The 72,089-nt window shown below is 43.0% G+C and overlaps 1 non-coding gene and 1 pseudogene across 1 annotated transcript; one reads left to right on the plus strand and one right to left on the minus strand.

The window, feature by feature from the left end:
- The first annotated feature begins 25,055 nt into the window (after positions 1–25,055).
- On the plus strand, positions 25,056–25,124 carry LOC123836189 (U6 spliceosomal RNA; annotated as a pseudogene).
- Positions 25,125–27,369: 2,245 nt separating this feature from the next.
- LOC123836164 (U6 spliceosomal RNA) lies at positions 27,370–27,472 on the minus strand. The gene has a single exon (XR_006788868.1). It is a non-coding gene; the product is annotated as a U6 spliceosomal RNA (small nuclear RNA).
- Between the last annotated feature and the right edge of the window lie 44,617 nt (positions 27,473–72,089).

The following is a 72,089-nucleotide window of genomic DNA, read 5'->3' on the forward strand; positions in this document are numbered from 1 at the left end:
GTTGTCTTCTCTTCTTTCTCTTCCTTTCTTTCCTCCTTGATACAGCAACATTTCTTTTTAGGGTCTACTCTGTGTCACACAGGCTCAGTTCCTGCCGGGAAGAGCTTGGAGTTCAACAAAAGGGAAGGTGGCATTATATGAGGAGATTGAAGGATTCTGCAAGGGATTGAGAGCATTGGGAGGGTCAAGGAGAAGCTGAGCAGGGAAGAAAGAGGACAAGGTTCTTGGGATGAGAGGCAGGGCATAAATTCATTACTGGTAAGACCTATCATTGGGTAGAAAGTCATGACAGCAGTTCTAGGAAGCACAAAGAATTGGGCTGATGATGAAGTTTCCAAAATAAATAGTCCTCGCCACCCCTCCCTTATGGAAGGAAGCTGCCTCTGTATCAACCATGGAAGGGCTGCTTTGGGACATTGTTCTCAGCTCCCCCTGGGGTCTTTGTCTCTGATGTAGCCACGTTTCAGAGGAAATGGAACTACCTTCATTTTGTTATATTTGAAAGTCAGTGTACTGCTGTGGAATGATACAGATCTCACGTAGGCATCCCTGAGTCTTGATTACCGGACTCATTTTATTCTCCCTTATGTGACCATTCATAGTTTACAGGTTTTCCTTTTCTTTTAGACTGTAAGTCTTGTGAAGGCAAAAGTAGTATCCCGTTTGTTTCTGTCCCCTAACAGTGCTTTGTGGTGCCAGACCCATCACAGGGACTCGAAAAACGTTTGAATGAATAGTATTAACAGAAAAACCTTTCTTTTGCTCTGTTAAAAATAATGCTACCTAGGGGCGCCTGGGTGGCTCAGTCGGTTAAGCGACTGCCTTCGGCTCAGGTCATGATCCTGGAGTCCCGGGATCGAGTCCCGCATCGGGCTCCCTGCTCGGCGGGGAGTCTGCTTCTCCCTCTGACCCTCCCCCCTCTCATGTGCTCTCTCTCTCTCATTCTCTCTGTCTCAAATAAATAAATAAAATCTTTTTAAAAAAAATAATAATGCTACCTAGTTTCTACTGACATGCTATCGATGTATCCTAAGAAATCGTCTCCTCAAATTATGGCTTCAACAATGGATCAAAAATCAATTGCCGAATAAGTTTCTTGGTAGAAAGCACTACACCCCCCCCCACACACACACTCACTCTACAGCCATAAAAAAGTCATTTGTGAATTTAAGAACCACAGAATCACAATAGATAATCCATACTCAGTTATGATCTGTTTCTAAGGCCATGGAGAGCGTGAGTAAATGAAACACACAGATCACCTTCAAATCACACAAGCATCTAAGACTTCTTTTTTTTTTTTGCTGCAAGAGCTGATAAGTGGAAAGTCTGCCAATTTGGGAGTTTTACCTTCTCCTGTTGTGCATATTTCTCCTTTCGGTGAAAGCAGGGAAGTCGCGGACAATGTAGTTTCCCATCAAATCTAAGAGGCCATTGGTCGGAGGACATGGAATCGTTTGGGTGCCACTGAGCAAAAAGGCATTGCCATGGAAACAGCCCAAATTCAGAGACAATAAGATGTTGAAAAATGCATGGCTCAGAATCTATGGAATACACATAATTCTGCCCCCCACTTGGCCCAGGGCTTTGTATATTATAGGTGGTCAATAAATATTTGTTGAAAGGATGAGTAAATAAAGGGGACAAGCAGAAATCCTCGGGTTCTAGGATGCCTAGAGTCAACTTCTGAGAACAGTGGATCAGACCTCTTTTTGATGCTTTAAGTAATCACTGGGCAAGGACAGGGGCCGGCTCTCTGATTGCTGAAAACCAAACCAAACACAAAGAAGCAAAAAACTCGATTGCAGACAGCATCCCACTCATCTACCCCCAGAGGAGTCAGGCCTCGTGTGTTGTTCAGGAAGGAATAGTGAGTTTTTATCCCCAGGGGTTTTTTTCTTTGAATAATCAAAGAAGGGATAGCTGTGTGCAAGAATCACACTGAAGTGTGCAAGGGTGTGCAAATGAGTGTGTGTGTAGGTTAAGGAAGGCAGGTGCATATAAATACATAACCGAGAGTAAAAAATAGCTTGCTGGGTTTAACACGATCACCGGAAAACGGCACACACACGTGACTGAGCCTTCACGTCTCAGAAATGCAGCTTGCAACTCTGTGTCTCCTCTCCATGATAAATACGGGCAATATTAATGTCATCTTCTAAGCCCCCAAAAATATAGCTGACTCTGTTCAACAGAGCTGGTCAGCCTGCAGCAGGTAAATCATCTCCAGATCAGAACTCCATGTACACATAATCTTCAGAGCATTTGCAAAGTCTGGGGGCATGGAGGACAGATCTGGAATATTGATGTGACTCATCGCTTGTCTTACTTGAGCGTGTGTGCGTGTGTTCTCTTCCACCAGTAATAAGGAGATATTTTCTGACATGGACCTCCTCATGAATTGGCTTTTAGTTCACCTTTTCAGGGGTCCTGCTAGAGAACCAAGAAGTCATTTTAATTAAGAGGAGAATTCAATTTTTGTAACACTGACCTGCCTTCCGAAATACTCTTTTTTTTTCGTGTACATCTAATGCTTGTGCGAGGCTCTCCTAAGATCGTTTCTGTTTTCAAGAGGACACTGCATGCGTCTGTCTCACTATTTTCATCCAGCAGAGTCAGGCTGGAGTGGAACAATTTGGTCGGTGTTAGCCTCAGTCACAGAAGGACTTAAATAAAGAATTTAACACTGAATGTGATTCCAGAGGTTATTTCCCGAGGATCCGGCACAGGCTTTTGAACGGAGTACCTGCCTGAGTAACATTCAGTAAGTGAAGGGATGAATGACTGACCTTGAGAAGCAGACATCTGCCGCCGCAGGGCCACAGGCAAAGGCCGTGGAGGGTATTGCAGGGGGGCTTCCCGCAATGTGTTCTGAACACTGCAGAGAAGTGCTGTGTGTGAGAAGGAGTTCCTATTCAAACAGGGTGAGGAGTGGTGGATTTCATGGGGGCTTTTCAAACTCTTGCGCTTGTGTCTCCCCTGAAAGAATTTTGAAACTTGTGTACCCTTGTCACACTGTTAGGCAGGCATCTAAATAGTTTCATCCCAAATTATAGCAGTTACAGAGGACATAATGTCTGGCATGTTTTAAATATTGACATTAAAAAACAAAACTGTTACATTATCCTTTTTTTTTAAGATTTTACTTATTTATTTATTGAGAGAGAGAGCACGCACACACACATACACACACACATATGTGTGGGTGGGGGAGGGGCAGAGGGAGCGAGAGAGTCCCAAGCAGACTCTGCTGAGCCCAGGGCCAGACATGGGGCTCAATCCCAGGACCCTGAGATCATGACCTGAGTCAAAATCAAGAGTCGGACACTTAACTGACTGAGCCACCCAGGTGCCCCTACATTATCCTTTTAAATGTATCCACAGAATCTAAGAACCAGAGCAGGTGATACCCAGCTCACTACTTTTTTTTTTAATATAGAAAGAAACTCTTGAAATTTTATATTTCTTTATTTTCCTAAGTTTTCATAATTCATTTATTTTCTACTCATCTTTCATAATTTCATCCTAATAGAAAGTATTTTTATTCTTAAAAGTCATATTATTGAACACTCTATTTTACTGTTTTGTAACAAAAATACATTTGTGATTTGAAGTGGATATTTTTATTCATTCTGCCTATAATGCTATATTTTTAAAAATTCTACCATTGATATTTAACCAGTAACAATCTATTCTTATAAACTTTCCTTTAAATTATTAAACACAAAAAGTAAGTTACTGAATATTCACCTTCTAATGAGATGGGAGAGGTTTTTGGTTTAATCAGAATTCAAATAAGGTCTATACATGGCAATAGTTTGATGTGTCTCTTAAGTCTCTTTCAGTCTTTAAATCTCAACTTCTCTCTCTCTCCAATTTATTAACAATATCAGGTCCCTTTTCCCTGAATTTCCTGTAAATTATTAGTTAAATCTAGAAGTTTGACCAGATTCAAGTTCGACTTTTTGGCAACAATGTTTTATTTTAGCTAACGATACTTCACTTGTGTACCTTTCCTAAGGTTTTAAATTTCAGTGTGTATCTGCCTTTCTATGCAAGCTACAGAGGCGGGTAAGCACACATCCTCATATCAAAAAGATGGAAGATAATGATATCATATAGAATTCAGATAGATGATCCCTGGCAAAGGGAAATTGAGGCAACCCATTAAGGGCAAGGCCATGAAGCACGCAGATCATGTGATGGAAGGTTTTGTCATCCCACAAAGAACCTATCCAGCTGAGCTGAGGGCAGAGAGTAGGGGGACAGGGTCATGGAAGAAAGCAGCTGTGATCACCAAGCAGGGCTTCCTGACCAACTACAGACGTGGGGATGGAGGTAGGGCCTCTCGTCTACTTCTAGCTGTATGTTTCCCCAAGTCTGAGAATGAAGCAGAAGGGGACCCTTAGAAGTATAATGAATGGTGGCATTGCCATCCCAAGTCCACAGAGTAGTCATATTATGGGGTGGTATGGCATAGAAAACATATCTGGTGTGGGCATGGGCTCATCTACCAGAATCTCCTCAACAGCTTGAGTTTCAGACATGTCTGTTGTCTTAAATGCACACATCTCTCAAGACAAATGAACACTTCTCTCAGATCGTACAACCGAATGCTTTAAGAAGAGCAAAAACATTTTCTGGACCATAACTTGAGAGATACTCTATCTCTATGGGTTCCATAAGCCATATTGCTTGGTTCTTTCCTTCATATCCCTTCTTCCACACATACTTCCTCCTCTTTGGGCCTCTGGTGGCCATTCTCTAAGTTTTCAAGAGAAAATTTGAAGATTTCTATTTTAATAAGGATTGTTGTGTACCTAGCTGAATGTCCTTGATCTCCTGCTAGTTCAGCCTTATAAAAGTTTCAAAAGCCATCCCCACATTGCACAAGAGATCACAGAACCTACAGAGAATATCAATGTGTGGATATATAAACTACACACATTTTTCAACTATTTGGATAAAATGGTCTGTGGCAAGAGAAGATAAAGGAGGAAGAGTGGAAAGGGAGATGGGGGTCGACAAGAAGTGAGCCAGACAAAGGGAGACAGAATTTGCGGTTAGATGCAGTAGATGATCCTTATTCCTTTGACACATTTCTTCCACAGGCAGTTGAATGATTTTGGTGTCTGACTTCAAGGGAAGGGCTGAGTCTCCGGGTGCTCTGGTGTTTCCAGCAGCCAGGTTGGGTCAAGGACGGACATTCAGGAGGCCCCCGAGGGGTCTAACTTGAAGTGCTCAAGACTAGCTCTCCAGTGCTGCCTGGTGCCTTCACCACACTTGGCCTCACTGCCTGAAATTCCCGATAGGAAATTACCCTTTGGAGCAATGAGTGCCCTGGGTTATAATGCTAAAGCCTTAAGAAAAGTACTGTGGCAAAGTCTCACCGCTGCCTATACCTGCCCCCCAACTAGGAGGTGAGACCCGGGGCCAGAAGAGTAGAAAAGTGGAGGGTCATTTGGGCTATAGGTCTCTTGTTTTGAGGCGACGTCAGGACAGGCCCATCATGAGCTGTGTGAGAGCACAAGAGCCTGGGTGGAGGCAGGGCTCTGAGGAGGAGGCCGCCAGAGAGACAGAGGACCAAACCCCACCAGCTCTGAGCAGATACTCTGGACCGGAGAGCTTAGAACATGGATCATCTTCTCTTTGTCATCAAAGACACCTCTGTGAGGTGACACAGAGGTTGCTTAGCTTTCGAATGAGTTAATTAAATAAAGTAAATAAACCAAGAATCTAATAGAATATCAAAAAAATGAAGAAATTGAAATACATTATCTCAAGACTTTCCCAATAGGATGAACACTGTTATTTCACAGAAGAAAGAAATTTCTTGCCCTTTCTTCTTGCCTTTGATAATTTTAAAAGAACAAGAGCCTACCATCTTTGAATAAGTGACATTGCTTCCCAAGAAAGGACATTCACAAATTTAGAAGTGCACACACACACATTATTTTTGTGGGTCTGTGAAAGCTTTGTTATGAACTGACATTTGAAACAACTGGCTTAGAGAACATAGTTATCAATCACAGTTTCTGAACACATCCCATAAAACGATGTAGAAGTGTGTCAGAATTATATGTATGAAATATATGTCGTCTATAGAACTTAAGGACTATCTCCTAGGAGTCTCCTTAGTAAAATTGCCATTGCTTCTTACTGTGGTAATACTGCAATGTGTGTTATTATAAGTCATAAAAAGTGGTTTATTATTCAATAATAAACTCATAATATTCATGATATTTGGCTCATAATATTCAGCTAGAGCCCTTGCTCCAATATGGTAGGAAAGTCAGGTTAAGGTGAAGCTGAGGAAGATACCCTTAGCCCGAATACCACCTGACCCCGGGGGGAGGGGCTGGCCCTTTCTTTGTGTCCTTTCTTCCTGCCCTGGTCCACAGAGGAGGCAGATTCATACCCGGCCCACTGGGGAGTTGGTTGCTCTGTCGTCCATCACCTGTGCCCTAAGGAGTGATTACAACATCAGAAAATGGGCTAGGACGGTGCTCAGCTGGGGAAGTAAGAAACCCTGAGTTCATGTAATGAGTGTTCTGTTGAGAGCATGCAGAAGATCCAGCCCCTTGCCATGGTCAGGCCCACCATGGCCCATGGAGCCACCCAGCAGCCCACACGGGCGGTGTGACTGCACTCCCCATTTCGTGCTGCAACAAAATGACTCTCTCTCTTCCCCTGGGGCCTGAGCTACAGAGTTCTGGGCTGTGCCTGAGGGTCACTGACGTGTGCGCTTAGTGGTACAAAGGAGTACACAATGCTCTGAAGTGGGGAGAGCTAGTCGCAGAGGCTGTGTGGCCTCCCCATGTCTTGTTAAGGAAATGTTCCAGGCCCAAGGCCCATTCTTCTGTGGCTGAGCAGGGGTTGAAAGACAACATGCACAAGACTGCCTTTCCCAACTCTACATTCTGAGGAGTAGCAGAAATGAAGCTCAGAAAGTCAGAAGGGGCAGGATCATAGCAGGCCTCATGTTGCAAAGTGAGGGCTTTGAGCATCCTTCTGTAATCAACATGGCAGCTCAGAGACTCCTTAGGACAGAGGAACACTGTGGTTAGATCAGGGACTCTTGAGCCAGGCTCCCTGGGTTTGAGTCCTAGCTCTGCTGCTTAGTACTATGTGACCCTGGACAAATCATTTAACCTCTCTGTGCCTCAGTTTCCTCCTTCTATGAAATGAGAAGAATAGCAAGTCCCAGTGTCTGAGTCTTTCATGGGGATTAAATGAGACAGTAAGTAAAGTGCCTGGAAGGGTGCCAGCCCCTTGTAACAACGTGTTATTGGAAGGAATTTAAGGACTGGGTCACATGATATACCATGGCTCGCTGCTTGGCAAGCCACCTTCTGCTTCTCAGACTCAGTGGCTTCCTCTACAAAAGGAAGAGATTAAATGAGATGCTCTCAGGCCTTGTGGCTCTGATATTCTCTGGCTGTAGTTGCAACACAGGGACAGGCTTGCATTTGAACTTCAAAATGGGCCTCAGTCCCTCACCTGGCCCCATTTGAAGGTGGAAGACTGACAGCCCAAATGGAAACAAAGCTCTTTAAGCAAAAGAGCTCACCTGACTGTCAAGTGTGATCCAAAGAACTCTCATGAGGAGCCATTTTCCGCGTCTCAGGAAAAAGAAAGCAAAGCTGTCTGATAGCTTGTGAATTTACACAAATCAGGTCGCCTCCCGCCCCGCTTTTTGAACATCTCGAACCAAATGAATTCCCCATGTCAGCAGAATTTTACATATGTTATGCACAAACACATCACTGGAACGCAAGGAAAGACATAAATAATGCAAATGGAGCATCCATCTTAGCCCTGGCCAGATGAGGCGGGGGTGGGGGCCACAATTAGCTCGCGGAGCCCCGACAATGGCCTCGGTGGCAGTCCATTTGTGAGGCAGAGATACAGAGCCTGCCAAAGGGGAGAGACCGGGAAGCACTGGGCCGGCCGTGATACCAGGTAGGGAGTGAGAAGCAGAGACTCGGAGAGTGGGACAGAGAGAAGGTGTGCACAGGGAAGGGCCCTCACTGGCATGGAGTGAGGACAAAAGATGGGAGCACCACCCTCTGAATCCTCACCATGGCATTTCGATCAAGCTGTTGATTTGGCTTGAGCTGAAATTACAAAGGACTGTGAATTATATGTGGCAAATTGTCTGGGCCGGTCCCTTAGCAGATGGGAAAACCGTGGTGGCAAATGAAATTAGCAGCCGCCTCGTGGAACGAGCCCCTGCACCTTTGCTCCTTGGTGCTCGCAGAGTCTGTGTGGCCTATAAACAACAGGACCACCACTGGGAGGTTTTTTTTTTTTCCATTGTGAACAAAACCACCCTAAGAAACAACAACAACCCCCCCCCCAAAACATGAAACAATAAACTTTTCTCTTTTGCAGATTTAAGAGACAAATTCCCTTTTCCAAGAAATTGCCAACCGGTTTTAACTCTTGGAGGCTTGCATTGGAGTAAGTGTGAGACAAGGCTGCCAGATTTCTCCTTCCCTCACTCACAGCCCACACTGAGCACCATGAACTCTATTATCCCCTCTAGAGAGTTCTGCACTGGGCACAGATAGAACAGCGGAAAGGAGAGAAAATCAGCTGTCCCGGGAGTGAAGCCTGCTCCCTGCTCCTTTCCTCCCAAAACTAGTGGTTTCTGTTGAAATAGCAGCTAACCACCGTTCCTTGGAGGGTTCCCACTGAGCCACAGAGCTCAGGGAGCTCCACGCAGCCAGCACAGCAAAAACCCAGAGACAACGGCACTCACCAAACAGCAGGAGGAAGGCAGATGGGGAGCTCTCAGAAATCACGGTCCCTTGATTAGCAGGCTTCTGGGGAGTCAGCAAGGATTTCCATAAAGTCTGGGCTTTTTGGAAATCAGTTCACTAGGCTTGTATCCTAGGGGGAGACATAACCCAGCAGACAGATACTCAAAATCATAATAATCATTAAAACAACCATAATAATAATGATAATAACACTAGTTACAATCCTAAATACAAGTGTAATAAAAGCTAGTACTTATTTAATGCTTACTATGTGCCCACCACTGAGTTAAGCACTTTACATGCATTTTCTCACTTAATCCTTAAATAAGACTTTGAGGTCGATACTATTATTAGTGTCATTTTAGAGGTGATGAATGGTGGTGTAGAGAAAAGAAATGTCTTGCAAAGGTCACGGTGGTGGATTGATTGCCAAAGTGATCACCATTCTTCACGCTTCCCAGGATCCACACTCCGCACACACTCTGCAATGTGATTTTGCAGCTTTCGACTGCTTTCATGGCTTGCTTTTGGCCATTAGAATGAGGTTCTGCTGATAGTGTCCTGATGCTGAGCCTGGACCTCCAACACTTCCTTCTACTCTTTCTCTTGGAACTCAGGTGAGCCGTCCAATGAGCCAGCCCAGAAAAGCCTGCTGGAGGATGAGGGGCTATGTGGAACAGAGATAAGCCATCTCAGCTGAGACCAACCTACCCCAGCCAGCCTCCTGAAGATGCTTGGAAGAGTCCAGATGAGCTCAGATGAGCCTGGCCCAGATTAGTAGAACCACCAAGCTGATCTGCTGACCAGTGAGCAATAATAAATGGTTGTTGTTTTAAGCCACGAAGTTTGGGGGTGGTTGTTACATAGTAATTAACAACTGAAACAATGGCCTAAGTAATACTGGCATTCCAAACCAGGTTTCTTTACTCCATAAAATCCTCTGCCTTTTAATTGCTGATTTCTAGTGACATACGCCCAAGTTCCCTACCTCACTCACCAACATCATCTTCCCCAATTCTAACTTTCTCTTTCCAGTAGGTTCTAGTAGCAAACATTCCTGATTGCTGGTGAAGGAGTTTGGAATCTTGATTGAAAAAGCCAGCAATGGTGACTGCAATCTTTTCATTGGCCATTGAACAGGAGGGAACGTGTGATCCATTTCTGACGATGAGACAGAAGGGTGAGCCAACTGAAGGGCTGTGGGGACAGATTTCCTTTTTTCTGAGGATAAAAACACCAGAACATACAATCTTTTTCTGATTTTGTTTGCTGCCCACCATCTTGCAACAATGAGAGGGGTCCACCTGAGGCTGAAGCCAACTGAATACGGCAGAACACGGACACTGAGGTCACTGTGATCACTCAGACAATGAGACAGAAACATGCTTGGGATCCATAGTGTTTTTCCTTTGAATTTTCCCTTTTGTTTCAGCCAGTTTGATTTTTTTTTTACTAGTAGCTGAAAGTATCCTAATGGATAGAGTTCCAATCACCAGATAAAAGGATCCAGCCATCTGGTTGTTGAGTCCTGTGTTCCTACAAAAACCAAAGTCCAGAGGACGCTGAAGCTGATTCCCAGGAGGCAGACCTCAATTTGTGGGAGCCCTGTATTTCTGACCCATATCTACTCCTTTGGGCTGACATTAGCAGTAAGCGGCTGTCTTGGCACTCAGAGAAGGATGGCTGCAGGATGGGGGTAAAGGGACAAGACTTGGGGAAAGTTCTGGGGAGCATGGCTGAAGTGTGGCCAGACATCAAAGGCCGCAACAGATGTTCCATGCATGCTCAGATGCTGACCAATCAAAACATAGGGCCACTGCGGTGCTGGGGCAGGGGAAGTTTGGGGATCATGGGGAAGTTGGGGGCCACTACATGGGAAGGATCCTTGAGGAGGGGTCAGGGCAGAAAAGGTAGAAGATGGATACTATGGGGCAGGTGGATCGGCAGTCAGGACAGCATGTGTTCATCCGTTTGGACTTATTTGCCGAAATTTTAACAACTTGTTCAGTCATACTGAGGCATGCCAGACAATTCTATTCTAATACGTACTACATTCTATGTGCTTCTGTCTACTCTGTCAGCTTGTGGACCCCAGAGGCCAGAGGCGCTGTGATACTCATTTGCATATCCCTAGCACAGAGGCCATCTCAACACAGCTGGGTGAATTGAACAGAATCAACAATATAAACCCCCAAGACCCATTCTCTCCATCTAGTCCAGATTCTGAAAAAAGGAGAATCTGACTGGTCACAGCCATTTTCCTCTGAAACAATTATTTCTTTGGAGCAGAGTTATGGAGAGTTAAGGTGACCTCTGACGGTCCGACCTCCTTTGCCCTGAGATAGCTCAAGATTAAACTGTCTCACTGAGGACAGCAGATGGCAGAGGGAGCTGGGGGGAGAGGGCAGCCCCCTGTGTCTTGCAAGCCGTGGAGCACGCTGTGCCTCCATCATCATTAGTGATTCAACAGTTCTCATTTGACTGAGAAAGAGCGCAAAACTCTGCTCCAGACAACCTTGCCCTGGGAACTCCTCGAATAAGCCAGGAATCCCAGGACGCGGACACTGTCTGGTTCTTGGAGGCACTGCTGGGTCCTATTCATCTTTCTTTTCCCCAACACCAATCATGGCAGGGGACCCCGGGCCAGCTGCTGGAAGCCCGAGTGGGGGAGTGAATGAATGAGGGCACCCTCCTTTGCAAGTAGTTTTGAAATACAGACATGAGATGAACTTTGGAATCATAGTAATTTGGGTTCACATCCAGGTTTTGTCACATAATGGCTACTGACTTCAGGCAAACACCTTAGCTTAGGTAAAGTTTTGTTGCTCATGTACAAATAGATATAATAAAGCCAAGGTCAAGGCCTCACGACTCACATCGGGTGCCTAGGACAACACTCGGCAGTGCTCGATGAACTGCAGCTACTCCCCTTCTGTCTTTGTTTTCTTTTTTTTCTTCATTTCATCTTTGTTTTAATATTATTATTACTGCCATTATTACTATTATGCTTAAACTCACTAAGCGACACCCTCTGCATGTATTAGAACTGCCTGGATTGAGTTTTTTTCCCACCTAAATAATGTCCGGATAAATCAGCATACATGTCTTCTCTGAACAGTCTTTGTTGTCCTTTTATAGCCATTTCACTCGCATCCACTAAGTAGGAAGTGCTGGTGGAAACCAGCCCAAGAAAGCATGTAACGTGCACCTACTTCCATTGATGTTCTCCCTCATAATTTTCACTGGGTACTTAACGGTTTGCTGGGCACAGTGCAAAACTCCTTATTATTCTTCTCTCTTTCCTAATCTCTACCACAACAAGGAGGTGGATATCAAGGTAATCTTCAATTTACAGATGAGGAGACAGAGGCTCAGAGAGGTTAAATGAGATGAAGGGGCTGAGAGTAGCAGAGCCAGGATCACCACGTGGAGGTTGCCCATTTCCGGCCATGCCTTCCTCCCCTGAGGTGTGGCACACTTTTGATTTTGAGCCATCAGCTCCACCCCTAACTCCAATGAGTGACTCTAATTGGTTTAAACCAACCACAGAAGTCCTATCCTTTTTGCATGGCGATTGGCTCAGGTAAACCAGACCATAGCCAATCAGTTCAGGGCATATCCCCTAGCCAATGATATTGAAGTGACTGACTTTGCCTGCACTGGCTGTGAGAACCAGTTCTCCCTTTTCTTCTTCTGAGGGCTTCTCATGAGGAAGCCCGATGGCAACCTCCAGCCAGTCTTGCAGCCTTGAGGGGAATTAGGGAATCAGTTTGAGGACGAAACTGAAACAGTAGGGTAGAGAGAAGGGGCGCTGATGTCCTTGAGCCCCTAGAACAATCGACTCAGAAGCCTGCTCTGCCTCTTGGACCAATATGAGCCACTAAATTTCCTTTGCTCTTATCTCAGTTCGACGTGGTTTTTCTGTTACTTGTAATCAAAAGCATTCTAAATGATACGGCAGGCATCAAGCCCAGATCTGACCCGTGACCGGTGCATACCCCCCACATTACAGTCCTTTCTGCTTCTCTGGGTCATCATCCTGAAACTCACATCTTTATCAGCAGCCTAGTAGTCTCTCTGTGTCTCAGCCAGTCTGCAGCATTTCTGGGGCAGTTAATTTTCCGGCCCCAAGGACAAGGCCCTGGGAGGTAGCTGGTGATGTAAGGTCACTCTTTCAAATGAGTGACTGGAGGCCATTATAACAAAGCTGATGGCTACTTCTGGATACAGGGTAATGAAAGCCTCTTCTTGGGGTGACTCCAGCCAAGGAGGGCTTTAGAGAAGGGCAGCAGACTTCAGTGGGGACTAGAAAAGCAAATAGCCAGCTGCAGTGCATGCTTATCAGGCCCTGATGTATTGAACATGGAAAAATGCTAACCTCCTCTAACTACAGTCTAATTTGTGCAAGTGCTTAGAAAGAACACTGAATTTATCAGAGCTTGAAGTGCAAAATATTAAAAAATAAATCACTGCTAGTAAAATCGTAAAGCTATCAGGAGATCTATTTGAAAAGACAGTTAGCAAAGTCAATTTGAGACACATTCATCAAGCTTTGAAATCATGGAGGCCTCATCACATGGGTTTCCGTCTTGCCCGCCCAAGAGGATCCTAGAATTTAAGGCCAAGAACAGCTGAATCCTGACAGAAATCAGATCATTGGACATTTTAATAAAAATGTTTGAAGAGGTAAAAAAAATGCCAGCCCAAGTAGCTGAGATAAAAGGATGATTTTTTGTTTTCCCTTTTCCCTAGGGTGCACCCATGATGGGGATTGCTCTTGGTCTCCATCCGCAGATATAGTCATACCCAAGCTGCTAAGCCCAAGTATGAAGTCAATTTTTCAGACCTGGGATCAGGTGACTCTATGACCGTAAAGAATTACCAGTGCTGGGTCTTGAGTCTTCTTGGCTGTCTGCAATTGAGGGACCCATAGTGATCTCACCTGGAAGCATCCAACCTTCCTTCTTACCTAGTTTCACGCTTGTAGAGGGTTGGAAATCCTAACTTCTGACTGGTCAGTTTCTTTTTCCAGGCCTCCAGCCTCAAAAAAGCCTGATCTCCTTGGCCCCTGAGCTGACCCACTCCACTGGTGTGTGGTGTCACACCCAAAACAGCCTTGTCTGTTTCCTCTGGGCCTCCCTAGGCAGAGGGCACCAGGCTGAGACGTGGCCTCCTCCTCCTCCCACCTGCCCCAAACTGTGTGAGAAGGAATGCCCTGACTCATTTGTGTATTAACCACTTTTTAAAAAATGAGGCAGTATGGTGTGATGGTTTAGAGAGTGGTGCTTCTCAAACTACATATGGTGAACAGCCTGGGTTTTTCTTTTCAATCTATTACAGAATAAAATATGGGCTCCCTGTGCATATCTAGCATGTAGCTTGTACACATGTGACTCACAATGTAAAGCTGACAGCCCGGAGCTCATCTCTACCCTATTCAGTGAGATAGGCCCACTGATCATGTACTTGGATGTCACGGCAATGTCAAATTATAAAAGATTCCCACTGCTTTCTTTCAGTTCCTGTACTCATCTTGTTGCAGACTAGCAATGAAGAGTTCACATCTGAAGTTGGCATTTTGAGTAACATTTATTTATAATAATGTTTCTCAAAATCTCGTCCCTGGACCAGCAGCACCAGCATCACCTGGGAACTTGCTACAAATGCAAGTTCTCAATCTCCCTTCCAGACCTCAAGAACCAGAAACCCTGGGGATGGAGTCCACAAATCTGGACTTTTACCAGCCTTCTGGGTGGTTGTGAGGATGCCACACAGTTGGACAGGAGAAAAAGCTAACAACAGAAGCTAGGTTAGGAGATTTCCTTGATTAGAGCCTTAAGTATCATTCCAAGAAAATGGTTAGGTCTGTCTCAGTGACTACTGAGCTCAGTTCTTTTTTTAAGCTTTGAAATGTATTTGCCCTGAAGTCAATGAGTAGTGCATTCCACAGAAATATATTCTCATCTTAACCAAATGCACAATTTGGATTTCCAACGTTAATCTTTAATAGATTTAAGAGTGAATGAGATTTTCCATTTTACAGCTTCTCCTCACTGCACTCCTATCTTTTGCACCAGTTTCCAGCAACCCTTCAATAGCACACACAGAAATGCTCAGCAGGAAGGAAGATTAGGAGAGGGTTGACAAGACTCCCCGAGAGCAAGGATCGTGGAGCCCTTGTTCATGTGTCCACAGGGCCTGGCTCATTATAGATGCTCAGTGGATCTTAAGGGAATGGGTGAGTAGATGAATGGACTAATGGAAAAGTGAAATTTGATGAGCTAGAACTTTGTAAAAGGATGTTCTGATTAATTGGCTTTCTGATTAATTGGCAAATCTTCCACTTTCCTGAAAAAGTGCGTTTTGTTTTTCATCTAGTTTGACTGAATTTTTATTCATTGCAACCCAAAGGTCACCTGAATAAAAGACAGCTATGTTCAAGTGCAATGCATTCAAATTACATCTCTTCTAAAGGACGTGTTGCTCAAGTGTCTCAGGTCACATAAAAGAGTATAAAATAGGGAATTTCATTTGGGAGACTTTATTACTGAGAATGAAATTTATTGCAAACCACATTCAGAGAAAAGCAGATAAAAGAATTATAATCCATGAAACATGGCAAACATATGCTATTATTTTGGGTGAAATGTCATTATTTTCACTACCAATACGTAAATTAAGTACACCCACGTTTGGCATTGCCATGAACATAATTGGTAAAATGGTTCTAATGAGAAGCTCAGAGTTACTCAGACAGGATTTATCAAACAGAAATAGGAAAATTAAGCAAGGAAAATCATATAATATAAAAAACAAATGAGAGAAAAGTGAAAAACATCCAGCAATTAGTTTAGGTATACAGGGCCAAGCAGTTGGAATGATGGGTTCACAGAAACTGACTGATTTTTTTGCCTGAAATTTTGTTGGTACAATGCCAAGACAACCCATCAGTTTGAATTGTTCAGTCCTAAATTGACTGAATTGGCCAGTCATTTGGAATGCCTTGAGAATCTGTCTATCACATGTCTGTTTTGAATACAGTGCCTGTCCTGCTTTAGGAATATCTTCAGACACGTACCACCCCTACTTAATGGAGAATAAATGCTCTGTAGCCACATAAATTCAAGGAGACCTACCAGCACCAACAAGAAAGCTCCAGTATCTGCAACATTTCTGTGATCCAGGTCATCTCATACTGGAGAAACTGATGACTTTTTCTAAAACAAAACCTTGAAGAGTGACCTAAGTTCAAAACTTAACTCTCCCTCTTTAGCCTTAGGGTTGCTCTCCATGAAATGGGAATAACAAGTTCTTTATAGATTTTGGATACTAGCCCTTTATCTGATATGTCATTTGCAAATATCTTCTCCTCTTCTGTCGGTTGTCTTTTGGCTTTGTTGACTGTTTCTTTTGCTGTGCAAAAGCTTTTTATCCTGATGAAGTCCCAATAGTTCATTTTTGCCCTTGCTTCCCTTGCCTTTGGTGATGTTTCTAGGAAGAAGTTGGTATGGCTGAGGTCGAAGAGGTTGCTGCCTGTGTTCTCCTTTAGGATTTGGATGGACTCCTGTCTCACATTTAGGTCTTTCAACCACTTTGAGTCTATTTTTGTGTGTGGTGTAAGGAAATGGTCCAGTTTCATTCTTCTGCATGTGGCTGTCCCATTTTCCCAACACCATTTGTTGAAGAGACTGTCTTTTTTCCATTGGACATTCTTTCCTGCTTTGTCGAAGATGAGTTGACCATAGAGTTGAGGGTCCATTTCTGGGCTCTCTATCCTGTTCCATTGATCTATGTGTCTGTTTTTGTGCCAGTACCATACTGTCTTGATGATACCCAAAGAACAAATGATCCAATCAAGAAATGGGCAGAAGACATGAACAGACATTTTTCCAAAGAAGACATCCAAATGGCCAACAGACACATGAAAAAGTGCTCAACATCACTCGGCATCAGGGAAATCCAAATCAAAACCTCGATGAGATATCACCTCACACCCATCAGAATGGCTAAAATTAACAAGTCAGGAAACGACAGATGTTGGCGGGGATGCGGAGAAAGGGGAACTCTCCTACACTGTTGGTGGGAATGCAAGCTGGTGCAGCCACTCTGGAAAACAGTATGGAGGTTCCTCAAAAAGTTGAAAATAGAGCTACCCTATGACCCAGCAATTGCACTACTGGGTATTTACCCCAAAGATACAAATGTAGGGATCCGAAGGGGTACGTGCACCCTGATGTTTATAGCAGCAATGTCCACAATAGCCAAACTGTGGAAAGAGCCAAGATGTCCATTGACAGATGAATGGATAAAGAAGATGTGGTATATATATACAATGGAATATTATGCAGCCATCAAAAGGAATGAGATCTTGCCATTTGCAACGACATGGATGGAACTGGAGGGTGTTATGCTGAGCGAAATAAGTCAATCAGAGAAAGACGTGTATCATATGACCTCACTGATATGAGGAATTCTTAATCTCAGGAAACAAACTGAGGGTTGCAGGAGTGGTGGGGGGTGGGAGGGTTGAGGTGGCTGGGTGATAGACATTGGGGAGGGTATGTGCTATGGTAAGTGCTGTGAATTGTGCAAGACTGTTGAATCACAGATTTGTACCTCTGAAACAAATAATACATTATATGTTAAAAAAGAAGAAGAAGAAGAAGATAGCAGGAGGGAAAGAAAGAAGTGGGGGGGGGAGTCGGAAGGGGAGACAAACCATGAGAGACGATGGACTCTGAAAAACAAACTGAGGGTTCTAGAGGGGAGGGTGGTGGGAGGATGGGTTAGCCTGGTGATGGGTATTAAAGAGGGCATGTTCTGCATGGAGCACTGGGTATTATACACAAACAATGAATCATGGAACACTACATCAAAAGTAATGATGTAATGTATGGTGATTAACATACCAATAAAAAAATTTTTTAAAAAAGAAATGGGAGTAACAGTACAATCTGCCTCAGAGGCTTTGTATTTCTTTATTTTTATGGTTTGCAGATTACATAAGCTAGCACACATGAAGCACTTACTGACATGCCTGGCATTTAATTAACGTTCGCTATTATTGTTAGTTACTCCTCATCAAGCATAAAGCACAGAGTTCTCCTTGGTTCGCCCCATAGTAGCTCCTTGGTATTAGCTGTTTGAGTTCACATCCAAAGTAGAGATCAGATGACTAATGGCAAACTCTTCACTCCAGTGCTGAGTTTACATCACACTTAATGAGCTGGTTGTGAAGGAAATGATGCTTTTCCCACCCAAAAACATACCATCTCTGGAAATACTCCAGTTGATGGTCATGAAACCATAGAGCAATAGTAATAAAAGTAGTATTGGGCTCTGAAAAGAGCAACAAACTAAAGAGAATTCCAAACTCATGCCTGCCAAGTTTTCCCTTATTTGGAAGTAGCCCATATGAAATTCTAGAACTTTCTACAGGTCACTCACAGTCTGTCCATTAGCTTTCCTGTTTGCTGTCTCCTTGTCTACTTACATCAACTCTTCTTAATATTTAAGAACTTTTCAGGAAATTCAGTTTTAGAAAGACAGCAAAGGAGCTTTGAATTGGCAAAAGCTTCACATTTCAGAGGTGATTCTAATCTAAAGAAACACACTATTATCTTAGTAATTTCCAATTGTTCCTGGAAGCATTTTACTGCAGAGACCACTGCCAGCTATTAAGTAGAGGAGACTCGTTTTGGTTGCCAAAATTAGCTGAAATTAAGATCCTTTGACATCTTCTTACAGAAAAAAGTCAGTTTCAGTACAAACAATTTGGAATTTAATAGATTGTGACAGGTTATAAAATTCTATGCATTTGAAAGAAAAGCTTTGCTGGTGGAATAATGTGTTTCTAATTTACACATAATAGGCCCATGAAGCTGTGACTAGAAGGACATTAAAGTAATGAGGAAATTCCAGTTATAGACACTTTCTGTAGAGATCTTAAAGATTATGATTAGGGCAGTCATTTTCCCAAGTACCGTGTATAGCTAAAGCCAAAATGAAGGTGTCCCGGACAAAGAAAGGAGACGAGAAGGGCAATGAGCCTGTTTCGAGGGTAGAGAGAGCATCTGGGAGATAGCTGCTCAAGCCAGAGGGGGAGGATTTTGCTAAACTTGATAAATGCTGTATCTACTGAAGACCTACAAAGGGCCTAGTGCTGGGTGCTTGTCCATGAATGAGGAGGAATCACCCATGGCATGAGCCATAAGAAAGGCCAAGTGATTTTTGTGGGTAAAACTCTTTACAGTAAAAAAGAATTATACTTTCCCTTGACTCTTTGTCCCCACAGTTGTCCAAAGGAGCCATGCCTAGCCATCCTCTTGATGATCAACACAATGCAATATGGACCCCTGAAACACTTTCCTTATTTAAAAAAGTCTCAATGCTCCTATATTATTTAAAATGTATGCTAAATGGCAAAGAAAATTTGGAGTGTGTCATTTGATAGGAGTTTGGGTAGCTGTTTTCATACCATAAATTGATTTAGAGATAGGGCAAATCACTTATGCAAAACAGCAGAGAGCATGCTCGTAATGAAAGGCACATGCTTTACTTTAATGTCAAAGAGTATTTTTCTGCCCTTTTTTGAGATCCATTTCTCAGGTATAAGTTGATGTAAGCTAGAAACTTGCTTTCTGACTAGAAAATGACTGGAATCTTATTCTGTTATTGCTTCTACTCTTGTTTCTATTTTGGGTGTTGCATCTGGCATATTATAGGTGGTCAGTGAATACTGACCACCCAGGTGTTAGGACATCTGGCAATTTTGTTATTTCTTAAAAATTTTGTCCAGGAGGGTGACTCAGTTGGTTGAGCGACTGCCTTCGGCTCAGGTCATGATCCTGGAGTCCCTGGATCAAGTCCCGCATTGGGCTCCCTGCTTGGCGAGAAGCCTGCTTCTCCCTCTAACCCTCCCCCCTCTCATGTACTCTCTCTCTCGTTCTCGCTCTCTCAAATAAATAAATCTTTAAAAAAAATTTTTTTTTGTCCAGGAAGAGTTTCATGGCTCTTTTTTCTTACCTCTCTACCTTTCAAAAATATATTTGTGAGCTTCCTCTATATGCCAGACCATATGCTAGGTGCTGGAGAATGAGATCCCTAGGTTCATAGAACTTCTACTCTGGGAGGAGAGATAGGGAGGTGGAGGATCGTCAACACAGGAAATAAGATAATTCTTCCTTGTGCCTCCTTTTACTCATGCGTCACACTTCAGCTCTTGCTCTTTGGCCTGATGGGGTCTTGTCCTTCAGAGGAACCTTTCTTAGCCTTGGTCTTGCCTGAGTATGAAAGAGAGAGAGATTGCAAAGGAAGGTGGTGGATAACATGTCTCACCTAGAGCCCTGCCATTGCGCCAGTCTGAGAAGATGACGGGTTTATCGTTTAAAGAACACCATTTAACCACAGAAGAACAGAAAAGGTCCAAATAAAACAAAGAAATGCTTATGCCAGCAGCTTTGCTCCCCCAAAACCCATCTCTTTCTGACCCATTCAAAAGACATAATGTTTAGTTACAAGATACCATTTCCTTCCTCATCCTCCACAACGAGGTGTGCCCTTGTGACACTAAATAGCTGAGCAGTCAGGCCAATTCAGCTACACAAAACAAACCCAGCAATGTTGTTTAGCATCACATAGAAAGATAATATTTTTAACTGTGCAGCTGGTTTGTTATCTTGGGGTGTTCTCAAATCCATTTGTCTATAACTCCAATGTCCTTCAAGAAAAAATAGGATAGGATTTTATTCTCATTCCTCTGTGGTTGTTGTGTCTCAACCATTAATAATTTCCAGAAATAAGATCAAGGGCCATGGTGGACCCATTTATTTAGAATGTAGTAGGTTTTTTCATTGACCTCAGTAAAAGTGTTTACTACAATAGCACGAGAATTATCTCATTACAGGAAGACTAGAATTTGGGTTTTTGCTGTTCTCAGCAGCCTGAGGACTTGAAAACTTCAACTCCACTCAAAGTGAAACCATATTCTTCTGAAAGAATTTTGCACATAAACTTGCACTGTTGGGTAGTGAGGGGTTGGAGTTATTTCAATGATTTTTAACATGAAGAAACAGCATTGGTTTGTGGTTGAAAGAAAGGCTATTGTTACTGCTTGGGCTTCTAGAAAACTAAACTTCCAATAGACTAAAATTTGGCCTCCAGACTGGTCAGTGATTTCTTTCAGAGTAGGCCCATGCACTAGATAATTAAATTCATTTCTTTGCAGAACCTTTCGTGGAATTTTAGATTTGGAAAGAATCTTAAAAATTATTTACTCTTAACTTCACCCCTCCCAAATCTGATATTTATGTCTCTTAAAGGACCAAATGTAGTTACAAATAAATCACCATTTGTGATACATGAAAAAATGCATAGCACAGGTATATGCAATGAGATTCATACGGAGAACCCATGGAGGAACAAAAAGATGCAAAAAAAAAAAAAAATTGCAAGTGGCCAACTGCATATCAGCAACCCCTGGTGTGGGAGGTATATGCCAAAACTGGCTGACTCTCCTTATGGCTTCACCATGACAATTAGAAAGGAACACACCTTCTTTTCAAAAGAAGTTCTCAGCCAAGCACATTGATCTTACTTGCTGCCATTTTTCTATAACCTGTATTTCTTAAAGGCATCTATACAATTCATGCAGTTTCTGAAATCTATACTTTAGAGTCATTATATGGAAAGTATTTCCTTTTACATATGTACTTTGGGCATATGTACATTTGTTTAGTATTTAACACATACCTATTATCTACAAGATACTTAGAAGCAATTGAAGTGAATATGTATCAAATGGCTTCTGTCTGCTAAGGAATACAAGAAATATGAAGGGGATTTTACCAATAGTTTCCAAAAGTTGTAAAAATGTACATATCCTTTGACACTGCAATTCAACTTCTAGGAATTTATCCTAATGCTGCGGATTATAGTAACAAAAATGAGAAGTAATCCAAATGGCCAAACTTGTTGTTAAGGGAATTAACACTAGCTTGCTCTAACAAATAACACCAAATCTCAGGGGTTTAACATGATCAAGTTTATTTTTCACTCATGATACAGTTGGAGGTGGTTGTTTGGTGGCTTTCCACATAGTGGTTTAGGGATCCTGACTCCTTCTACCTTGTAGTTCTACTATCTTTCAGAACTTCAAAGCACTCATCTAGACCCCTGCATTCACCCAACAGATGAGTGGAGAGAGAGAGAGCAAAGAGGAATGCCTGGATTTGTTATGGGCTGGGTATGGCTTACATCATTCTGACCACATTTTATTGGCCAGAACCTGGTCATGTGGCCACAACTAACTGCAAGGGATGCTGGGAAACATAATCTCCCACTGTGCCCCAGAAGAGGAAGGAGGATTGGTGAGCATCTGCCGATCTCTGGCACGTTCACAGACTGGCTTAATGAAGTATGGTATATCCATGAGCAGGATACTTGCGCAGCCATTAAAAATGAAGCTGTAGAAGAAGATTTAATGAACTAGAAAAGATTTACACTATGACAAATGGAAAAGGTAGGCAACCAAACATTTAGGTTATAATCTTGGCTTTGTCAAAAAATACGTTTTACCAAAAAATATATATTCATAAATAAAAATCCTAGAACATATACATTAGTGTTTCTTCCTGAGTGGTGAGACACACCACCTTTTCTACCCTGTGCTTTTCTATATTTTCTCAACTTTATACCATGACTCTGAACTACATTTTCTAATCAGAATAGTTAAAAATAACTGTACCCTAGAAAAGTGCTCTCTGATAGCAATATAATGGAAATCATGCATGTAATTTTAATTAAAAATAAAAAGAATCAGGTGAGATTAATTTTAATAATATATTTTATTTAACCTAATATGTTCAATATTACCATTTCAACATGTAATCAATAAAAATTAAAATATTAAAAATTAAAATACTGATGAAACTTTTTAACACTTCTTTTTATTTATACAGAGTCTTTGGATATGGATCTATGTTACACCTATAGCAGATCTCCGTTCGGGCCAGCCTCATCTCAAGGGCAATAGCCACATGTGGCTGGCAAGTACTGAATTGGTCAGCATCACCTGAGAGTGTGCTAAGTAATAGGTAGGGCAACAATCAGGTAGCTCAGAAGAGGACAACACCTCACATGAGGATTGGAAAATGTTTCATGAAAGAGGTGGCTTTGGCATTGGGCTTTGAAGAATATTAATAATACCACCAATTACCACGATACTGATAACACCTAACATTTATTTCGTGCTTGCCGTATGCCCATCACTGTGCTAACCACTAGGGGTCAGTAGAGAGGAGGAAACAGACTTCCCGAAGAGGGAAACCACCAGCAGTAGCAAAAGCAGAGACCTTGGGGGGGAGGTCAGTACACTTGTAAGCATGGGGGGTGAGGGTGGGGTTGGGAGGGGTTGGAACAATTCAGCATTGGACTCTTAGGAAAGTAGTAGGAGAAAAAACAAAAGGTTAAAAGCCCCTTGAATGTTAAGGGAGGAACTTCATACCTAGTTCAATGAGAAAATGTGGTAATCGTAACACAAAACACTCACTAAGCACCCATTTTACTGATGAGGAAACTGAGGCATAGGGAGGTGAGGAAATTTCCAAAGGTCACACAATTTGTAACCATGTTTGGCAGAGCCTGGATTCCAACCCAAGCATTTCTGGCTCCTAAGTCTATACCTCAACTGCTCACAATGACCACAAATTTTCAAACCAGAGACCTGAATTTGCATTCCAGACTCTTCATTCTTTCACTGGGAATTGAATCAGTTCCCTGAACAACTAGGAGCTTCAGCTTCCTCCCCCATGAAAACGGGGTATGTCCTGCCAAACTAAAGTGTCATTGCATGAATGTAATGACACTGGGCATGGAAAGCACCAATTATACTGTCTGGCACAGAGTAGATGCCAATAAAGGCTGGTTGCCCTGCAAAATGCCATGGGGAGCCATTTCAGGCTTTTAGGCAGGGGAATGGAATGATTGGACTTACACTTCAGGAAGATTTAAGCTGGAAATACCTGTCTTCCTTGATTACTTGCCCGGATGGATTGGAGCTGGGAGAGATGTGTTAGGAAGATATTGCAATAGTCCAGATAAGAGGTAACGAGGGCCTGTGCTGGGACAGTGGCAGGGAGATTGCAATCGTATTATCTAACTGTAGGATATTAGAACCAAAACAGGCCCTATGGAGAACAGAGTCCAGACTTAAATAACTTACCCAAGGATAAATCATGGGATTGGTAAAGTTCATCTAGTTCTCTAATTCACTGTTCTTTCCTTCACTCGGGCAGTGCTGATGTTAGAGATCAACACCAAAATTTTCAACTCTTAATAAAAATAACAAAATGTCTTAGTTTTGTCTAAATCGTATACTTTCTACTCTTTGATAGCATCCATGGACAATCTCATGTAATCCTATCAATGGCAACTCTCCCCACTCCTAAAGGAAGGTAGGTAGACTGGAGTCAGAACAATTTCCACATTACAGATAGGTAAACCGAGGCACAGAGGAAGATGAATCTTATTTCTGGCTCATATTCTCTCATATTCACTTCTAAATTAGTTTTTTTTTTTTAATTAAAGTTTGTTTTGGCTTTGAAGTGTTACTAAAATGTTGATACAGGGATGACGTTCATAAAATTTCATGTGAACAGAATGTCATGGTAACTGAAGGGCTTACATCTTTTAAGATTATTCAAATTTTAAAGGTTAATGAGTACAGTTTACTTGAAATCATGTGTAAAGGAAGACGATTGTGTGATCAACGGGAAATTGGATCTCCGTAGTTTTGTCTTAAATATAGTGAATGAAAGTATACCTTGCTAAGAAAATGTGTTGAGATGCTCTCTCTTTCCATCTCCCATCTGGAGCGGAGAAAAGAAACCAATGTTTAGAAAATTCGCTTTCCTGACTACGAAGAATGGTAAACTCTACCACAGGAGGGCGCAGGGAAGGGCAGATGCTTTTTCAGATTATTGACACTAGGTGGCGCCGCTCTGCTAGTTTTCTTAATGCCTGTTTTTAATTTCTTATTTTTTTATTCCTTTGTTTAGTAGCAATGTTAATGGAGTAGCTTAAGTCCTGTAAAGAAGCATTTTTATTTTTCTATTATTTTCTTAATATGTCTGGGTCTGTCATATATAAGTATATGATTATATAATATACTTATATAAGTATGCTAGGGGAAGGAAAACTATTTTCTGTACAGTGTACAGATTAGTTATATTTTGCTCTGTATTTCTGGCTCCTAAGTCTAAACCTCAACCGCTCACAGTGACCACAAATTTTCAAACCAGAGATTAGCATGGTCCCCTGTGCAAGGATGACATGCAAATTCATGAAGCGTTCCATATTTTTATATAAATAAAATAAAGTAGGTCCTAAACCTATTTTCTGTACAGTGTACAGATTAGTTATATTTTGCTCTTGCATTAATTTTCAGGACATTCAAGTATGGGTCCAAATTGAGTTTTCCTTTGTGGTCTGTCATTGTCTCAGATTCTTTAGAGTTTTTTTGGAGATTTCACTTTAGTTTGATTTCAAAAGGGACATAATTCTGAACCACATCAGAGCTACTAAAATGTAACATAACTTAAATACTGGAAAGAAAAATAGGTATCAGTAAAGGAATGGAAAATGAATTCTCCCATTTGGGTTTATGTAAAAAGGAATTCTCCAGCATTACCTAGTCAATTAGTTGTGTTGTGCCAGTCTTTGGAGTTCAAATTCCTAACTACAAAAATAAGAAATTCCTCTAAACATCCTCCACGATCTCTTTCAAGTTGGAACACCTATGACCTTATGAGTTTGTCAATATAGCTGTGCCACCTGCCTGCCCCAAACACCATTCTTGAACCTGTATGCATAAGCTATATTGCTAAAAAAAAAAAAAAAAATCTGGATAATTTTCTGTGGCACAACAATGTATGCACTTATGATCCCCAGCTAGCTTTTCAACCTACGTTACTAGAGTGGAATTGCTGTGAGAATGACATCGGTCCACGGAGGAGTAAGCTGACCGCTCTGTAGAATCACATCTCGGGACGAACTGGTTCAGTGTGATGAATCTGCCTATCGAGAGACTTTGAATCCCACACTGACTCTATCCCTTACTGGCTGGGAGAGGCTAAACCAGCAATGAGTTAGTAGGCATTGAGCTCAGTGCTAGTCACCACTGTGGACAGGTGGGGAAGTAAAAGCCCAGGCATGGTGTGGCTCACAATCCAGGGGTGGGGCACAAGATGTCTGTTATTGGGGAGTTAGTAATTGTGGGGAATAAGTACCAAATAAGATCAGGTCTGTGCTCTGAACCCTGGTTTGGGCCTAAACCCTGCCCAAAATTTGCCCATGGTCGTCATCCTGAGAAGTGATACTAAGTCACCGCTGGGGACTGGGTGGGTGTAGGGAAATCAGCCAAGTTGCGGTGGGGAAGAGCAAGGAAGGGCTAGAGAGAGATAGTAATGAAGTTGCTTAACATTCTCTGCCACCTGGTAGCAAATGTTAGACGTCATGATCAAAGGGATAATATTTTCTATGAAATAAAAGAAAGTGACATAGACATAAATGTATGAGGACCCCACAGACCTTCAGCAGCCTGGAAGCTAGTGACATCTGGAAGTCTGCAAGGTAGTAGGCAGAAAGGGAGTAAAACTCCTTGGGCCACACCATCCTTGATGATGTCCACTGCGGTTGGCAAAACCTCCAGTGTGAGCTCATCAAACCAAGTGGTGCATATGGAACCCTTTCAGATGCCATTGTTGGCAATATGGGGCTCTTTTCTAAACCCTTATAAATATAGACAGACACTTGTGCATTTTTAGGTGTGCTATGCCAACCACTCATCAAGACAGAGTGGCTAAATGAGTTGCTAAAGGCCATGAAACATGTTCATGTTACAAAAAAATAGGGCAAATTTGGAATCATTTTATACTTGATGTCATATAGGCTTTGGAGCATACCATATGAACAAATTTTCTCACTTGTGTAGAGCTACTTACTTGAGGAAATGGCTGAATCTAGTAAAAATAGAGTAGGCATGGGCCTCCCCGAACCCCTCTGCACCTGTGAGTGATGAGCTTGGCAAGTTTTCTTGGGGCAGAGTTGATGGGGTGGTGGGGAGGCTGGAAATTGGAAGTGAATGGGATGGAACCTGAGTCTGGAGGCTGAGACAGTGAAATAGGGAAAGGAAGAGAGAGATGAAGCCACAGACACTCAGGTCAAAAAGTTCATGAACCAAACCTTTGTAAATCAGGAAGGGCTCATTTAGGTTCAAGATGGCGGCCATACTGGCAGTCAACAAATGTGTGGGACTTCCTAGCGATGAGCTGGCCTTCCTTCTTCCAGTACTGTCCTAAAGCAGTGATTCCCAAATGGTATTCCTCCACACACTAGCACTCAGAGATGTAAATGGGTGGGGAGAACAAACGATTCTGCATCACTTTAGTTCGGAAAATGCTGGATTAAACAAAGTGAGCAAATTTCTTTCGTGCTTGGAACCTTAATATGCCAACATATACTGTAACTCCTTAATAGAAGGACTTATCATTTAGTGTTTCCCAGACTTTTTGGGTTTAGGACCTATTTTATTTTATTTTATTTATATAAAAATATGGAACGCTTCATGAATTTGCATGTCATCCTTGCACAGGGGACCATGCTAATTTCTGTATCATTCCAATTTTAGTATATGTGTGCCAAACAAGCACTGGACCTTTTTTAAATTTTTATTTTAATTTTTATTTTAAAGATTTTTATTTATTTATTTCAGAGAGAATGATAGAGAGAGAGGATGAGCGGAGGAAGGGGCAGAGTGAGAATGAGAAGCAGACTTCCCCCTGAGCAGGGAGCCAGACGTGGGGCTTGATCCTAGGACCTTGGGATCACGACCTGAGCTCAAGGCAGATGCTTGACCCACTGAGCCACCCAGGTGCCCCTAGACCTTTTTTCAAAAAAAAAATCATAGAGTATCTCAAGACAAATGTTCTGAGAAACCCCTCTTGGAAAACAATATCCTAATGTACACTAATTTATTTCAGATTAAATTCTCTAGCAATTTTCAATGTGAAATTTTCAGGATAAAAGAATTGCCAGAGAAGTGAAAGACTCATTGAACCAACTTTTTTGGTGACATGCAAGCCAAACCAAGTGTTCTCTTGATTCATTTATTTAAATTATTTGTGTGGGTAGACCCACTCTTAAAAGGCACAGTGACCCCCATCTTTAGATGATTTTTCTCGTGGGCAATGACACGGAATTAGCTCCGCACCCCTACAATTAGGCTTTGCCCAAATGGTGCCACCACCTTGGAACCTGGTGTCATGTGGCTGTCAGTCTCAGCATATCGGTGCTATGAGAATACGAAGAATAAATACAGTTCCTACTTTCCAAGTCAAAGACAGTGTGAATTGATATTACACAGTAAAATGCAATGAGATTAAATCAATAACATCTGCAATAAGGCATAATGAAGGTAAAATTATATCTCTGGCTTCCTGAACAGCTGTGAATCTATTTTTAATGATCCTCATTTTTGGCAGTCAGCTAACAACTTCTAAAATGTCCTAGAAATTGGATTGTTAAGCAGATGAGCACTGCAGTGGCTTGGAATGTCATTAATTTCAGCTGCCTTACCCATCTGCATGGGCGAGATGGAGGCATCATGAATTCACCCCCCACCCCACTGAGCACCCCACTTACCGGGCCTTGGGTGGCCCCGGCAAATGCTGGATACAGCAAGGCAGGAGAGCTGGGGGGAGAGGGGCTCCTGGGAGGATCATGGGCTGTTGAATGATGGAGAAAAAAGGAAAAAGTCCTTGTTTTTGTAATGCAAACTGCCGCACATAACTGGCGTTCAAGGCTACCTTGCGCTATTGGAAGCTCATAACGCCACAGAGAACAAGACATTCTAATGGTTCCCTGTTTACCAGTGGGGCAGTTTGGTTCCACGAGATTGCTCTGCCCAGGACTTGGTCAAGGTCACACCACCAGCAAGTGCAGGGGCTAGCACGCATCCCTGGTCTTCTCATTCCAAAGTCAGGGCCCTTTCCATGGCCCAGCAGTTCCTCTGCTTATTGGAACAACGGCTGTGGGAAAGACACCATGAAAACTTCGAAATTGAGGAAATGTGAACATTTGGGATTATCCATGTTTTCCTTAGTGCCTGGCACCTTCATACTTTGCTGTAGCTTTAACCAGAAGCCATGTCTGGGAAACAGACAGTTGATCCCTTTGGCTAATTGTTTTGAGCTCACTTTACTTCTCTGGGCTGGCAGGGACAGGGGGGTGGGGTGGAGGGTGGCACCCCACACTTTGCACACCATTGTACTTCCTGCACCCCACCGACAGACTCTCAGATTCCCAAGTCAGTCTTACTAGCTAGGAGGCTCAGGAGGCCCCAGCCTAAACCGTGTTCCAGAAGACTGAAGCTAAGATTCAGATTCCCATTCAGATTCCCTCCTTGCCTGGGTGAAAGCTGACAGGGTGAGGATGAATTCCTTATTCTCTTCCCCACCCTGAGAAGCCTACAACGTTGAGAGAAGATTTTTGTGTAGAAGACAAGGCTGCAGCTAAGTGAAGCCGTTAGTTTACAGGACTGACCCCACTGCCTGACTTGCTCTCAGCAGCAGGGGCTGACCCTTTGCTGCCTGAAATATCAGACAATCAAGAGGTTAACGGTGCAGGGGTGGAGACTGTGCTGAGGCATGGTTTTGGACTGGAGAGAAGAGCCTGGCTCCAGGAGAGTCATCTATAACAGAAGGTTATTGGGTACAAAAGTATGAATGAGTACCTCTGTTCAGCAAGGGGATTATCTCTACTAAGCAAGGGGACACCTTCCAATGGCCAATGGCTGACATAATGATCAGGGAGGCTGTAAAGAGAGAAGCAAATGGAGGGAAGGGGGATTTTGTGATAATGAAACATCATACACCACTAATGATTAACACAATGCCTGGTGTGCTAGAAAACTGTGCTTGCTCCCAAAGATAACAGGGAGATAGGAGTGAGTTCGGTTCTTGCAAAGGTGGGCAAATGATGCTCAGAGAAGGCCGGGAGGTCTAGGGAAAATGGAAGAGCTAGTGCTGGGCCTGGGGTGGACAAACCCCAGGGGCCAGGAGGCAGGGCACTGAGCAAGAGGGACACAGGGGCTGACCTGTGCCAGGACCTGCTTGACATGCCTGAGGAACAGAGCACCTCCCAGTGCACAGGGGAGTGACACATCTCACCCTCCAGCAATCCTCTCCGTTAGGCTCTCCCACAGAGATTAATGGACAAGGTGGATATTTTGTTGTGGTTTAAGAGAAGCCCTTAAACAGGAGCATCTAACTTGCTTGCTTAAGAAGCACACACATTGAACTTCAAGCGTTAGCTGGGGGACACAGCCTTCCACTGCACAATGACCTAGTGATCAGTTATGCAAACTTCATGCCTTCACTGTTCATTGACGTGGGTTCAATGTCAGGTTGGCAAGTAGGTTTCCCCTTACACATTGACTTCCACTGTTGGCTTCCATCATGTTCAGAAGGACTCTGAGGCCAGCCCTAGGTTTGCAGGAAAGAGTGTTGCGTTCAGTTAGTGCAGTCTGCCCTGGATGAGTGAGAAAGGGGGGAAGGCCCTGGATCTCCACTCTCCTGCTGCCTCCCAGGAGGGGCTCTCATTTTACGTGAAGCTGGTCCAAGTGTCAAAAATCAAAGGAGCCTCAAACTCACAAGTGAGGGGGATGAAATGGATGGAGGAAAGCTTCCTGCCAATCTCAAAACACACTACCATTTCAAGCTTTGGAAGCATCAGGAGTCAAATTCACTGCCAATGAGGTTATTTGGAGGAATAGAGTCTCTGAAGAATGGTTAAGTAGAAGCCAGAAGGCCAAACTAAGTTGTCTGGTCAAACTGACTTAAAGTTAAGGGTCAGGGAATTGAGATAACTACCCACCCGCTCACTGGATGCTCTTTTCCTTCTCATCCTGAACAGTGGGGGGAAAGCAATTCCAAAGGGAGAAGGACAATGGAGATAGGCGCCACGCACACACACGCGCGATATATATATTACACATAGATCAAACACATCACATTTGCATATGCATACACATCACATTTGCCTCATCTGTGTGGTGTACTGAGGAGAATAACGTACAGAATCAAGCTCCAGAAGCTGCCTTCCCTTGCAGGTCTGGGTCGGGTAGCTGTTACCCTCACTAACTAAAGCAATAGGACCAAAGGACCAACACCCAAGATTAGAGGGCAGCCATACCCAGATTTCTGGGTATCTGTTGGTCAGATACCCAGAAACCCGCTTCATGGTAAGTTGCGACCCCCGGGCACGTCGGAGGGAAAGTCACAGCCTTGGGGAAGCACTTAGCCTCCTGGCTCTGTAGTTCAGAACCTTGGCTCTTGGTGGTGCCTGGAAGCTTCACTGTGAGTTTCTATTAGTTCTGAGAGGACCTGTTAAGCAGAGCTTAACAGTATTTTAAACAAGAAGTATCATGTTTTCTGAAGTACTTCCACGTGTTGATATCGTTCTCCAAATGATAGCTTCTTAATAAGCATCATTTCATTGTAGTATATTGTCATGCTAATAAACAATGGCATTTGTTGTTAAAAAGAAAAGCCACGCCGAACGTCTGCATGGCTAATTTACCTTATGTGTTAACATCACACATTTGGTGTAGAATTGCTAAGGACTGAATTGCTAAACCCAGGCTCCTGGTGGCACCAATTGCATTAAGAGATAGGCTGCAGGTCTAGGAAGAAGTGCTCAGCATTTAGGGTTGGGAGTTAATAGGATCAGGGGGTCACCACTCCTCTTTCTGGGCTCAGGAGCAGACATCAATAATCACATTAATCCACTGCATAATTTACCAACACCCCCAGCAGGAAACAGAACCCCAGAATTGTTCTGCAGACAGCACCCTAGCATTCCCTACAACCTGAGAGTTGACACAAACACAATGAAACCTATTTGCATTTAGGGGACTTACCTGCCTACTAAATCGGGTAGTTTATTATGCGCTCTTCAAAGAATGACAAGAAGTCTCCTTAGATGTTACTTTTGCTGTTCGCCAGTGGCTGAGATGGGAAACCATCCTCCCTAGGTAATTAAACGAGAAGGGCTTATTAAATATTTGAGTCCTTTGCACTTTTTCCTGGATACCATACAAAGTGGTGCAATGTAGGGATACTTAACAGGGTCTATGAACCCCCAAGTGACCCATATGTATAATTTGAGGGTCTATGATTCCGGATGTGAAAAAATACATGTATTTTTGTTTTCACTACGTTCTAACTGAAACTTAATGTTGAGTGTCAGCAAGAAACCAGCATTAGTATCTGTGATTTTGTCATTAATAGAAATCACAGATTTCATACCCCATTGCAGTTGTTGCGGACATTGTGTAGAATCACATATGTTCATCACAACTTGGAAATGACAATAGGGCCAAGACCAGCTGCTAGTTACTGTTCTTTAATGTACCGTTCTAGAAAAGCATGTGGTACTAGATCACACATTTGGGTTTTGTTTTTTTTTTTAAGAATATTTTGATAATTTCATTTTGATATAGTTGGTCTTTGTTATTGTATGTTAATTTTATATACTAAAAACATGATTCCAGAAGAGGGTCTATGAATAGAAAGGATGCTCCTTTCAGATGAGGAGGCTGGGCTCCAGTCCTTGCTAAATGTTTTTGTCAAGCCCCCTCTTCTTTTTTTCTTTTTGTCTTTTTTTCTCAATTGAAAAAAAAGTTGAGATTAAATTCATAGAACATAAAATTCACCATATTAAGGTGTACAGTTCAGTGGATTTTTAACATATTGACAAGGTTATGCAACCACTACCACCCTATAATGTCAGAACATTTTCATTACCACACAAAGAAGTGCCATCCTGTTCGTAGTCACCCCCCCACGTTCCCTCCCTCTGGATGCTGCAATCACCAATCTGCTTTCTGTCTCCACGGATTTGTCGAGTCTGGACATGACCTAAAATGGAGCCATAAGATATGTGACCTTTGATGTCTGGCTTCTTCTGTTCCACATAATATTTTGGGGGTTCGCCCATGGTGTAGCACGTGTCAGGGCTTCGTTCTTTGGATGACTGAATAATATTCCATTGTATGGATGTCCCACGCATTGTTTATCCATTTGGCTGAGTTCTTTATCAGTCTTCATTTCTACACTTTCCAAATGAAGATATTGGGCAGATCACGGCTGAGGATTCTTCCAGCTCTCAAACCCTGATTTCATTCCCCTTTGTAGCCTCTGTTGTGCTGTTTTGCATAAAGCTCTGCTTAGATTGGCTCCAGGTCTCCTGTCCTCAAAGACTGGCCTATCAAATTCCTGGGAACACATTTTTAAATTTCATCTGTTCATATCCACCTAAAAAAAAATTTTTTTTTAATTGATCTGGAGACCTTACTTAATTTAAGCCTTGTGGGTAAACAATCTACAGTGGACAGCCACTTGTTCTTCTCCAATTATGTTTACAACATCACAGTAACCATCAAACTGTGATGGGCTGGCCCATGAGTAGGGGACTAGAAGCACAAACAACAGAAAACCCCTTTTTATTTATTTATTTATTTATTTATTTATTTATTTATTTATTTATTTATTTAAGATTTTATTTATTTATTCATGAGAGACAGAGAGAGAGAGAGAGAGAAGCAGAGGGAGAAGCAGGCTCCCCGCAGAGCAGGGAGCCCGATGCGGGACTCGATCCCAGGACCCCGGGATCATGACCTGAGCCGAAGGCAGACGCTTAACCGTCTGAGCCACCCAGGCGCCCCAGAAAACCCCTTTTTAAAAAAATCCATGGCATGCTGTATGCCCTAGGGAACAATTCAAGGTCTTATTCTAAGGTTCTCACTCTGCCACTCTCAATGCTTAATTCTGGAAAAAAGAAATTTCACCTGTCACTTTAAAATTTCAGCAGATGTCTACTGCTTACTTCCACAAGCCTGTAAAGGATCAGAAAGATAAAGGAGGAAAGGGCTCATGGAGATAAGGGACTGGCAATAAATCCTCAAACTATGTAAGTAAAGAGTACTGTTAACAGTTTCTTTGAGGTTCTGAGACACCTTCCTAACTCATTGACTTTCACTCTTGTCTTTATTAGATTATAAAACAGCGTATACTAACTACAGTCAGATACAACACAAAGGCTTCTCACGGCACAACAAATACATATTTAATGTGAGAAAAGAGTGTAAATTACATATTATATTATTCAGGTTTGTGCTATCACCCATCCCCCACATGCATAATAAAAAAGGAACATGCTATGTTTCATCCCCCCACCTTTCTTGCCATCAGCTGAGCCCTGTTCTGCTTTCAGCCTGTTCCTTTGTTACATAACCACACTCTCAATCCATTCTTCCGTTCCCTTCCAAGTACTTTCCATCATGCCCGCGGTGTCTGAACCTCATTACACCTACCGGCACCCAATGCTGAAGCATTTACTGCTCTCAGCCCAGCACATTTTTTGCTTGCAAATGCTTCAGATTCTTTTCCTTGGGAGATAAACCAAGAAATCTGCAAATTCATACCTAATCTGTCATAGCCCTGTCACTCGGTTGCAATTCTCTCCAAACAAAATCCTTTTGGTGAGAGGAAGACAATACCCCGGTTTCATAAATAATTTTTCCCACCAACCTTAATCTGCTGTCTATGAATATTAATGAGTCTCATCGATTCATGTCTCCATTTTATGTCCAATATTAGACACCTTCCCAGAAAGCTCGCTGTCAAAGCTGCAAAGGAGCCTATCTCACTTTCACATTAAATTAGCAAAATAAAAAAGGGCAACTTCTTTGGCCTGTAGATTTCAAGAGGCACTGCCTTGAGCTCTGCACGGGCCTTTTATGTTGTTCCCAAATTATAGGTCAGTCCTGGCAGGAAGGGAAGCTAGGTCGGTCGCCTCAGTTCTTTTTCGTTTCTTCCAGGCAGGGTTGACCTGGTGAAAACATTTCAGACTCCATTAAATGTGTTTCTTCTACCAATCTCAATTCCTTTGCTTGCTTGCTTGCTTTTTTTTTTTTTTTAATGCCTTCCTTGTTGGGTCTAGGTCTGAATTTTTGTGACATTCTGCTTCCTGTGGCTATTCTTGCTTTTAAATTTTCTGCATACAGACCACAGGTTAACTGGGATTGGTTCCAGGGTTGCTGCTGGCCTATAGGAAATCTTGGTGAAAATTAGGAGAGTGTTCTTCTGATAGACCAATCAGAAAGCACCATTCCCTCCAGATGGACATAGGAGAAAAAGGAGCTCCCTTTGGGCGGACATATGTGTGTAGTAGTATCCAGGGTCTGGTGAGGGGGAGGGTGCACAGCATGTTAGCACCTACTTCCTTTCCTCCTGGCTCCTTGGCTGCTTTCTCTATTAAATCTTTCACTTATCTCCCTTAGCTGGTTTCTTGGATCCAAAGTGTTTGGGGAATGCCAGAGATTTGCCTTTTATGCTTAGATCCTTCTTAACTGCAATCCACCCTTTCCTTCTTCACTCATTTTCACAGTGTTAATGTTAAACTCCTTGTTTATCTGCCAGGTTTTCCTGAGCACCCTTAATTCATCTTCCCATCTTTGAGCAATCTGAGTAGGAATTCAAATGATATCCTTGGGTTTTTCATTTATTTGGTTGGTTGATTTTTTAAATACATGCTTTCATACATTCAAAGACTTGCTTGATGATAGCATTATTTGTTGCTTAAATGACAAACATATGGCCAGCTGCCAGAGGAGCTATGTTATTTGAGGAGGTCCAGGAAGCCTGGTCTAGATCTAACTATACCCTTCCTTGCTTGCCAGTCATGCCTAAAATTCTACCTTAAAGCCTTATTCTTTTGGATTAAGGAAATGCAGCCCTGTTGTAATATACTACACTTGGAAAGAACTAAGTACATGGCATCAGTCATTGACACTTTAGTGAAAATTAGTTTATCAAATCCTATTCCAAGGGCAGCTATATGAGAGAAGAAAGATGGTTTGGGGCATGTAATGTACTAACCCCCAAGGGGGCAGGCCTGACTAAGCTGGCAGAATACTCTCTGAGCATATTGGTCACTTTTAGGGATTCTGAAGAGCAGGAGAGAAAAACTTCCATTTGCCATGTTTTTGTCTAGAGTAATACCATGGTTGCTCTAAGAGATCTAAGTTGGTATCAACTACTCAACAGTATTGATGTTTCCCAATGTGACTACGGGTAAGACTCTTTTGTTAACTTGTTGGAACAGTTGAGAATTCAGATTCTTTCCTTGGGCCTACACCAACCACTCCCTGTTTTGACTTTGACCTTTAGTATACACATTGAACTTCCTTGAAGGCCCAGGGTCAGTGATGTTAGCAGGAAAGGATACACACATCTAAGGAATTCATTTCTCACATGAGTATGGCCATAAGGAATTCATTTCTCACATGAATATGGTGGAAAGATCTATGGAAGACAGATCATAGGCACCAAGAATATTGAAGAAATAAGGGTCCTTAAAGACCATCGTCAGTCTAGTCCTGGGCCTCTCAAAGTGGGCTACTACACATCTGAGGGTGCAAAGCCATGAGTTATACACAAATTAAATATGGTGCATCTTCCTGGAGTGTCCTTTTACTAGATAATAAATTTAAAATGTTAGCTTTAAATTTTTTAAAAGATTTTATTTACTTATTTATTTGGCAGAGAGAAAGAGAGAGAGCAGGCCAAGCGGCAGGCAGAGGGAGAGGGAGAAGCAGGCTCCCCGCAGAGGAGGGAGCCTGACGCGGGGCTTAATCCCAGGACCCCAGGACCACAACTTGAGCCAAAGGCAGACATCTAACCTACTGAGCCACCCAGGTGCCCCAAAATGTTAGTTTTAAATTAAAACAAGCATGATTATACTATGGAATACAGCAGTAATGGGAATTTGAACAGGTACCAAGGGAAATGAACACATGATCACAGAAAACAGAACTTAGATTGTCTAGGCTTGTATTTTCAGCAATAATTTTGCATCAGAATCACCTGCAGAACTTCAAATGAAACTTCAAAACAATTCTAATGCCAGTCCCCTTTCCAAATGGATTCTAGTACATTGATATTTCTCCAAAGCTCCTCTGGTGATTTGAAGGTACAGCCAGAGTTGAGAACCACCAAATGTGAGCCCAGCTAAGGCTGAGAGGGGTGAAGGGATGGACCCAAGATCACATAACTCATTTGTATTTTGTGTTTTCAGCCATTGTTCTATCTATGATATACTTCTCAATAAGATCAGCTGCATAATTTATGGGGCCTAGTGCTAAACAGAAATGCAGGTCCCTTGTTATAAGTTGTTGAGTATTTTGGGACAGCAACAGCAGAATATTACCAAGCACAGAGTCCTTTCAGGTGTGGGGTCCAGTGCGCATGCTCATGACGTCAGCCCTGCCCCTCGAAAAGCCTGAAGAGTCTATTCAGCCCTGCAGCCACCTTCAAGCAGCCAGACAGATCTACAGGATAGGGAGGAGCAGTGCCTCCCTCTACATTTCCTAGTTTATGGGGCCAGTTAACGCCTGTGCGCACGTGTGTGCGCTCTCTCTCTCTCTCTCTCTCTCTCTCTCACACACACACACACACACGGGCCTCTGACAGAAGTGGTTAGCAGGGATTAAATGAGATTTTTTCTAGTGTGAAAGCATGTTTGCCTCTTCATCTAAATTGAGAATGAAACTGTCAGCTTTTTAATCCATGTTGGATGGATTATAGAGTCTAGTTTACACTTTCTCCCCAAACCACAAACCCCCTCCCTGTCCCTGCACAAGTTCTCATACTCCTAAATCTTTGTCTGGAATTGTAGACTCAGACTACAGAAAAGCATTTTATCACATGTTGACCACAACTGAGTGAGGTCCCTCTCTGAAATAAATGAGTATGTTTGTTGTGCTGGGGCAGGGTGGGGGTTGAGAACTAAGGGCTGAACCCCCCCAATATCAGAGAAGAGAAGGCCAGCACAGCCTGATCAGATGGCAGAACCTAGGTGTAAGCCTCACACTAAGGAGGCTGTCCTCTCCTGGAGAGGGGGAATGCACACTCTGTGCTGGATGAAGACCTCTGTGAGGGGCAGCTGCAGCTGTGTGTGTGAGTGAAGTCCTGGGGGAAATACAGGGAGGAGAGGACCAGCCAGGCAAACTGCTGGAGGAACCGAGAGTGCATTTGTTCTCTTGAGATTCAGCAGCCGGGCAAGGTATGGAGAGTTAATGAACCAAGGGGAGGATGGGGGACACGAGGGAATTCAAAGTAAGTGAATGAAATTCTCATTACGTCGCCACTGGAATTAATATGCAAGCATTCCTCTCTCCCAGGACTTCTTTCTGGCACTGCTGCTGTGAAATATTTGGGGCCAAAGATGGAGGAAAACCCTAGAGAAAAGCAGGTGATTCATGTTCCTGGGAATTTGCATCCAACCCCGTAGATGTGGCAGATGGGGACTAGAGCCTGTGAGACTGGGGAAGCTTTCTGAAAACCCCTGAAATCAGTAGCCGTCCAGTCCTGAGAGTGAGGGCGCTCTGGTCAGATGGGTGCAGGGAGGACCCCCGCTTGCTTACCTGGACGGCCTCCTTGATGCCAGACCCCCATCTGTATCTGATTTACTCAGGCTTATCCCTTAACAATGTCTGGAGACATGTACAAAAACGACAAAGGATTCATCAAGACTTAGAAAAGCCATATGATGGAACGCACCAGAACCAGTGTGTTAAGTGTAGGACTGCAGGCCATGCACAAGTGTAGGGAGGCGATTACACAAACCAAGCGCCAATCCTGCAGGAAGGGTCTCGGCGCAGCGGCCAGAGTGGGCTCTCGGCACAGGAAAACATGAGTGTCGCTCCCACCTCTGTAATCAGAGGCCAAGAACCTAACCTCTCTTAGTCCTGCTTTCACCAACTAAAAAAAAGTTGCATCGAACACCTATTTCATAAACTTGTCTTGAGGATTAAATAAGGTGGTGTAGCTGTGAAGGGTTTTGCATGGAGCAGAGCCGGTATTCGGCGTTCGCACATGTGTAGTATGCAGTAGGCGCATAGTCGGGATTCAGTAGTAAGTCTTATTAGCCATCAATCCTTTCTTTCTCTCTGCCCTCACACTGGGAATTAATGAAGACCTTAGCCAAGAGTGACTTAAAAAGGAGATGCTTTTGGCCAGGTTCTGTTCCACCCTTTTAACACATTCTTTTCCTAATCGTGCATCCTTGGCCAGCCTTCTATGCACAACAAGCCCTTGACCACAAAAAAGCCTAGCAGAATGGGCATCCTTCCACAGCAAAGCTGATATATTAGCTGAGAAGACAGACTTCTCAGCCTCTGTCTCCTGCTGTTCGCAAACATCACATTGTGAGTTAACACTGGGTCCTGATTTGCTTCCTGATCAATTTGGACAATGTCGAAAAATAAGGCTGTCCCTTTCCTTTCTCCCAACGTGTGTCCAGTGAAATGACCCCCAGAATCATCTCTCTGAGCTATCTTCTAGCAGCATGAGAGAGGGCTCATAAAGATCAAACTTCTCCTGGGCGCCATGCCCTCCAAAGATGCATCTTTGAGCCTTCTGTTGCAAAATGAGAAAGGTAAGGACAACAAAGAAAGTTTTCTTCAATAAAGCTTTCAATTGAAAGGACTGTCCTCTATGCTGAGATTATGGTTTACTTATGTTTTTGGTATCAAGATGTGCTTTGTGTGTGTGGAAACAATAGAGGAGCTGAAAGTGGTTATATTTTATGCCCTGACTTGGCAAAAGAATAAATAGGCAAACCCACGTTTCCCCCCATTACCACTCAATGTAAAAAAAAATAATTTTCCTGGCCCATGAAATAAGAAAGCTGGAAACCACTGATATGGACCACCCTGGCCGTTTAGGGAAAGAAAATAACTTCCAGATTAGCAGCTACCTGGAATACTTTCCCCCAGACTGTAGACCCCTGGGCTTTTGGTGCATAAATTATGTCATGGCTCCTACATATGGCAAATATGGTAAATGAGGGTAAAAGGGGCTCTGTGAGAGTTCATGGGTCTCCCTAATAGACCAACCATGTGCTAGTAAGGAGGGATGCCAGGGCAAAGGTGATGTCCCCATTCCTACCACAGATACAACCCTTCCTTCGTGCAAATAGCTCTGAAAACATTTGCTGTTGATGCTGATCCAGCACACTATGCTAATATTTTAAAAATCTCTAAGTAAAATGTCTTCTGTTAGAGCTTCAACTTCAACCTGGTTTTATCTGGGCTTGAGAGACCTTTTTTTTTTTTTTTTGGTGAGTGTAAAATTATTCCTTTCATTATTATAACCAGCAGGTCCCAAATTTCACGAGCCATGAGGTCACATTTCTAATAACATATCTCGGATTATGTGATGTCTTGTACTATCTTCTTGTGTTTGCTAACGCTGCCACGGCAAGTATTTCTAGATCTCTCTGAAAGGAGCCTGGATGGTTTTCCAGAGCTTTCTTGGGGGTTACCTGATGCTCCAGCCAGCCATTGGGCAACTCCCATGGCCCAGGTTACACCACCCCATGGCCCTAGGTCATTCCACCTTTTCATGCCTTTCCTGTCAGGCCTTGGTCTCCTCCTTCCTCTCTTCCCTTACCAGCCCTTTATGATTAATTTCTGCTGTCCTCTCCTGGAATGACTGCTTGTTCAAGTCCTTGCCCTCTGCCAAGGTTCAGCTCCAATCACATTTCCTCTAGAAATTCTAAGATCCTTAGTGTATAAATAGCCTCTTTTTCTCATTCTCCTGCTGCATTTTGTACCCCCCAAATCCAAGGTACACATGATGAGTACTGAAATGATTATTTATATGTCTATCTTCCTACCACTTCTAGCCACCATGTGAGCTCCAGAATGCAAGGACTAGATCATATTCATTTTTTTTGAACTCACCAAAGCACTGGCTCTGTATATTGAACATAATAAGTCTGGTAAATACTGAATAAAACTGAATTGCCTTAAATTCTCACTAAGGTGTAAATGACTGATTATCATACCTCCCAGAATGTATAAGAAAAAAAAAACTTTGTTTCCTCCCAATAGGAATGTTGGCTTCAATTATTCCTTGGAGGGAACAGACAGTTCTTGAACATTTCAGGAACTCATGCAGGATGGACAGCCTGAACAGCACTCAAGTGGGTGAAATGCCAAAGAAGCACATGAATTCCTGACAAGAATCCCCACCGTGTCCCCTACCAATCACTCCAAACAACAACACTGCCAGATTTTGTACAATATCAGCCTTATTTAACCAGCCATCATTTCCTCTTAAAAAAAAAAAGAAGAAGAAGAAGAAGAGTTAAGGTCAAGTAGAAAAAAAAAATGCCTTTGAATTAAAATCTTAGCTTTTCTTTGAACATCCAGCTGGTTAAATGAGATCCAGACAAAAGCAGGCAATTTCCAAAAAATAAAACCCAGCCGGGGGTACTGCATTCCCTCATGCTTCTACCAGTAACCTCATGGTAAAGTAAAGTAATGATTGATTCGGAGAGAATTATGGCTATTATAAACTGTAATCAGTGGTGGATGAGAATAATTACACAGGGAAAGGGGGGAAAAGCTGAAACATGGCTGAGCAGTGTTCTGATGGATGGGGAAGTCATTTCCTGGCCGTTAATGACTGATTTTTCAACAGTCAGCACACAAGCTTTAATCCCAGAGGGGAGAAGGAGAAAGAAATGGCCACGTTATTAAGGATGTTACTGACTTAACCTTACCAATTTTAATCTGAATATAGCTGCTGCCCGTCCCCCTGTCTGTCCTTGCTTTTGTTCCTGCTATTGCAGACATACCCTTTGGCGGAGTGAGGTTAGGGCGGGCCATTATCTGAGAGACACCAGAAAGAGTTATGGTTGCACAGAACTCCCCTAAATCGTGGTGGTGGGATATGGAGTCAGGGCGTCAGAACTGTAAGGGCCACTGAAGTCACCTAGTCTGTTCTGTTCATGTTATCAGTGATCCCCGAGAGGTGGAGTGACTTGTCTAAGTCACACGGCTGAGGGACTCTAAACCTGAGGAGATTGCCCACACAGGCCCGGAAGGGAGGCGGGTCTCGTCACAGAGGCGTGATCGGATCTCTGAAGGACACAGCTTTGCTAAACCCACTTTGGTACTGGCACCAACTTAGTCTCTTGTCCTCTGAGACAGGCTCTGGGGTCCATATTCTGCCTGCAGAAGTTGTTACTGGGGGGTGAGGTTACAAGAGGTCTGAGAGAGTGTGGGGCTGCGGAATGATCTATTTTAATTTACAGATGAGCAGTGCGTCCTCTAATCTGTGACCCTAATGGAGGGAGGGAGGGAGAGATTGAGAGAGAGAGAGAGATCGCAATTTATCTTATTTGCAGCCATAAAATAGGATAACTGATGGGAATAGACTAGAAGTCATAAAACTGTGTAAAGCAGGGCAGCCAGAGTCAGTTGGTGACAGACACTCCCCTTCAGAGCCCTATGACTTTGAAGAACCTTTCGAATAGCTTCGTGAAGTACTGGGTTTCTCTCTGCTTCCAGCAGAGCTCCCTTAAGAAGATGTGTGATGGTGAATGGTGTGGGACGAATTCTAGCAACCTCTCCCCTCTCCCCTACCCAAGGACAAAGCCCAGCAGAAGGAAAGGAAGGATCATCTTCTAAGAAAATATGACTGCCTTTGAGGCTAAATTATGTCAAGATATAAGATCAGGAATGTCCAGATGCTGTTTATCCCATCTTAATTAAATTTGGACTTCTTTTGGGGAAAAATACCTCAGTTCCAGGAAAAGTTGTTTTGACTCTGAGGCTGTTTGGATTCTGTTTTATGAAAATAAACATTTTAATCAAGATACCATCATCCCAGGATTTTCACTGTGAAGGTATTTTTGAAGCAAACTCTCTTGAGTCAATATATGTCCTTAATAATATTCTATTCAATGTTGTCCAATAATCTTAGTTTTTTCTCTGTTCTCATTTTTAGTTTCCTAAAAGTATGTCAAACAGGGTTGATTCCTTTTCAGGCACACTTTAGAGTGATGCTTTGAGAAATCATTTGTCCATCTGGTATTCCTTTCCCTCCTTCAGGTAAGCACACATCACTCTTTACTTTAGAGAACCATGCTTCCCCTATTCCATGGGACCTGATAGATCTACAAGTACCAGGGTTGTGTCCCCCTGCACAGCTCCCCACCCACAGGCACTCCATGTGCCCCCCAGTGCAGAGGGGGCATGTGATCCTGATGGGCCAGTCCAAGTCCTCTCTTCCCAAGCCAGAGTGATTGGCTTTGAAATGGCCATCTTTCTTGAGACTTTCTACATAGATGCTGAGAGACCATGTGTATGTCTCTTCAATTTGGAATCATAGCTATAAGGATATGGTCTTTGAGCTGCCTGGACTATCTTTCCATCTGTAGAGAAAGAGCCACAGGAAGAAAGAGAGAGAGAGAGAAAGAGACTGACGACTGACCTTGAATGTCATCCAAGTCCCTGGATCCAGCAGAACCTGACTTTTTAAATCCTATAACCCTAGACTCCCCAGTTCTGGGAACTGACAGACTCTCTGCTGTAAGCTAGATGAAATTGGGTTACTCTCTTTTATTACCTAAAGTCCCGACAAAGACTTTTCACTGGGCCTGCTCTGATTTAAATTTTGGCCAGAAGGTCCAGTACTTATTTTTTTAAATTGAAATATTTATAATGAATTATTGTGGTAGTAACAAAGAGCTATAGTACTTCATACGGCAGAAAGTAAACATATCTTTTGACTGTAACTTTGATTTCCAAGCTCACTATGCATCTAGTACAACCAATCTTTGAATCACATGTTCTGAATGAACAAAACAAATGACAGAACAGACAGATGGGCTAAAAGTCTTCCAGATATCATCCAGCACCTGCTGCAAGCCTCCATGCTGCCAGTGAGTTGTTGGAATGACCAACTCTTTTCCTTAACTATAGACATACACACACACACACACACACACACATTATCCTACAAGGACTAACCTTGTAGAAAAATAACAAAAGCTCTCTAAAGAAAATATTTGGAATGAGTGTTTGACATGTCATTTAAGGAAGAGTGCCATTCCCTCATGGGTAATACCGAAGTTGGGATCAAATTTTAAGAACTCCAAAGGGATGCAGAAATTCCAGGGAGAAAATTCAGATATCTAGATTTTCCCTTTCCCTCTGGGACCCAATCTTCCATGTCTTTGAGGGTTAGGTTATACATAATGAAACGCTTCAGCTCTCTCTCTCTTTTTTGAAGATTTATTTATTTGAGAGAGAGAGAGAGAGAGAGAGAGCGTGAGCAGGGGAAGGGTCAAAGGGAGAGGGAGAGAGAGGATCTCAAGTAGACTCCCCTCTGAGCACAGACCCTTATGTGGGGCTTGATCTCACAACCCTGAGATCACGACCCGAGCCGAAATCAAGAGTTGAACGCTCAACTGACTGAGCCACCCATGCACCCCAAAGCCCTTCATCTCTTATAGGTTCTGCCCCGCTCTACACAGAGCCCTCAATGTGAGAGCAGGACATGCACAGAGGTGCTGCCCTGAGAACTCTCAGGTATGGAGGATGAGTGTTTGAGCTCCGGCCGAGGCATTCCAAAGGCTCTTTCCCATGGAAGACGCTGGAGGCCGACAGCATGGGGGGCAATGTTAGAGGGCGCAGTGGCCCATGACTGGCAGAATAGGCCGGGAAGGGCAGCCATGCCAAGAGAGCACACAAGGTCTTTTGTATCTGCCCCAGGCTTGCCCTGCCCCGTTCCTGTAAAGCACAGTTCCTCACTTGGGAGGAGAAAGAGAGAGAAGCTACCCCTGGGCAGAAATATCAATTAAGGTCGCTGTCACCAGTGTGGCACCCCGCTTCTGCTCCAGGCAGGGACTTCCCCATCTTATCCTGTCAAAGGTGGCCATCTTTACAAAAAATAAATGGATTATTTTGCAACAGTCACTTGACCCCAGAAAATGGAAGACAAATCCTATTACAGCTAGTGGGGGTCCCTTTGTTTTAGTTGTTGTTGGCCTTCTGGGTGTGACATATTTCTGTGGGTTTCCCAGTAGGTCATTTGTCTGTATTTGTGGGTCTTCGAAGTCAATCATGATATGTATGTTATATGTATGTTATAACATACATCTCATATATACACACAGAATCACAGACGTACATAGGCATATACATTTATTCACATTTATTTATATATGTGCATGGTGTGTCTATGTATATAACCACACACACACATACCTGTCTTACCCATATTGTCTGTTAAGAGGTGTTTAGCAGATTTTTAAACAAATGGCTTAATGACATTTCTGGTGCTAAAAGTGAGAATGCTCATTGTGGAAAAATTAGAAGATGTGCAAATGTGTGAGGGGAGAAAGAAATACCACTGATGAGTCCACTAAACAGAGGCAACCATTGTGCTTTATCCATTCCTGCCTTTTGCATGCACATTGGAGGGGTATCCTTTTTTTACAGTCAAAATTGTTTTATGTACAATTCTGCAAACCAGTCTTTTCCACTTAGTCCTCTGGGAGGCATTTTCCCTACATTTGTCAAGATAATTTTAAGCCTACCTTAAGCAGCTCTTTCTAGGAGCCTTCAGTAAATATGAGTGTGTGGTGTCGGGGTGGGACCAGGGAGCAGGCTGTACCCCGCGTCCTCTCTCTCTGATATTGTTGCCAGGTCTCCCTGAACGAGGGGAGGAGTGGACATGACAGGTGTTCACTGGCATTTGCTCCCTTCAAACACGCCCCCCCCTCCTCCCCTGGGCCCAGCACCAGTGTTGGACCCACAGCTTGCCCTGATCCAGAGCAGGCCTCTTGCTTAGCACTGGCAAAGTGCAGGTCCCTTACCTAGGAGGTGGGCGGGCAGCCCTGGTTCCAGATGGCCACTGACCCTTTCCCTGAAGAGAAAGCACCTGTGAGCCCCGCAGACGGAGGCTCAGACTGTGAGCATGCACTTCCCTTCCTGCCTTTCTAGGGCATCTGCCTTCTTAGGAGCCCAACAGCAGGCTGAAGGTGCTCACGGCTGTTTGTGTAAGTGACGGTTCCCTGCGTGGTGTGTGTGTTATTCAGAGAAGCAGGGCGATGGGCTGCCCGGGGGAAGAGTCTTGCCAAGTGGCTGAGGGAGTAATAGAGCTTAGTGAGGGGTAGTAGCTCACGGCTCTGCCACCCAAGGGCCGGCTGCCCCCACCCCACCTGCAAGCCAGCCTTTACCAGATCTGCTTCCATTTAGTTGGGCCCAGAAGCACTGAATCAGAAAAGGGAAAAAACAAAAAACAAAAAAACCCAGAAAACAGGATAGAGAACAAACATTGTAAAGAAACCTGTTAAGGAAAGATTTAGGCACAAAGACATTTTTATATTTTTTTAAAGCACCAATAAATTCCTTCTCATAAAAATGACAGGAAACCAATTTGGAATGAAAGGGAGAAACTTACAGAGTTACCAGATAGACTTGAAAGCAAATGAATACAAGAGAAAGAGCTTGCGCCCCACAACAGTGATGGAAGTGAGAGGCTGGTCTGGCCTTTGCTGGCCCAGCCTGAACTCAGTGCCCTGGAGAAGCCTGACTCAGGCCATCAGAAGGTGCCCTCCTGGAGGCTGTGTGGGCTGAGGTAGGGAAAGAGTCAAGGTGTGCTGGGGTCTCAATGCCAACCTAGCCCTCTCCTGGAGATCTGCCCAGGGAGGTGTCTGCTGAGACCCTGCCTGCCCCTCCCCAGGTCCAAGCAGATGCCCACAGCTAGAGCAGGGGCTTGCTGAGCAGTAGGGCCCAGAGGGGATCACAGACCTCTGTGGTGTCTCTGAGCCAGTGCCCCTCAGCCCTGATTCTACTGTGTTGGGATTGTCTGGGACTTGGCATTCATTCACGAGGCCCTCCTGTCTTTCTGTTAGTTCACCAAACACAGGAGATTTCTCCTCCTAAAATTGTGAAACATTGACTTGAAAAAACAAACAAACAAGAAAAAAACAAAAAAAAATCCTTCCTGATTCATTTTCTGCTCTCATATCTTAGCTAAATCTTAAATTTGACAGCATTGTTTTAAGACAAATGTTATCTGTTCTTAGATTACAGAATTAACACACTTTTATTTTCTACATTTAGGAAAATTGAGAAAAGCGTTAAAATATTCAGCCATACTAGTATCTGGAGGCTGTATATTCTTTTCTTTTCTCTGCCTTCCTTCTTCTCCTTTGAACTGGGATGGTAAATGCCAGACCCTTGGACTTGCCTTAAATTGGGGCATTTCTGAAAAGTCTCAGGAGGTGATCTGAAAACCATGGGACACGAGGATTAAAAATGTTGGGTGAATCCTGCTATCCTCTTCTCAGAGATACTCAGAGAAATCTTATAGAAAATACCATTGTTGGGCTTGGTTTATAAAATCTCAGGATCCTGTTTGACTCTAGAAGCATTTATTTCAATCACATCCACTGCCATCCTGTGGAACCATTCTGGATCCATGGCTTTGAGGCTGCTGTTCAATCCTGAGGAACTTTAACAGCCTGCTGTCTGTTCTTGTGCTGCTGGTGTGTATACTCTAAAGTGCAGCTAGTTGGCAGCCCCGAGCCCTCATATGATGCTTTTGATTTGGGGCTGGCCTTCGAAATACCATTGATTGCGGTTGCAGCTTGATACATTGGATAGTTTTATTATTGGACTTCCTCTTACTGTTCTGTTAAAAACCTTTGGTGTTTTGTTTCCTAATGATTATCATCATCGTTATCACTAATGACGTTTATTGAACATTTACTGCTTCCAGGCACCGTGCTGAGCCCTTTATGTGAATTATCCTATTTAACCTCATACCAGCTTTATCAGGGAAACAATATTCTCCTTCTCATATACTAGATAAGGAAACTAAGGTTCAAATTGGTTAAGTAATGTGCTTTTAAGTGGTTCCACTGAGATTGAAATCCACATGGTCTGCCTATTGTTAACAATTGTATGCTATTTGCTTCAAAAATCTCAGCTCCAAGGTTTGCAAACATCCAGAGAAGGAGACTTAGTGTACATGATCTTAAGATTTTATGTACTTTTCTCTCCGCATATGTATAGTCCTAATCGGTCTAATTACCTAGCTGACTTCCCTCCCTCCCCTGTCCCTTTCCTCTTGCAATTACTTATTAAATTTCTATTAGATATGAAATGCTGAGTCAAATGTTAAAGTGAATATTCAGTCTAAGACATGGGCTCCTCCCTTAGGAGGTTAACAGTCTAATGTAAGATCGCAATGAGTAAATCATTGACTGAAACAGAACACACGATTCTCTGAGAACCCAGGGGAATAGCGTTTAGATCAGTGGGGGCCAGTGAGAACTTTTCAGAGAAGGTGGCAAGAGAGGTAAGTTTTAAGGGGTAGGTGCCCATTAAGTAAGCCAAGGATTGACATTCCAAGAACAGAAATGGGCATGCTCAAGGCACGGAGGCAGGAGACAGCCCAGGAGCTGGGGAAGCCACTAGTGCTGGAGTTGTGCTGGGCTGGAATGAAGGGCAGTGGCCCTCGTAGACGGTCAGGCAGGGTCAGGTCCAGAAGGGGCTCTGTGTGCTAAGCTGGGGGATTTTAGATGTATGGAGAAGAAGATGATTAAGTTTGTGTTTTAGAAAAGCCCCTCCAGATGCGGAGAAAGGGGAACCCTCCTGCACTGTTGGTGGGAATGCAAGCTGGTGCAGCCACTCTGGAAAACAGTAGGGAGGTTCCTCAAAAAGTTGAAAATAGAGCTACCATATGATCCAGCAATTGCACTACTGGGTATTTACCCCAAAGATACAAATGCAGGGATCCGAAGGGGTACGCGCACCCCGATGTTTATAGCAGCAATGTCCACAATAGCCAAACTGTGGAAAGAGCCAAGATGTCCATTGACAGATGAATGGATAAAGAAGGTGTGGTATATATATACAATGGAATATTATGCAGCCATCAAAAGGAATGAGATCTTGCCATTTGCAACGACGTGGATGGAACTGGAGGGTATTATGCTGAGCGAAATAAGTCAATCAGAGAAAGACATGTATCATATGACCTCACTGATATGAGGAATTCTTGATCTCAAGAAACAAACAGGGTTGCTGGAGCAGTGGGGGTGGGAGGGATGGGGTGGCTGGGTGAAAGACACGGGGGAGGGTATGTGCCATGGTGAGTGCTGTGAATTGTGCAAGACTGTTGAATCACAGACCTCTACCTCTGAAACAAATAATACATTATATGTTAAAAAAGAAGAAGAAGATAGCAGGAGGGGAAGAATGAAGGGGGGGAAATCAGAAGGGGAGATGAACCATGAGAGACAATGGACTCTGAAAAACAAACTGAGGGTTCTAGAGGGGAGGGGAGTGGGAGGATGGGTTAGCCTGGTGATGGGTATTAAAGAGGGCACGTTCTGCATGGAGCACTGGGTGTTATGCACAAACAATGAATCATGGAACACTACATCTAAAACTAATGATGTAATGTATGGTGATTAACATAACAAATAAGAAAAGCCCCTCCAGCAGGGGGTTGCTGGGGAGGCTGCCTGAGGAGGAGGGATGAGGTGTAGGGAGTTGAATATAGAACTGCCTGCCCTAAGGCAATGACAGTGTGGATGGACAAGAAGAGATAGATGAAGGAAAGATGCAGGAGGAGAAATTGAGAGGATCTGATTGACTTTTAAAGTGGGATGTGAGTGAGGAATGAAAATGAGTCCTGGACGTTTGTGGTGATGACAGTGGTGGGAATGGGAAGCAGGGAAGATGGCTCTAGAGGATGGCCAGGACTGGTGACTGGGGGACGCAGGGTGAGGTGGCATGGAGCCTGCGTGTCTGGCTTGGACAGCTCTGTGGGTGACGGTCCCATTGGGACAAGTTGGGCCTTCATCTCAAGAACCCTTCCTACTCTTTGACTTGTCCATTCTCCTAAAGTTGTGCAACATTAATTTAAAAGAAGCCCAACCTATATTTATATTTTCTGTTCTCAAATATTAGCTACATTTTAACTTTGACAAAATTGTTTCCAGATAAATATTAACTGTTTTCATTACAGAAGCAATACATCTATATTTTATACATTTAGGAAAATTGAGAAACGTATGAAATGTTTACCCATACTATTACCTTAAAGAGATGTATTTGGAGGTCATGTATTCTCTTTTTCTCTGCACTCTCCCATACCTTCCTTTACTTTCTTTCCTATGTGTTCATTTTATTTAGTTATTTATCCATTCACTCATCTGTTTATTCAACTGATATTTATTATCATCAACTATATGCCAAGGACCATCATAGGCATTGGGGATACAGCATAAACAAAACAGTATCTCAAGGAGTATAAATTCTAATGGGAGAAATTTTTGGTAATAAATAAGCAAATAAAGTATGTTGGGTGGTGGTATGTTCTGTGGACAAAAATAAATAAAACTGGGCACGAGAGCTATGGAGTACTAGACAGAGATTTGCCATTTTATGCAGAGTGGTCTGGAAAGACTTCTCTGGTAACTTGAGGCCTTCAATAGAGCCATGAAAGAATAGGGGAGCAAGCCCCGAAGAAAATCCAGGGAAAGAACGTTCTGGGCACAGGGAGCATGAACTGCCAAGGATTTGAGGTGACAGAATGCTTAGCATGCTTCAGGACTAGCTCATGGTTGGATCAGAAGGAGTGAAGGGGAGAACAGCAGATGAAGTCATGGAGGGAGCAGGAAGCCAGATCAGACTTAGTAGGGAACAAATTCTTGGAAAGCAATGTAGAGACTAGTTTAGGAGGCTATTTAGATATCCTGCAAAAGAGATGATAGTGGCTTGGACCGGTAGGGTAGTGGTGAAGTGGTGAGAAGCAATTGGATCTGGATCCATTTTGAAAGCAGTCTAGGGGGATGTGTGAGGCAGGGGTTAAAGATAACGCCAAGGGTTTTGACCTACACTGAAGAATGGAGCTTTTGTTCACCGACGTGTATTGCATTTATTTATTTATATACTTACATATGTTTTTATATGGTTGAAACATAACTTTGCATCCTGCTCTGCCCTCCCTCTCCCACTAATTTCCTCTAAAAGAAGAAAATTAAAGAAAGCCAAACAGAAGACATACTTCCTGTTCACCTTCTCACTTTAACTGTGCTTATCCCCTCTCTTCTCTGTTTTCTTGTCAGAGAAACAAAAATATACGTGAATTAAACCATGCATTCTGAATTTTGCTTGTGAGGGAACTTAGCTAGAGGCTGCACTTTATTTGAACTGTGTGGCCCATGGCCAAGGGAAATAAAGTTTAATTAATGCTAATTTTTCTAACCCCTTTCTTTGCCTTTTCAGCAAAATAAAACTACCTTTGGGAGAACTGGCAAAAAAAAAAAAAAGTTAAAACAGATACCACACTACTAAATCTAGCCATTGATATAGCAAAAATATTTTCCTACAGTGTTGTGTTTAGTCACCAATGATAAAATATTTTATCTTGCTCTTTCTCCAACCACCTCTGTTTTGTTTTGTTTGTTTGTTTTAGTTTGAACATCAGCTGATTTTCATTTGTCTTTATTTCTTTAGAAGCTTCAGACAGTCTGTGAGCTTGTTTGCATTGGGCTGTGACATGAGTGCTGAGCTTGGCTGGCCATTGTTACAGCTGCTAAATTGTAGGGTGTAGCTGACAGGGCGGGCCACCCACTGGGGTACTCAATTAGGGTTCAATTTGTTGGCCTTTCTGGTCTGTGAGATTACATTAGACCAGCTACTGGGGGTCCATTTATTAAGAAGAAATCCATGCTCATTTCTATAGTTGACAGTTTTTGTTAACTCTGCTTAGAACCAAAGCATGTCCTCTTTGGTCTACTGGTGAAGACCATCAGCTGCTAGAGTTTAAGGGGTTGCTTTCTTGTCTTTGGTCTATATGCTAAATATTTTTCAGGTTACGTTTACAAATTAGTTGAAGTATAGATTATGCAGTGGTCTCTTGGAGATATAGCATTCCCATAGAAAATGCTGTAATGTAAAGCCTTAGAATCTTATGGCTGGATAATCATTTGAGGAAATCGAATCTGGTCCCATCCTCTCCCCCATTTCCTCATGCCCCGATCAAAAACCAAAGAAAACAAAACAAAAAAATGAAAGAAACAAAATCCTCCACCCATGCCCCACCATTATCATTTCCATCCTATTTTAAAAATGAGGAAGCCAAGGCCAAGGCTTGCTCAGGGTTGCCCAGTGTGTGAACAGCATAGCTTGGGGTTTGGCTCAGAAGGTTGGTGCAAAGGTGGCTGTTGTGAAGACAGCCACATTTGCTGTTTGGTTACTCTTTGGCTATGGCCTCAGATGAGGTCATGAATGAGGGCAGTGACATATCACACCTGGACCACTCACTGCAGTAGCTTTCAAAGTAAGATCCCTTCACAGTCCTTTTCCTCCTCCAGCTCCCACTGGAAAGATGTGGTGCATCGAGAGCTGGGGTCGGTTGTGGCAAAGGAGCAGAAGCTCAGAGCATCACAGAGATAAGACGAAGAGTTGTGACATGGGGGTGCCTTCAATGGAGAGACATATTTGCTTATGAGGCTCCATTCCTGCTAATGGTGGAAAATACCCAATCTTCTCAATTCAAGCTACATCATTCTCTTCTGATAATAATAATGGCCTCTTTGGGGATACACTCCCTCCTCTCAAGGGCTTTCCCTACCTCCTCTCACACAAGGAGTCATCTTGGATAGTTGCAAGGGAAGTCCATGTATCCAGTATTCTCTTGGACTTGCTGAATCTGTTGCTTGATGACTGAGGCTTGTGTATCTACCTGTGACCAAGTGCTCCTCAGAGCCTGACGGTTGCCTGATCTCCTACCTCTCCTGGTTCCCTGAGGCCTGCTGGTGGTTCCTACTGAGAACCCAGCTGGAGGGGTCTATTCTGGAGGAAAAAGAAGAATATAGCTTCCTACTCTGGAAGGACCTTAAGCCTATCTTAGGGTCCTCTGCTGAAGTTCCAGTCCTCCAGGTACAGGAATAGAGAAGGGAGGACACAAATCTGGTCTCCTGGCTGTCTTCTTTTCTCATAGGCTGCCCCTGCCCCCACTCCCTCATTCATATGAGCCTTTTTCTTTCTCCTAACCTGACAGGTATGATCCTCCTTCTATAGTCCATGATTTACACAAGCAAACTTGATGATCAGATGCCACCAGGCTTGACCCCTGATATGTAAAGAACCAGCTTTGGGAGTTAGGAGAACATTCTTCGCTCCTTCTCACAACAAAGACTGGCTCCTGCAAAAATAAAAAGGGTGGGTATCTGTTGACAAATTTTTTTTTTGCTTGCTGCTTAACATCAGAGTCTCCTTCCCCTTTCTTGACCAGGTGCTCCATGGGACCAGACACAAGGTTCTGCCATGGTGTGAGTTTGATGAAAAGTGAGAGATCAGATACCCAGTTTGCTCTTGCAGACTCCTGGCTCCTAGGTCATGCAAAGATGCAAAGCTCCTGGTTAACTCTGATTCTTGCCTGATTTCTGAATCTGTTCCTTCAGTCTGCCTCTGGATGTTATCAGCTCCCAGATATCCCTCCTATAAATGTTTTTGGCTTATTTAGATTCAGTTTCTGTTGTCTGCAACAACATGCCATTTCAAGCACATGCCTTCAGATTATCATGTGACTATAAACTTAAAAAATTATTTTTGGAAATTCCAAGTTGAGCAATGATTTGCCTGTTTTTGGTGATTCTACTTTTTCCATGAAGTGATTAATTCTTTTGTTTTAATTGGTGTGGGAGGGGGTGTTGGGGCAACTAGGAATTAGGAATTATCAGGAGCTAAAGACATTAGTTTAATATGTCAGAAATATTATTCTCACCACACATTTTGGGAAGTTTCTGGATAATCTGGAGTAGCATTGTTCATTCAGAAACATAGGAACACACAGGACTATAGCTTGAGCTATAATTGTCACTTATGATATCAACCAGTTTTTCTACTATAAACTGTTGCCTGTTTCAGTTTCTCTGTTCATCATGTGTATTATTTGCTGTAGACTTTAAGAAAAATAAAGCAACCATATTAGTTATCTATTGCTGTGTAACAAATTACCGTTAAAATCATGAGCTTTAACATACAATAAACACTAATTACACACATAGTTTCTCTGGGTCAGGAATTTGGTAGCAGCTTAGCTGGGAGGGTTTGGCTTGGAGTCTCTGATGAGATACAGGACATCGTGAAGATGCAGTCATCTGAAGGCTTGATTGGGGCTGGAGGATCTGCTTCTATAGTGGCTTATTCACATTACTAGTAAATTGGTGCTGGCTCTTGGCAGGACATCTCGCTTCTTCCCCACATGGTTTCTCCATAGAGCTGCCTGACTTGGCAGGTGGCTTCCTTCAGTAGGAGTCATATAAAAGACCAAAGCAAAAACTGCAATGCCTTTATGAACTAGCCTTGAAAGTCATATAGCCTCACTTCTGCTATATACTATTGGTCACACAATCAAACCCCGATGCATTATGTGAGAGGCTTACATAAAGGTGTGAATATGAGGAGGCAAGGATCATTGGTGGCCATCTTTGAGGCTGACTTCCACAGCAACTGAGATGTGTTTTAAGATAGTAGGAACAGATGATCCAGTGGACGATTTACAGTGACCCGTGCACCATCATCATATTCACTGCTCTGTCAGTGAAAGCTGCTATAATTTATACTCTGTGGAGAAGCCTTAAGATTAAGAGGAATTCAAATGCTTCACCTGTGGAAACAGTCTTACTCACAGCCTCTTCACCTTTCTTTAATCTTGGAAAAATAAGCGCCCTCTGTCATTTTGTTATGTCAGAGGTAAATATTTAGAAATCCATTCTTGGTCGGCATCTGAGAGGGTGAAATGTGTTTGAACTGTCACTTAGTACTACCATCTCAGCCAAGGTATCCTCTAGATATTACCTTGTTATTTCTCTTTAGTTAGTAGATAGTTTGTCATTTTGACTTACTGAGAGAAGAAAGGGAGGATCCAGGAGGAGCCATAAAGCCCTTCCAGAGTCTTTATTTTAGATAAAGACAGCCCTCATTTTTGTTAACAAAAATCATGCAGTGTGGCACATGTCCATGGAATCCTACCATGTTATAATTGGAAGAGATCTTAGCGGTAATGTATTCTAGCTCCATTCTCTTGTGGAGGAGGAAGCTGATGTCCTGAGCAATGAGGAAATGTATCCATTAATCAAGCAGGTTATTAGGTGCAAGTCTAGAATCCAAACTCTTGATTCCTGGTCCATTGTATTTCCTACCATTCCAAACTGTTTCTATATTTTCATTTCAGAAATTCTGAGGTAAAATATTCTGCCCATATTGCAAGTTTTCTGATGTAGATCACTCCCTTTTTGGGGGGAAGTCATTCTTTTGGAATCAGAATCTATTTTGAGAATTTATGTGCTCACTTCCAGAAATATGCATGTACTCATATACACAATATTTGGTATGCAAATTCAGGGAGTATATACCACCCGAATGCCATCCTAGGTGAGTGTGCAAGTCAGGTCAAAAAACTCTGTTTAAAGTTTATTTATAGCCTTTTGCACTTCCAAAATTATACTGTAAAAACATTCTTGCTGGGCTTTGTCTCCCAGCATTTAAACAACATTGTGAGTTAGATTATGTTTCTTCCTTTGGAAGCTGTGTTATCTTTTGGCTTCTGAACTTGCAATGATTTTTCCTCAAGCCCTTGAAATGTGTGTTTGTGTTTTTTTTAATGCATCTCCCAGAGAGTACTATTTCAGGTCTATCTTTGTCTAGGGAGATTGTCTTTATTTTATTTAATTGAGAATATTTTTGTTTTATAGACTATTTAATATTTAAAAGACTGTAAGATTAAACCCACCACCTGTTGACCTCCCCCCACTGCGCATAAGGCATTATTTCATCACCACATGACAATTCCAATCAGAATTCAAAGTCTGCTCTGACAGCCTTAATCTGTGGGGTCATGTTTAAGTTTATCACTTAACAATCCAGAAATAGGCTTCTTTGGGTTGTTCATCTAGGTCATTCATTCTGACATTCAACCTGATGACTATTTCATATTTTTCCTCCCTCCTCAAATTCCAATGCCCCCCCATCCTTATCTCAGCCAAATATCTTATTTTCTATTTCACTAATTAATTGAAGTGATCCGAAGAGAACATTCACTAGTTACTATCACCATGTCCTTCCATCTCCTTGCACTTATACTGTGGGTGCCATGTGCCCTCTGGTTAGGATGAGTGAACTGTCCAAGGTCGATCTCTTCACCTGTGCACTCGGTCTTATTCCTTCTTTCTACTTAAGGATGCAGCCCAGCAATCTCCTCTTTTTCTATTTTATTTTATTATGTTATGTTAGTCATCATACATTACATCATTAGTTTTTGATGTAATGTTCCATGATTCATTGTTTGGGTAAAACACCCAGTGCTCCATTCAATACGTGCCCTCCTTAATACCCATCACCGAGCTAACCCATCCCCCCACTCCCCCTCCCCTCTAAAACCCTCAGTTTGTTTCTCAGAGTCCATAGTCTCTCATGGTTCGTCTCCCCCTCTGATTCCCCCCCTTCGTTTTTCCCTTCCTACTATCTTCTTTTTTTTTTTTTTTTTAACATATAATGTATTATTTGTTTCAGAGGTACAGGTCTGTGATTCAACAGTCTTACACGATTCACAGCGCTCAACATAGCACATACCCTTCCCAATGTCTATCACCCAGCCACCCCATCCCTCCCACCCCCCACCACTCCAGCAACCCTCAGTTTGTTTCCTTATATCAGTGAGATCATATGATACTTGTCTTTCTCTGAGCAATCTCCTCTTTTTACTCAAGGATCAGCTTCTCTCTATATACTGGATTGTTCCCATCAGCATACAACCCTACCACAATCCCTCTCACTATAAAACAAAGCAAAGAACACTCTCTTGATCTCATATTACCCTCTAGCTATGGTCAGATTTCTCTGCTCCTAGTTACAGCAAAAGTCCTTGAAAGAGATGTCTCTACTTTTAGTGTTAGTTCCAGCTCCCTTCGTTCTCTTTTGAGTCTACTCCAACCAGGATTTCACCCCCACCATCCTGTGGAAAAGGCCCCCATCAAGGTCACCATGGATGCCATGTTGGTTATGACAACTCCTTGCCCAGCCCCAGGTGTGCCATCTACTGCCCTTCTGAGACCTATCCCCAAACGGCATATTTGTAAACACTCAGGGTATCACAAAGGGAAGGAAAGAGATTTAACCCAAGTGGTCCCCAGATTTGATAATGCTGCCTGTCTAGCCTCTATTTTGTACAATGTAATTGTATGAGATAAGTGAACCCATCTAACTGAAAATATAAACTTGTCTAGGTTGACACATACAAAGTGGTGCATCAGCAATTATCCTGTAACTTTGGACTGTTTAGGCAAAGAGCTAGAATAACTGAGACATTCTGCACCTCCCCCCATCCCTCCCCATCCTTTCTGCCTCAGTTGGAGCTATTTGGCCTTGAAGGATTTAAAGGATTGTCTCAGTGTTTGCTTTCCATTTTCCTGGGGAGAAGGGCCCAAAGTCTAGAATGTCACATATTTTATTTCAAAGGAAAATACTCAGCATGAGAATGGAGTCTTAGGAGCCCAGCAAGCTGCACCCTGTCTCAACAGAGAGCAACCACAATGGTGTTTCCATAGGCCCTGGGGGAGATAACTGCTCATCAGCCTTCCAGAAGAGGCTCAGAATGGACAAAACAGTGGTGGTGGGCTCTGGGGGATGGGGGAGGCATTCCTAATAGATCTACATTACAAGGGACTGCTTTATAAGTGACTCACGATTTATTGCAGTGGGATATGTATGTCTTCCTCACCAACCAGGAGGAGAGAAAAGGATCTCAATCCATCTTTTAAGAACTCAGACTATTTCTTCTTTGTCTCCTCATGGGGCACTCTCCATTCTATCTCCTTCCAGAATGAAAGGTTCATTTATTTCCCTAGATAAGGTCTGAATAAGGGCAAGATATAATTTAAATGCAGTCAGGCTTAAGATAAATCAGTCATAAAGAGGCAATTATTTTATATTAAATCTGTGTCCTTTCTAAAAAGGAATTTGTATTTATCAATTAACTCATTATCACCATTTAATTTTTCTAAAGGAGATCATGAACATAAAAAAAAAACATTTTTTTTCTATTTGTAGAAAGATTTAGATAGCTTGGGGATTCCTATCATATTATATAGTCCTGTTTTTCATCAACATTTTCTAAATAATATTAAGAAATACTGAAATACTGTAGATGTAATTTTTTTCTTTAAACATTCAAAAGCTCATGCTACATTTTTGTCATACATTTCTGTTATTAGATTAGTAATAGGAATGCAGAGCAGGTAACTGAGCACAGCAAATAATCAAACGTCATTTGTAATCAGATGAGTTTGAATTCAAGCCTACCACTGCATGATCTAAGACTTACTACTTTATCTTATAAAGTCTCAACATCCTCAACCATAAAACAGAGATGCACATAACATCTAATAGGGATGTACATAACATTATAGCAAGTCTCAGTTTCTTCAACCAGAAAATGGGGATACAAATGACAAATAAATGTAGTGAATATCTATTGTTTTTACCTATCATGCATTTCTTTTTTTATTCTCAGCAACTGTTCTTCCCCTGTTCTTGGCCTGTAAGGTCCTGGTGGAAATCACCTCCCTCTAGGTTTGGGGTGCATGAGACTCAAAAATGCCCATCAGAGCACCATATTTCCTTGGCCACACATAGGTGATGTGAATGTGTCCTAAGCTGGACCAGTGACTCCTGCTAATGCTCCTGGAAAATAAGTGCACACTCTCCGTGAGGATTGCGAAAATGATAGTATGTAAGCCTAGGGCTGTGGTTGCCTATTTTTGTCACCCTATAAAAAATACTTCTTGGGAATGGAACCAACGTAAAGAAAAGCCAAGCCCCCCCCACCCAAAAAATGGAGAAAGACAGCATCCTAGAGATATCATTTGAACTGCTGGCTCCAGATATGTCCAAAGTGCAACACAGCTTTACATTTCTTAATAGTGTAAACAAAAAATCCCATATTTTCAAAAGCCAACTTGCAGTACTTTTCTGTTATTTGCAACCAAAATAATCCTTAATACTGCAGATATTGACAACTAGATGTGGGGAGTCACAGGGATTAAACCTAAAAGATGAAACTGGTTAAGTCAGGATGGAAGATGGAGTCCTGAGGCTTCCCATTCTCCTAGCTAGAAAGTTGGTAATCCCTGCAATGTGGTGACAAATTTTAGTCTTGTAGGCACTGGTAACTCACCCGAAATTTGCAACTCTTTGCCTTCCAGACATATGTTAGAATTGAATTTTATGGCTGCTGTGATTGGGTGGAGCGATGTGACCTACCTATTTTGGCCAATAGATTTTGAGTAGTGTTGAGCACTTAATGCTGGTGCAAGATTTTCCAGAACATTCCTTGCCCTCACATGGAAACCAACAATGTTCAAGGTGCTGGCTTCTCTATCAGCATGGATTCCTGAGCATGGATCATATGTGGAACCGCCCCTGATGACCACCAAGGGTCATGAAACATGAGGAAGAAATAAACCTTAGTAGTTATCAGCCACAGAGGTTTTAGAGGTGTTGGTTAATGCAGTGCAATTTAGTCGTTCATGGCCGATGTGCTTATTATATCTTAGGATTTAAACCATATTCCTATCAAAGCCCAAGCCTTAAGAGGCACCTGGGTGGTGCAGTCTGTTGAGCATCCAACTCAGTTTGGGCTCAGGTTGTGATCTCAGGGTCGTGGAATCGAGCCCCATATTGGGCTCTGTGCTCAGCAGCAGAGTCTGCTTGAGATTCTTTCTCCATCTCCCTCTGCCCCTCCCTCCTCTCTAAAATAAATAAATAAATCTTAAAAAAATAATATATGTAAAGAGCTCAGAAGAGTGCCTGAACATCAGCAACTGTTTTGGGTGCTCTGATTATTATTAGCCAAGATAATGGATAGATTGCTCGAAGCAACTTGAATTGCCGAAGAAACCTGAACTTGGCATTCAAACGCTTGTAATTGCTCAGACCCTAAGATGAGAGGTCCCAAACCCCCAGACACAAGAGGTGGGCTGCCATAGGAATGAATGCAGCCTCTGGAAGGGAACCTCTTCTCCAAGATCCGCTCACATGGTAGAGAGTGGACAGGAGAGGGTCTTCCAAGACAGCAGAACTGGGGGCAGCCAAACTGACTGATCCTATGGCTCACTCCACTGGCAGGGCAGCCAGGACAGGCTATTCTGGTCCAGCATGAGATATCACCAGTTTTCAATAGTGGCCACTGTACGTTGTTTTATTTTTTTCCTTTCCTAAATGAAATATTTTTTATTGCAATTACCCTATTTTTCTTCCACCATTGAATACTGGGTGTGATTTGGATTTGTCAAGGTGAGGACCAGAGCTGAGTTTGGCGATAAGAGTCAAAGAGAATGGAACTGTTCTGATTAATAGAGGGAGAGAAAAATAGGTAGGTTTCCTGGGCGTGGAAAGGCACGGAGAGGCTTGCAAGATAATGTGAGGCTGTAGGCAGTATATGGAATCAAGAAGTCCTGAAAAAAAAATGCCTGGGGGTGGGTGGAAGACAAGGGTCGGGGAGAGAGGGCAAAAATAGTAAGAATGAGATTACCCAATAATTCATTGTACATGGTTACCTGCTCCAATGAAACCCCCCTTCTGCCTCCCCGAGACTTTTGATGATCTGCAGCTCACAAATGCCTGTGTGAGCAGGTTTTTGTGGCGAGTAAGGAAAGGCTCAGTCGTACATCTGGGTCAACATGGTCACACATCTGGATGCACATCACTGAACAATTGGGTGGAGAAGCCCTCAAATCCAAAAGAACTATCCCCTAACTCTTTAGAATTCATGGAAATGTAAAAGGAAGACCGTGACTGGCCACAGAGTGTGGAATGGAGTTCCCAGCCCCTCATAGCCGGATATCAAGGGGCAAGGGGGCCTCAGCTGACGATGGGTTTCACGTTTTTTCAGGTGTTGAAAACCTTGTTGAGATGGGAATGAACACTTCCAGGACATAACTTTTCAGAGTGCCAAACAATGAAATTGGGAGTGAAAAGTGCTCAGGTCCGGATAGCACCCCAAAGTTGATAAACCCTTCAGAGCTCTTCCGACAGCCTGGAAGTTGGATGACTCCAGTCTAGTTTGGGTGGGTGACTGCAGCCTGGGATCATGTCCTTGTCTTTTCTCCTTTCTAGTATTTCCATTTCAGGTTTCATCCCTGGCCCCAGAGGAGCCTTTCATGCTTTCCTATACAAACACCTGAATGATCATTTCCATCAGGGTGGACGAGTTCTCAGGTTTCAAGGTGAATGGTCTGCTAGTGGCCCCGGCAGAGCTGACAGTCCTCTCAGCATGTGACAAACAGTCATCCTGTCTGACTCTGCTGAGCCGCTGTGGGCAAGAGGAGGAGTGGGACATGTCACTGCAGATCACGCACTGGCGGCGCTCTGTCTGCCACACTGTCCTCGGTCTCTCCAGCGCCTGGCCGAGAGCGCACCGCGTCTCTTTGGATTGGCTTCTGCGTACTGAGAGTACGCTCCTCGGAAATCCCTCCCCTGCCCTGTTATCTGGGACCACTGGGGCATCTGGCATGGGGATTCAGAACAATAACCAGGGAGCCTTGATTGAGAGGAAATCCAAGCCTGCTTTCAACCCACACACTGGCAGAGCTCCTTATACAATTACGAAGTGTTTCCATGTACACTAGAAACTCTCCTAACCAATATCCACCCCATCCGCTTGCCAGGCCCACTGACCCTCTCCATTCCCTCCACAAAAGGTGCTGGCTGAGAACCACAGCAAACCCAACGCTCCTGACTAGAAACTGACTCTCTAGGACAGGGTCTTTGCAAACTCTGGGCTGAGCTCCATGAGCGTGACATGAAAATGGTTTAGTAGTTTGCACCCAGAATTTAAAAACAAAAGGAGAGTAAAATAGATTGCAAAAAACACCAAAGCGCATGACACATTGTAAGGGTAAAGCTGTGTTTTCTGAAAGTTTTGTTTGAGGGGCATGTGTGTGTTTGTCTTTGTATGAGGGGGTGTGTGTGTGCACGTGTGTGTGCACGTGTGTGCACGTGTGTGTACTGGGCTGCAATAGCAAATGCCTTTCTCGCTCTGGACGTACATTCATATAGTCTGAAAGCTATTGCTCTAAAATGCCCATGAGCCTCTGTTCCTACCAGTTGCCTAGTTGCAGTTATTTCTAGATTTATTTTTAGCAGTCGTACTTGATAAATTTGTAGTAGAACTTATACTAATTTAAATTAATTTATCTAAAGCAGATGAACTATGAATGTAAAGGAGCAGAGAATTGTTTCCATAAAAATAGAGCTGACTGGAAATATTTCATAAAGTGAGTTCCTAAAAATAGCTGTGCTGTCAAATTAAGTTTGGGTAAGATCACAGCCAGGGATCTGGTGAAAACGTTTTAAAAATTCAGGCGTCTCAATTTATATAAGTTTACAAGGGTCTTTAAGTTGTAACTTCCTTAAAGAAATGGATTTGAGGGGCGCCTGGGTGGCTCAGTCGGTTAAGCGACTGCCTTCGGCTCAGGTCGTGATCCTGGAGTCCCGGGATCGAGTCCCGCATCGGGCTCCCTGCTCGGCGGGGGGTCTGCTTCTCCCTCTGACCCTCCCCCCTCTCATGTGCTCTCTGTCTCTCTCATTCCCTCTGTCTCAAATAAATAAATAAATAAATCTTTAAAAAAAAAAAAAAAAGAAATGGATTTGAGGGGCGCCTGGGTGGCTCAGTCGGTTAAGTGTCTGCCTTCGGCTCAGGTTGTGATCGCGTGGTCTTGGGATGGAGCCTCTGCATTGGGCTCCTTGCTCGGTGGGGAGTCTGCTTCTCCCTCTCCCTCTGCCCCTTCTTCCTGCTCATGCTTGCAGGTGCGCATGCTCTCTCTCTCCTTTCAAATAAATAAATAAATAAATATATAAATAATCTCAAAAAAAAAAGAAAGAAAAAATGGATTTGAGCAAGAAAGACCATAGGAAAAACCTATCAGCAAATCCACACTGAAAAAAGAGGCCTATGTCCTAGAGTAAAGCTTGGTCAGTGAATGTACAGGTATATGTGTTAGACCAAAATAAAGTATCTATAGTATATATTTATCCTTTTCTATGATTCTTTGACACAACAGAACTTTTTAGGTAACACATCATCCTTTCAGGGGGCAACCACACTGGGTAAAACACAGCTTCTAGTAAACATCCATCTCTTTGGATCCAGAGAGGCAGGTAATGCAAATATCAGCAATGCCATCTTGCAGATGAGGAAACTGAGGTCAGGGAGTAAGTAGGGGCAAACCCAGGCTAACTGGGCAAAGTGTGGCAAGCCTCAGAAGTTTAATCTAGTGATTTTTTTCAGCTGCGCAATAATCGATCATATGTTATGCAAATTTTAAAAAGACATTCATTTTCTTATTTCTCTAATGTCATAAAGGGAAACAAAGATAACAAAAGTCTTCTCCTTCAGTTAACGATGGCCCTAGTGAGGGAAGATTTACCAGTTCTTTGGTTCCATTTTTATTATTATCTTTGTCCGTTCCTTATTTTTCTTATTTTTCTACTACAAACAAAGTCATTCTTGGTTATGTGACAAGGACCTTTAAATATCACCAGTGTCACTGGTAGGTCTCCAAACACAACAAACCAGCAACCGGTTTTTACATGGCACAGACATTAATCCCATAGCAAGTAATACTAGTTCATTGATTCATTCTATCTACTGGTCCTCTACTATGTTCCAGGCACTGTTCTGGTTATACTGGGGAAGCAGGGAAGGGTAAAATGAATGTGAACTTGCAGTCAGAATACCTACGCTCAGGTTCTGACTCTTTTCACATACATAACTACTCTTCCACCACAACAAAAATTGTTGACTATCTACTACATGATGTCAGAATGTGTCAGATTTGTTGTTAGACTAAGTTTGTAAAATATTGGGGGAAATGTTAAAAATCCAAGAATCTCAATTCATACAATTTTACAAGCGCCTTTAAGTTGTAAAGTCTCTTTAAAGAAATGGATTTGTTCAAGAGGTCCCATCGGCACCTCCATCCACAAATCCACTGATTACATGTCTAGACATTGAGGATTCCATGATAAACAGGACTCACTAGGAAGATGACAGTGAACGGCACCCCCAGTCTGCCCTCACGGAGCTACAATCTAGCAGGGAAGACAGACTTCAGGTAAATAACTGCACAAGTAAGTAATTACATCTGTGATAGATAGAGCTATAGAAGAGAAAGGTCAGGACTGCAGAAGCACGTAGAAAACTGGAAGGTTAGAAGTCACTTTCTTGAGACTCTTGAGTCTCCTCCCTCAGCCATAAAATGGAGATGGACGTAACTGCCCTTCCTGTTGTCCTTTAAGGGGTTTCATGAGGATCAAATAAGAAATGCCTACACGTGTAGGAATTTCTGCATCTTCAAACCACCATGCAATTTCTCTCCCTCCCATCTCTGCCACTTTCTTGGTGAGTCCTCTACACTTCCCACCTCCTCACAACCTGTTCCTTCTGAGTCTTGTTCCCACCTCTCCTGCTCCTGCAATTGCTCTCAGGAAAAGCTCCATGATTTCCTAAGAAACCCAATGGTGTTTTTTGTCAGTCCCCCTCCTCCAAGAGGAGAGCAAGGCTGTAGGAAGGGGGAGCCAGAGATTCAAGCAATGCAAAGGGTCAAAAGGGAACTAAAGGGGATTGGATCAAGAGTATGGGTTTGCTCATGGCCCTGTGTTCCTTTCTCTTTCTCCTTCTTGAAGCGGTCATCAGTGGTCACCTCTGTGCATGATCCCAGGTTCTCCATCTTCAGCCCTGGCCTTTCTTTAGTCACGAGGGCCCATTAGAACTCTGGCGTTACAACATCATGCAGTTTCTGAATAGCCTGAACAACTTACATGGCTTTCAAATGTTCTATTATGCCATCAAAACTCTGGGACTTAATTAAAGCACACAACCCAAGGCTTATGAGGCTCCTCGTCCCATTAAATCCTATCGAGTGCCTGCCTCCAGAAGGTAAAGAGCTTTACTTAGGAATGCATGGAAAAAACTGGAATTTGTCTGACTGGAGTAAGTGCTCAAAGCACAGGAGGTATTATGAGTATTAACGAGCACATAAGTTCGTGGAGAAACGTCCCCCTCATGGCTTCATTAACCAATCTGCCTGTTTTCTCCATTTTTTAGTAAGCAGGAAAAAAATTGGTATGCAGTGATGATTGTCAAGAGAATACAATAAAAGAACAAATTACTTTCTCTTCTTATGTGCCAGAAATGAGAAACACCTTGCCTTGGCCTGGCCTCTAGGGGGCCATTCTGTGGTCTGTTTCTCTTTGTCAACCATCCTAATGACAGTGTGAGAAGACTGACCATGCTGCCTCTCACCCCCTACCCTTAGATTGACCTAAATAATGTAATCAACCATTTCTTAAATCAAATATTTAATCAAATGGACATGTTCTGAGCCTCAAAATACAGTCTTGGCAAATTATGTGGACTGAAATAGCCGCATATAGAGAAACACAGGAAGATTTTCATGTTCAGTTTCAATGTTTCTACCATGGGCGAACCAGTAAAATTTTGTACATCTCACTGAAATTACAAAATACCTCTGTTAAGCTACAAAAGCCATTAACTTTCCTTTTGATCAGTTCAGGATTCCAGAGAATTCCCTAAAGTCTCAGTACTAGGAATAGGTGTGCTTCTAAACAACATCTTTCTTTCTTTTTTTTAATCTTTCAATACTATGAAGCATGGAACTGTCCATATTTCCCTTTTTTGCAATGGCCACAAGGAAACTCAAGCTCAAATTTGTAGCCTGATGCTGGTAGCAAAGTATATGGCTTACATTCAGAAGCAAAATGTAAGGTCTACACTTTATATCTAGTTTTACCCTTGGTGTTGCACCATTTTCAAATCTTATTTGATTTTGTTTTTACTCTCGTTTTCACATGTAATTCTATAAGCTCCCACAAATCATACTAAAATAAAATTCAAACTCTTTATTATGGCCCAAACAAAGGAGCTTCTCTCTAATACATCTGCCATCCCTCTGCTCCCTGTTCACACTGGCCTCCCTGCTGTTCCTTGCGCTCACCAAGCACTTTCCTATCTCAGAGCTTTTGCACCTGCTGTTCCCTCTTCCTGCCAAGCTCCTCCCCTCCAAGTCTCACCCTTTGCTTCTGCTCCAGTGTCACCTCTGCAGATAGGCTGCTCTGGCCACCATGTCTAAAGCAGCATCCTCTATTCCCTTTGCCTCCTACCCTACTTTACTTGTTTTAGAACATTTATCATGACCTCACATTATAGAACATTTTATACCGGCAGCCTGCGGGAGAGTGGTTATGAATACAGACTCAGGAACCAGACTGGGTTCATATTCCAACTTGACCACTTTCTAGTTTTGTGACCTTGGCCAAATTATTTCACCTCTTTGGGCTTCAGTTTCTTCATCTATAAATGAAAAACATATAAAATAGTGCAAATAGCAATGCTAAGTATTTCATTTGTGAATAAATAAATAATCACTGTTTATCATCTAACGCTCACTTGATCTGTCTTATGCATCACTATATTCTTAAATTGAAGAACAGTACCTGACATGTGGTTGGTGCGTAATCTGTTGAATAAATTCTCTGCTGGAATCAGACAAGGGCATTAAAAGTTAAATAAATCCATCTTAAACCTAGGGTTAAAGAGAAAGAGCACTGGGCTAAGACTTGGAAGACAGAGATTTCAGTTCTTGCTTTGTCACTTGGAAGCCAGTTGACTTCAGGCAAATAGTTATAAGCTGCCCAAGTCAACTAAACAAACTGGAATAAGAAAAGTCTGCTCTGCTCCAGAGGTATTGGGAAAGTAAACAAATCTGCCCTTGCTCCATAAATAAGGGCTATGTAGTGTTCCCCAAGGATAAAGTGAAGCTGGGTTTATTAAGCATTTCTATGTGGTGGGCTCTGAAATAAGCTCTGGGAATGTGGAGACTAAAGACTTGGTTCACCCTGGGAATATAAAGACGAAAGACTTTTTAGTTTATTTATTTATTTATTTTTTGGTCAGCTCTAAGGAAACTGACAAAATCACAAGGAAGAAAGAAAAGTAAACAATTATAATAGAGTGGTGGTGAGTGCTCTGGTTGGGGTTGAGTTTTGGAAGCCCAGAAGAGAGGCCCTATCGGTGTGACCTTCACACTGAAACTTGGGTGGGTAAAGTGGAATTGTCTGGATGGGAAGGATTGTTCCAGACAGAAGGAGTATGTGTGCAAAGATGTGGAGCTGTTTCCATCTCACATTTCAGGAACTAAAGGTTGTTTAGCACACCACGTGGTGGGTGCATGAGAGGAAATGGCTGATGAGGATACGGGACAGGTAGGCAAGGGCCCCATCTTATGGGGTGATACTAAAATTCTCCTCCTCGCCCTCCCCCTTCTCCATAAAAGTAGGTGAGTAGCCTCTGGAGCTCAGCAATCTCTCCTTGCCCTGGGAGCCATCTTGATTCTCGATGGCCTCAAAGCTGCCTGCTGAGATGTACGTCTTGTGCCTGAGGGAAGCCGACAGCAATCCTCAGAGAGGGGGTGGGTGATAACCCAGGTCGTCAGACCTAGTCAAATTTTTCCTAGACAAACATGCACTAAGCCTTCCAATGCTTGAGGAGAAGGCTGAAGAGAGGGCATGGGTGGAAGAGAAAGAACAGTTGGAGTTAGGCGCAAGCCTAATCTTTTAGACACCTTGAACCTAGTCTTTCTTTTCTCCAAATTCTTTCTTTCATTGCTTTCTATCATCATGGCAGATGATTTCACGGATGGCCCTAGTTCTCCACCCATCTCTGTATCTGTGCCCTTTGCCATGTGAGCCGTGGCAGCAAGAGGGGACTCTATTTCCCCACCTATTGAACATGGCTTGGCTTTCTTTGGCCAAGAGAGTGTGTTGGAGGTGCTGGTGTGTAGATTCCAAGTCTAGCCCTCAGTTCCCTGGGGAACCCTGCCTCTGCCATGAGGACAAGGCTGGGTTGGCCTTCTGCAATATGAGAGGCGAAATGGGAGATAGTGGAGTCATTCCCATGGAAGCCATTCTAGACCAGTGACCCCCAGCCAGCCTGGCAGGTAACTGCAGAAGCATGAACAAGTTCTAGCTGAGTTGTACCAAGCCCTGACCACCAGCAGAACCACTTACCCAAGCCTTAGGCTTGGGAGAAATGATTAATGGTTGTTGGTTAAACTACAGTGTTTTAGAGGGTTTGCTATTCAGAATAGCTAGTTAATATAGTTACCGATATTCTTTCCCTTTTTGTCCCTTCTTCCCCCAAAAGGGTTGAAGAGGCATGATCCTGGTGAATAAATTAGGGAGAGGTCTTGAGTCACCATTGGAGGGTTTCTTCTCTCTACTCTTTCGTCCTAGGATTAAAATTTCTACTTATGTGAGTACTAAGTGCCCAGAAGAGACACCACTTATATTGTGAAACATGTTTTCCATTCTGATAAACCAATTTTCCCTTTGCTCACAGCACAGTTCCTCTGCATTCTGAGGTGGAAGGTCAGTGCTAATTGGCATGGCTGCTCAAATCTTCTCTGGGCATTGCCTCACAAAAAATCCTTGCAAAGTGGAGGATGGCTGGTGGGGGTGGGGGGGAGGACAGCACAATTCTGATCAAGGGCTAAAGATAATTTCACTGGCTCACTATGGGCCTTGTTTGTTGGTGATAAAATAAGGGCTAGCAGCTCAGCAACCAAAGTGGCTCCAGAGCTGATGTGTGGCCAAGTTGTCTTGATGAAAAGGCAGGGGGTTGTAAGGCCCACTTGCCCTTTAATGGGCACTTTGTGCTTGTCTGGCTTCTCAGCCAGAGATCAGGAAAAATCTATTAGTGAGATCCACACCATTCACTTCTCATGCTAGAGCCATCTGGGAGAAGTCTTACACATTCCTTTTCTGAACCTCTAATTGGAACTGCTGACTGAGTCCTGTGTACCTGAATGGCTTAAGATGGGGATGCTGAGAGCCCCAGTACCAAAGCAGTTGAAAGGGCAGCGGGAGATGTCATTCACGTCGTCCGCAGATCCCTTTGGGTGGATGTGGATGGATGTCAGGAGCAGCCGGCCTAAGTTTCTATGCAAAGGTGGTCGATTTGTCGTGCCCTCTGACTGCACTTTTGAAGCTGAACTCTGCCGACCCCAGTGGGCTGAGACTGAGTGTGTTGGGAGGAAGCTGGCAAAGAGGCAGGGCTCGTTTTCTGAGCCTTCCCTCAAAGTCTCAGAAACCCAGACAGGATGTCTCCTGAAAGAGGCCTTCTGGCTAGAGTGTTCAATGACAGGAGGCGGGAGCTACTTGCAAATTTAACAGGGAAAACCATTCAGATGTGGCCGGTTGGCTCCAATTAATCATCCTCATGGGTCTTCGGAGGGCTGAAGGAGTTCTGGACCAACGTGTCGCTCAATAGTTCACATCCACACAACTTGCTCGTTTAGTCAGTCATTCCCTGGAAGGCCAGGCCTGCTGCTATTTGCAGGTGACAAGGTGTATTTGCTCAATGTGAGTGGGATGGGGGGGACTCCAGGGGAAGCCAGGCTTCTTTCCACAGTGTATTCCTTTGCATTTCACAGCAAAGGCTTTTTCTAAAGAAGGCATTCAATTTATTTATCAAACTTTTATTGGGTACCTACTATGTGCTGGGACCCCTGTGCGTGGGAACGCAAGAAGGAACACAGTGTGGCTCCGGTTCACATGTTGTTCAAGGGCACCAGGCTCTTCCTCTGAATACCCTGTCCTTCTGATTCTCTGGGCACCCAGCACCGCAGCCCTTTGCCCTCTGTGTGTGCTAGGCCCTAATGCAACTGGAAGTACCTGGAAGGTTGGAGTGGGGTTTTCTCCTTCCCCCAGAAATGTAATGGGTGATCCTTCTTTCTTACATGTCTATGAAAATGAAACTTTTATATTTTGTTAATTTTCATCCCTTCACATTCCAAAATGTGTGTGTGTATGTATACAGGTTATAAGATGAAACAGGTTATAAGATAAAAAGGGTTATAAGATAAAAAGGGAAAGGATACAAAGGAGACTACAAGAAGGAAGAAACATACAAAATATGTGTCATGACAGAATGGGAGAAGATATTTGCGAATGACATATCAGATAAAGGGCTAGTATCCAAAATCTATAAAGAACTTATCAAACTCAACACCCAAAGAACAAATAATCCAATCAAGAAATGGGCAGAAGACATGAACAGACATTTTTCCAAAGAAGACATCCAAATGGCCAACAGACACAAGAAAAGATGCTCAACATCACTTGGCATCAGGGAAATCCAAATCAAAACCTCAATGAGATACCACCTCACACCAGTCAGAATGGCTAAAATTAACAAGTCAGGAAACGACACATGTTGGCGGGGATGCAGAGAAAGGGGAACCCTCCTACAATGCAAGCTGGTGCAGCCACTCTGGAAAACAGTATGGAGGTTCCTCAAAAAGTTGAAAATAGAGCTACCCTATGACCCAGCAATTGCACTACTGGGTATTTACCCCGAAGATACAAATGTAGTGATCTGAAGGGGTATGTGCACCCCAATGTTTATAGCAGCAATGTCCACAATAGCCAAACTGTGGAAAGAGCCAAGATGTCCATCGACAGATGAATGGATAAAGAAGATGTGGTATATATATATATATAATGGAATATTATGCAGCCATCAAAAAACCCAAAATCTTGCCACTTGGAGTAATGTGGATGGAACTGGAGGATATTATGCTAAGCGAAATAAGTCAATCAGAGAAAGACAAGTATCATATGATCTCACTGATATAAGGAATTATTCTTAATCTCAGGAAACAAACTGAGGGTTGCTGGAGTGGTGGGGGTGGGAGGGATGGGGTGGCTGCATGATAGACATTGGGGAGGGTATGTGCTATGGTGAGCACTGTGAATTGTGTAAGACTGTTGAATCACAGACCTGTACCTCTGAAACAAATAATACATTATATGTTTAAAAAAAAAAAAAAAGATAGTAGAAAGGGAAAAATGAAGGGGGGCAAATCGGAGAGGGAGACGAACCATGAGAGACTATGGGCTCTGAGAAACAAACTGAGGGTTTTAGAGGGGAGGGGGAGTGGAGGGATGGGTTAGCCCAGTGATGGGTATTAAGGAGGGCACGTATTGAATGGAGCACTGGGTGTTATACCCAAACAATGAATCATGGAACACTACATCAAAAACTAATGATGTAATGAATGGTGACTAACATAACATAATAAAATAAAATTTAAAAAAATATGTGTATTGAAGTCCTGTAAATTTGATTCGGGCAGGTATGGGGAGCACAAATTTGGCTCCAAGCATCTTGCTTCCTAGGAAAGAAGGAAACCTGTCTGGAATGTGTGGGCAGAAGACCCAATGATGCGAGGGTTCCTTATTGTGTCTGCATCCTGCAGAGAGGTGGGCTGGGTGCACGAGGGGCTGTGCTCCAGGACAGGGGCCACCCACTCTTATTTTTCCTTTTACCAGGGTGAATTCGAGAGAGTCCTTACACAGGAAGCTTTAGGCTCAGGTGCTGGTTGTGCTTAGGTACTAGATTTTAGAGATCTTGGGCCCTCTTGTTCTTTGGCAGTTAAGTTGGGGAGCAGCCAGTCCCTGGAGGGAAGGGAACTCACTGTCTCAGCTGCCTTGTTGCATGGCAACCCAGAGAATGTCTTGGGTCATTCATTGAATAATCTTATTTCCAAATCTCCATATGTGCACTTTAGAGCTTCCTGAAATTGAAGCCTTCGTCTCTGGGCATACCCCAAATAACGGGACCATCAAGCAAAAGTGTATGTCATAGTGGCAAACGTGGGGCCAAAGGATCTTGTGTTGGCCCTCATATCAACTGCAGAAATGGCTGCCCACAATATGCCTTGTGAGGCGCTGCCTTCGGGTCTCTCCTCTCCCTGTAAGACAAGAAGCCTTCCCATATTATCCATTACGTGGCAGAATCCTGAGAACTTGCTCCTGGAGGCTTCTCATCACTGTGCCCTGAGGGCTCTTACTGCCTTTAATCCTCCTCCCTGTCTATATATTATCTTTATCCCTCCTTATCTCCCCCAGATAAAGGACAAATATAACTGAACATACTCCCACTGGGTTTGTCACATAGCTGGCTAATGTGTTGGGTCAGCCACACATTCTTTCAATCCAATCTACTATGGAGTACTGAGACAATCAATTTCTTAGATAATAAAACTAATTTCTTAGCAACCAGATGAGTCTGCATTATCTGTAACACAACTCTGCCAAGGTATTTCAAAAAACCTACAGTGATGATGAAGTATCTACTCATTATAGGTTAATAAAGTGATAGTATAAGACATTTATTCATTTTCATATAAATGTAGTAGCTACCCGTTATCATGATTTATTCCCCAAATTGAGTCTTG

The sequence above is a fragment of the Mirounga angustirostris genome, unplaced genomic scaffold (genome assembly GCF_029215605.1).
Source record: "Mirounga angustirostris isolate CCGP_5_RB_7025 unplaced genomic scaffold, mMirAng1.0.hap1 SCAF_12, whole genome shotgun sequence".
Taxonomy (NCBI): Eukaryota; Metazoa; Chordata; class Mammalia; order Carnivora; family Phocidae; genus Mirounga; species Mirounga angustirostris.